The 71,249-nt window shown below is 51.3% G+C and overlaps 1 protein-coding gene and 1 long non-coding RNA gene across 3 annotated transcripts in view; both read right to left on the bottom strand.

The window, feature by feature from the left end:
- Window positions 1-18,806: 18,806 nt before the first annotated feature.
- LOC129503620 (uncharacterized) lies at window positions 18,807-43,271 on the bottom strand. 2 transcript variants are annotated; one of them, XR_008663221.1, is made up of 5 exons: window positions 43,137-43,271; window positions 41,313-41,539; window positions 39,697-39,815; window positions 35,342-35,528; window positions 18,807-19,183 (listed from the first exon to the last, which is right to left on the bottom strand). It is a non-coding gene; the product is annotated as an uncharacterized LOC129503620 (long non-coding RNA). The 2 variants fall into 2 exon arrangements; XR_008663220.1 differs by lacking the exon at window positions 18,807-19,183 and adding an exon at window positions 31,512-31,781.
- Window positions 43,272-69,988: 26,717 nt separating this feature from the next.
- Window positions 69,989-71,249, bottom strand: part of INHBB (inhibin subunit beta B) — a 5,784-nt gene continuing 4,523 nt past the window's right edge. Inside the window, exon 2 of the mRNA XM_055316541.1 lies at window positions 69,989-71,249. This exon is cut by the window's right edge and continues 1,503 nt beyond it. The gene's annotated coding sequence lies outside the window, so the exon portion shown is untranslated.

Genomic DNA, 71,249 nt, shown 5'->3' with positions numbered 1-71,249 from the left:
GCATCTGCCTTCAGCTCATGATCCCGGGGTCCTGGGATCAAGTCCCACATCGGGCTGCCCGCAGGGAGCCTGCTTGTCCCTCTGCCTGTGTCTCTGCCTCTCTCTCTGTGTCTCTCATGAATAGATAAAATCTTTAAAAAAAAAAAAAAGGAAAAAGGAAAGAACGAGAAAAAAGAGGAAGGCAGGATGAAAACAGACGCGGGCCTGGAGAGGAGTTCCTGCGGGTAGTAATCCCGAGGTGACGGAGGTTGCGGGCAGGCGTCCTGGGTGCGGTGGCATCCGGAGGTCGGCACCTACTGCTGCTGCTTTAATCCGAGCCCAGGGCGCCCGAGAGGCCTGGCCGGCGGCCTGCGCTGGCCGGTGCAGCGCGGAGCCCTCCAAGCCCCTGCCGGGAGGAAGGGGCCTGGGGCAGCCAAGTGCCCGCGAGGAGACCAGCCGAGCTGCGAGTGCCCACGCTGGCCCGGGGCGGCCCCCACCCCCATGGGCCCTTAGAAAGCCCGGCAAAGAGCATCTGAGCAAGGCCGGGAGGTCCCCACTTCAAAGCCCCACGCTAATGCCTCCCGACAAGCGTGGCCGAGCCTCAGGGTGTTCTCTTGCCGCTGACAGCGTCTGTTCCCAGGCAAAGCCAAGGGGAGCGAGGCGGTGTGAGGCCAGGGGCACACTGCGACCGAGCAATGGCCTGGTGGGGGGAAATGTGATTTCACCCCCAGGCCCACAGCCAAGCATTCATGCCCATCCAGGGTTGGGGCCGCTTTGGGCTGGCCAGTCACGGGGTGTCTCCCCCAAACACCCTCTCCCCCTCCACTTCCCACCACGGTGGCTCTTGGGTCCCAGCCCCAACCCCACCCCTAGGCCCATGCACTAGGTCTTGAGTCACTTCTCTCCCAGATGGAGAGGGCAGGGGGATGGATGCGAGGAGGGCGGGTTTGGAGGCGGACAAAGGCCTGCTCTGTCACTTTCTCCAACGTTGGTGATATTAGGCAAGTTATTTAATCCCTGGTCCTCAGCCTTCGTCTTCTGTAGCAGGGTGATCGTGTCCTCATAGCAGGGTGTTTGTGAGCTTCATAAATAATGCAAGACCATGGCCTTGCATGCAGCAGGATGTCTCGTCTCTCGCAGCCCAACGCCCCCCGCCCCCCACCAAAGCTGAGCAATTAAAACAGCCGCCATTCCCTGTGCCATGATTTGGCAGGGTTTGAGAAGAAGGTCTCCTCCACGCAGCATCAACGGAGGCTCATTCAGCTGCTTCAGCTGGCCTGTGGCTGAGCTGGAAAGTTCTGAATGGCCTCACCCCCATGAAGGGCAGTCCATGCTGACTGCCAGCTGGGAACTCAGCTGGGATCATCCACCTGGGGGCATCTGCTCTCCTACAAGTGGGATGCCCCCCATGGCTCCTGGGTTCCAAGGAAGAATGTTCCAAGATGCAAAAGAAGACATTGCAGATCTCATAAGGACCGGACTGGGGCTGGGCTTGGAAGGTCAGTATCACTTCCAGTACATTCTGTTGGTCAAAAGTTAGCTCATATCCAAGGGGAGGGGAAACAGACCCAATATTTCCACCTCAGAGAGTAACACGACTCTAAATAACATCTTTATTCTTATTCCTGCCTTCTCTTGGCCAGGCTCCATGGGGTGGCTATGATCAACACCCATTGGTACCCCCAGTCATTCAACAACTAATATTTGTTGGGTACTCAGTATGTGCCAGGAATACAATCAGCCAGAGGAAAGTGATAGTTACTGTTGCACAGGAGATTAGACCCTTCCAAAGGAGACGGAGCTTTGAAGCCATCAGTTACAGTAAAGGGTGAAGCAATGTGTTTAGGTTTCAGCGCATAGGGATGAGGTGCCACAGACAGGACACCTAACAGGAGGTGAGGGAGTTGGCCAGGCACAGAGGGGCAAGATGCTGCTTGCTACACATTTTGTCATTGGTTAGATGTAGTAGAGCCACAGCTGCCACTGAAAGAGAACTGGTTATCCACACAGATCCCAAGAGACGGGGGTGCCCAGGTCACAAGGGGTCCCATGAGGAAGCACTGAAGCTGGTCAGGAGGCAGAGGGTACAGAGGAAAATGTGGGCCAGGGCCTTTATTGTGATTTCCCCAGAAAGGTGAGGCAGCTGTGGGCAGGCTTAGTATTAGCTGCCCCGCATCATGTCAGTGGGCTCTGGGGGCACAGAGGCTGCCCCTGGTTGCCTGGTACCTGGCCCTGGGGGATCAGAGCAGGAAGGATATGGCCCAGAGTGGAGCATGAGAGCCCATGGAGGAATAGCTGGAGTGTGGGCTCTGGATTGGTTGGCTTGTATTTGAAAAGGTTACTTGCAGGTGTCTTTTCTTTTTTCTCTTTTTGCTTTAATAATTTTATTTATTTATTTATTTATTTATTTATTTATTTATTTGAGAGAAAGAGAGAAAGAGAAGAGGAGCAGAGGGAAAGGGCCAAAGTATACTCTGTGTGGAGTACGAGCCCAATGCAGGGCTTGATCTCATGACTCTGAGATCGTGACCTGAGCTAAAATCAAGAGTTGGACATCAACCACTGAGCTTCCCAGGTGCCCCACCAGTGAGCTTCCTACCAGGAATTAGAGGGACAGTCCCTCCAGGGTCAGCCATGCTCCAGATGTTAAAGCAACAGAACACCAAAAATAAAAGACACCATTAATGCAGGGGCTCCTGGACCAGGAGATGGCACCAAAATAGGACCCATGTGGTCAAGGGAGGCTGGAGATGCCTGCATAACCTGGTGAAGGTCCTGGAAGGTTAGGGCAAAAGGTGCCAACTAAAGGGATTTAGGCAGGTGACTCAATCCAATTTGACTTTACAAAGCCCACTGTGGCCAAGGGGAAGAGAGAGGGGAGAGCAGAGTGCTAGGCTGAGAGAAGTAGCCGCAGTCCTCAAGAGACATGTGTGAGATGGAGGCGGGAGGGTGAGGATGGGAGACGTGGCCAGAGGGCTTGCTAGTGCCCAGGAGCACCATCACCAGCATTAGGGAGAGCCTAGGGGAGGTGCCAAGGATGATGGGAGGTTCCTGGACTGAAAGTGAGGATGGATATGTCCTCCCTCACCTAGATGAACAACACAGTCAATGAACAGTGCTGTGAGCAGGGACAGAAGGTATGAGCAGTGGGGCCTCGAAATGGACAGGTCCTGTTGGCATGGGGTGTGTCTGCCTGAAGTCCAGAAGAGAGGTTTGGGCTGAGATACTAAATGGTTGCTGTCAGCAGAGTCAGGCCAGGTTACACCTCAGTAACAAACAATCTGCAAATCTAGGAAACGTGAAAAAACAAAGATTTCTTCTTCACTTTCCAGCCATGGTCCATGGAAGGTTAGACAGGATCCTAGATGGGCATCTCAGAACGACCCTGATTTCTTCCTTCAAAAAATAGTGTCCCAAAGGCTAAGGAGTCAAGCCTAGGCTCCCCCATCCCTAGCCCATGTCCCCCCTCCAAGGCCCCCTCCAAGGTAAAACTGGTACAAGTACCACTGGGGCCAGTTCCCTAAAACTGACTGACCCAAGTCAAATGGAATTGGTTGGAAGGCTGTGGGCTCCATAGGATGGGAAGCCCATTGTCCAGCAGATCAGACTGCAGCCTCCTTGGATGTCCAAGAGCAAGGTCAGCCAACAGACAGTCGGAGAATTCTGGAGTTGGAGAATTCTTACCATTCCAGGACTTTCTCCTTACACTGACCAAAATGTACATTCCAAGAGGGAGTGTCTAGTTGGCCACCATAGCCATGTGCCCACACTGAGATGGTGTCCACTGATGGAGGGTAGGTATTTCCTGAAGGAATTTGGGGTGTTGCGATTAGAATACGGAAACTGATAAACCTCAGCGCAACAAATGTCTGCTACTAGTCTTCACGAGATCAAGATTGGGGTTTTGTTTGTTTGGTTTTACTTTTTTAAAAGGATTTTATTTACTTATTTGTCAGAGAGAGAGAGAGAGAGAGCACAAGCAGGGAGAGTGGCAGAAAGAGAGAAAAGCCAGCTTTCCACTGAGCAGGGAGCCCAATGCGGGGCTCGATCCCAGGACCCTGGGATCATGGCCTGAGCTGAAGGCAGATGCTCAACTGACTGAGCTATCCAAGCACTTCTGCTTTTACTTCTTTTATTAAGATAACAAAAATACATCAAGTGCACATTTGCATTTTCTTCATATGAATGCCTTCATGGCGCTAGCACCCAGATCAAGAAGTAGATAGCCAGCTCTTCCCATATTCCAGGTTGTCTGTTCTTAAACACGACGTAGATAAAATCAGACAGTGTGTCCATGTACCTGGCTGCCGTGGTTCATCATGATGGCTGTGAGGGGCATTCACGTTGTTACACAGAATGAGAACTTCGTTCTTTGTTCTTTTTTGCTGCTTTGTAGTATTTCATTGTGTGACTATACCACTATTTATTTACTTGATGTTCTAATGATGGATATTTGGGGATATTGGCACGTGTATTTTTTTCAGATCGAACCAGACCATGTGAGAAGGCCAACGGACTTGCACACTGAGTCTAATCTGAAGAGCCTGGTAGTTCAGTTGTTGCCATGAAGTTCTCGATGACGTCATGCTCATCTTCTGGCCGGGAGCCACCACAGCCCCTAGCACAGCATCTCATGTGCGGGCGCTAGCATGAGGCAAATCCCATCTCAACCTGACTCCTGGCCCAGTGCTCCCTGCACCCCACCCTGATGGCTGTCCCCTTGGAGAGCTCTGCTCTCTTGGCCACCCAGTGGATACATTAGGGTCTTGTATGGGCAGGAGGATGAAGTTCATCCCATGGAGGCAAGTACTGTCTTGCAAGTACAGGAATGACTGGCTCCAGAAGTCTGTGTAGACTAGATGGAATTGAATTGAGTTTATATAGGAATGCCACTCCAGGCTGGAGGGCCATGAGAGGGACATGACTTGCAAGCTCCCAGGGGCCTGCATCTGCCTGGGCCTCAGGCCAGGTTCTGGCCTGGCAAGGACAAGGACGGACTCTGTACCTGTTTTTGCAACAGTGATCAGAAGACTGTGTCTTGGTCCTCTCGGGCCAGGCCCTTGCAACCTGGCCTATCAGAGGGCTGAGAGCGAGGAGGGAAAGCAGGGGAACAGCCTCTCCAGACCTGCTCCTGTTGGCTTCCCAGCCTGGGTGGCCACCCTTGCCACCATGGTGAGAACCACAGCGGTCTTGTTCTCCCAGGAGAACCCAGAGTCAAACACTCTCCCCATGCCACCTCATCGGGCCCCAGTTGAAACTGTTGCAGATCTCCATCAGCTCCTGGGACTTCAACAGGGGTCAGGAGGGTATGCAGACTGAGCTCAGAGGGAGAGCTGAGACAGTTGTCAGGGAGAGGGTAAGGGACCCAGAGGCAAGAAACCCAACTCTGAGCAGCCCTCTGAACCAGTGACAAACTGAGGGCTGTTGGAGTTGGAGGGAAGGTGTTGAGATTTGGGACCTAGTAGAATCCCACCTTTGCCCCCTACCTGCTCTGGTGCCTGTGGCAAGTCACTTCACCTCTCTGAATCTCAGTTTTCTAATTGGGAAATGGGAGTAACCCCAACCTTAAAACGCTGTAAGGAAGATTAAATCAGAGAAGGTCTGCGAAAAACCTAGCGTAGGAAAGGGGCTGGCAATCCCTCTCCTGTCCTTCTTACCTTTGGATCTCTGCCCACTGGAAGGGATTGAATGAAGCTGGGTAAAGGGGACCCAGGAACCCAAGAGCAGCCTCAGGTTGATCAACAACTGAGGCTGGTGGGCAGGGTTCTGGGAATTTGCTGGTTCTAGGAATTTGTCCTCCTCTCTTCGGGTCCTTCTTAAAAATCTGGCCTCTGGGATTAGCTTGGAGCATTGCTCTTTAAGAAAAGCCTCAGGCCTGGGGTTCCTGGGTGTCTCAGTTGGGTAAGCATCTGACTTTGGCTCAGGTCATGATCCCGGTTCCTGGGAACAAGTCCCACGTCAGGCTCCCTGCTCAGCGGGGAGCCTGCTTCTCCCTCTGCCTCTGCCCCTCCCCCCACTCTTGCTCTCTCTTTTTCTCTCAAATGAATAAATAAACTCGAAAGAAAGAAAGAAAGAAAGAAAGAAAGAAAGAAGAAAGAAAGAAAGAAGAAAGAAAGAAAGAGAAAGAAAGAAAGAAAAGCCCCAATCCCCAGACCAAAAGCTAGAGCTAGAAGGGTATAAAAAGAACAAAGAAGAAAATCAAGTTCTTTTCCGTGAACTAGGGCAGTAACTATAAATAAATGAATGAGTAAACAGTGTGAATGGAGAAACTGAATAAAAGAGCGAATGGAAGAACAAAGGAATAAGCTAACACATAAAACACTGTGTGCGTGCTGAGTGCTCCAACAAGGGCGTGTCTCACTTAAGCCTCTAAAAAGGTCCTATGAAGTAGGTAGTACTGTCATTCCCATTGTACAATTGAGGAAAACAAGGCACAGAGAGGTGAGGTGACCTGCATGAGAGCAGCCGAACTGTAAATGCTAGGTCTGGGATCCAACCCCAGCCTGCTGGCTCCTAAAGCTTGGACCTCGTTGCCCGTTGATGAGTGCAAAGTGAATAGCTGGTTGGGCAGATGAGTGGATGAGTGGATGGATGATGGCTGGTGGGATGATGGCTGGATGGATGGAGGGATGAGTGGGTGGGTGCATGGATGCATGAATGCATGCATGCAGAATGAAGAAAAAAATAAATGGGTAACCCAGTGAGCTTGGATGACTGCAAATGATGGGCTGATGCCTAAAGCTAATCACTGATTTGTTCCCAGCATCAGCCCAAAGGGCTGGAGCCAGGAGTTAGGATGATGTTAATCAGTGCCTGGAAATCAGGTCTCAGCCGCACCCCTACTTTTCAGGGCTCCCTGCTGTTGCTGAAATCCCACAAATCCTAGTTCATTCCTTCAGGATAAGCATTGACCTCAGCCAACCTACTTTTAAACTTTAAATCCCATGGGAGAGGCCTTTCTGCAATCTGGGCACCCTGTGGTCTGAGCAGTGCTCGGAAGGGGATGCTGAGGGCAGCCCCTGAGCTGGGAGGATGTGGGAATGTCCCTTGCCAGGCTCCAGGGAATGTTGCCCTCTCTAGGCCAGCCACACCACTCCCTCATAAGCAGCAGAGTCCCCACACTCCTGGTGGGGCCAGTCTTGCAGCAAGCAAACTGGATAGCAACTCTCCCTCTACTCTCAGATTTTCCGCTGGCAGAAGACAAGATGTCACACTGTTATCACAGCAGGGGTCACATGGAAGCTTATCCATGATGGGGAGTTTCTGAGGGGGGCACTTGATGGGATGAGCACTGGGTGTTATGCTATACGTTGGCAAATTGAACTCCAATAAAAAGAAATTTTTTAAAAATGCCTTTCCACCCTGCCTCCTGGGAAAACCCTGAACAGGGTTTCTGGCTCTTTCCGAAGAACACCTCCACACCCTGGAGCTCAGTTCCCCCATTTTTCAAATAGGGAGCATTACCTGCACCATCTACCTCTCAGGAGTAATTAGTACTTGTTTTAAAGTGGGAGAGGGGGAGCCCAATGAAATTGTGCCTACGCTGGTCATTGCTCTAATCTTTCTACAAATAAAATGAGTTTTAATTTTTCCTAAAACCCTAGAAAGTATGCCATATTATCCTTCCACCATTTTATAGGTGAGACAGCTAAGGAACAAAATGTCAAGACCATCAAGCCCAGGTGGTCTGGCTACCATTGGTGTTTGTAATGCCTTGCTAGACCAGTCCCACCCTGAGGACAAGTCAACACCAAACTTGTCCTTGCCTGGCCCCTATCCTCCTCATCTTTAGCCTCCTGCACTCCTGGGCTGACCATGGGGAGGACAGGCTTTCTTTATAGCGACAGCCCACCCAACCCTCCTCAAGTCCTTCCCCTGGGCCAGCTGAGCCCCCTTCATCCTCACTTTTCTCCCCTTGCCCTTCCTGCCCAGCACCAGAGTCTGCATCTCTCTGACACTGGCAATTCCATCAACTCCTGGCAAATCCCTCTGTTTCCAGCCCCCTACATTCCTGCCCAGTTACGGCTACCCCGTCCCTCACTCTGACTCCCACCCTCAGAGGGGAGGTCAGCATGCTCCCATCATCTTCTGCTGCTACCATCTTCTCTTAGAGATGACAGGGGCTTTGCACTGCTTTTAGGAAAGAGAGACTCCATGTGAGGCCAAGCACCCAAGAAAAAGGGACAGGGTTGAGGATCCTATAGGTGCACAAAAGTGTATCTGTTGGAAACTATGTGCTCCTAGCATGGCCAGAGATGCCCAGAGCTGCCCCCACCATGGGAAGCTGTGAAAAAATGACTGTACACCAGCCCTAAAAACTCCAAGGAAGATGACTCCTCAAAATCAGAAGAAATGCCAAGCCTCAGTTAATCACAGCAGAGTTCAGTGACAAATGGACTGCTTGTAATTAGGAGTTTTTATTTCTGTAATTCTTGCTTCAAATCGTGTTCCTTTTTTGTTTTATGTGTTTTAGGGTGTTTAGGTAATAAATTATGCTATTATTTTAATACTGCATTGTAAAAACGTTTAATTGTTTTAATACTATGTTTTGTGAACATTGTTAAAAGTTTGATATTTCTTTTTTTTAAGATTTTATTTATTTATTCATGAGACACACACACACACACACACACAGAAGCAGAGACACAGGCAGAGGGAGAAGCAGGCTCCATGCAGGGAGCCTAACACGGGACTCAATCCCAGGTCTCCAGGATCAGACCCTGGGCTGAAGGTGGCGCTAAACCACTGAGCCACCGGGGCTGCCCAAAAGTTTGGTATTTCTGTTGATGACACTCCGGGCCATAACCCCTGGGCAAATTTAAGAACCAGTTTTCCTGGGTGCAGGCACAGTGCTGAGAAGGAAACCCCAGTTCTAAAAATCTAGCCCTGTAAATACAGACTTACATGGAGCTGCAGGGAATAAAGAGAAGCTAAAATAGGTACCAGTGGGTCTGGGTGTCCAGAAAAGAAGAGAGGAAGAAAGAAGGGTAGGGAGGAGAGGAACTCTCTGGAAACATGCTGTGAGAAGTAATAGAATTGCATGGGCGGCTTAGCAGAGAGGCATTCCAAGTGGAGATGAAGTAGGAGTGAAGATGTGGAGGTCAGACCAGGGTCAGGGGAAGAACAGTCAGAATTGGGCCAGTCTGGAGAAATCAAGCACATGAAGGTTTAATATCAGGTGATATTGGATTAACTAAGGAAACAGGAAAGCATTTGTTAAGACACCAAAAGCACAAGCCACAAAGGAAAAGAATGATAAATTTCATAACATCAAAATCAAAGATATTTTAAAAGTGAGCAGATAAGCCACAAACTAAGAGAAGATATTTATAATGTATATATCTGACAAAGGATTGGTAGCTAAGTAATATATATAATAAACTCTTATAAATAAATTGGGAGAAGATGGACAACCCAATAGGAAAATGTGCAAGAGGTATGAACAGGCAATTTGGAGAAAAGAAAACCTAAGCAGCCAATAAACATGCGAGAAGATATTCAATTTCATTACTAGTCGTGATATATTATGATTAAGATCAAATAAATTAAAGCCATAGTAAATCACTGTTTCTCAAAAAATAAAAAAGGGAAAAATCTGACGATAGTAGGTGTTGGTGAGGATATAGAGAGCCAGAAACCCTTACACCTTGCCTGTACTTCCACTTAGGAGAGGAATTTGCAATACCTGGTACAAAGATGCCTGTGCCTTACAATGCAGCCACTGTGCTCCTGAGTAGGCAAGTGAGGTGGTTTTTAAGAATGCAAGTTACTTGATATTCCTCTTATCCAGAGGTGGGCTCTATGTTCCTTATCCTGAAATCTGGATGGGTATATGACTGCTTCAGTCAATGAGTTCAGTGGAAGTGATGTTAGGTAATGTAAAAAGCTTCATGGCTTCTGCCTTGCTTGCTGGGATGCTTACCTCTGGATCTCTGAGCCACCATATAAGTGCCCCAAGACCAAACGTAAGTGCTCTAGTCAACGGTCCCACTGAGCTTAGTCTTCCAGCCAAACCTCCAGACCAACTCAGAGTAACTCCATTGAGTGACCCCACTGAGTGACCACAGTCAATGCTCCGTGAAGCAAAAGCAGCTCCCACCTGAGCCCTGCCACAAATTCCTGACATACAGCCTTGGGAGATATAAAATGGTGGTTATTTTAAGCCACTCAGTTTGGGGACAGTTTGTTATGCAGCCACAGATAACTGGAAACACATCCAACAGAAATGCATGCATGTGTGCACCAAAAGATATGCACAAGAATGTTTATCGTATCACTGCTTGCAAAAAACAAACAATTGGAAACAATCTAAATCTTCATCAAAAGTAGATTTTGAAAATCATGATATATTCATACAACGGAATACATTTCAGCAGTGAGAAGGAATGAATTGAAGCTACGTGTATCAACATGGACCATCTCAAAACAATATTGAGCATAAAAGCAAGTTGCAGAAGGATATGTACAGCTTGGTAGCATTTATATAAAGTTTCAAATTATGCAAAAACGGTACAATATCTCATTTATGGATACTTACCTATGTAGCAAAAACATAACCACATGCAAGGGAATGAACAACAACAAATTTGTTATGGTAGAAATGGAGTGGGAAGGGGTCCATAGCGAGCTTCAATGTTCCCAGTTGTTTTATTTCTTTAAAGAAAATCTGGAATAAATATAAAAATATGCTCTGCTCTGACAAAGCTGAGAATGGGTCCTGTAGGGGGATATTTCAAATATGTAACAAATCCTAAGATAGTGGCACTCAGGTGTGCCACCCATGGGCTGAGCCAGGCATTAACCCTTTAATTACCAGGTGGCAGAGAGGTCTAGGAGGTCCTCATTTTGGAAGGCATGGAAATCCAAGGGCTCAGGACAGCAGCTAGGTACCAGCCTGTATGAATGTAGCTTAGTATTGTAACAACCTGGACATCCCAGCTGAATACAAGCTTGGGATTCATGAGCATTAATTACATTAATTAATTATATTATTCACAACTTTTCTGCCTGTTTGAAATGCTTCACACTTTTTAAAAGGGGTGTAGGCAGGAAGGGTCTGACCATCACAGGCAGAGCCGCCTGGCTGTGGTGGAACAGGGCATATGGCAGGAAGTAGCCTTCACTCTTCCTACTCAGATCTGCCCCGTCCCTTAGAGCCAGCACTCCTGCACAATTCTGATTCATTCCTCAAACACCAAGCCCCCCCTGAGCGCTGGACCCTGGGGACACAGGAATGAATGGAAGAATGTTTCTGCTTTCAATTTCTTACAATGCAGCCAGGGGACAACTGGGTGCCAGCCACCGGAGGAGGAGTCCCAGATCAGGGAAAGGGGGTAGCTGGGCAAAGAGTGACAAAAGAAACTGTAGGGGTGAATCAGGCAAAGAGGGGGAAAAGATGAGCATGGTGATAGGATGTAGAACACAGAGGGTTAATGGACTCCTGCCTTCTTAAAGATGATCAGCTGGCAAGACAGGGCAAGACAGGGCCACCAGTGAACTAGCCTGCCAACAATGGGATCGGTGGTAGGGGTGAGCCTTGGAGCAGGGCATCCATTCAATTCCACCTGCACCTGGGAGCCTGGGAAGACCTAGCTATCTCCAAGGGGCCTGATCAGAGCTATAGGCCCTGCCTTGAGGTAAGTGGGATGGTCAACTCAGGCAGGGCACTGCTGGCATGAAGGACAATAAGGTACCCATTGCCTGCTTGAGCCTTACCCAGCTGGGCCCCCACTCAGAGGCCACCAAATGGCCATCATATCATAGCGTAGATGTCAGAAGGGCCTTTGGGGTCACCCAAAATATCTTTTTTTGGCCCTGCTGTAAAGCCCATAACACTGCAATAGGGAGGCATAGGTGGGAGTACAGACCTCTCCATTCTGGCCAGCCTCAGTTCAGGAGGCCTGGGTCCATCTGAGGGTATCCAAGTCCTGTCTAGGATTTGGAAGGTGTCCAGGAAAGCAGGAAGGGAAGCAATGAGGGTTGCATCTACTCACTCTTGGCCCACCATCTTGGATTTGAGACTGGATGAATTTCACAGTTCTGCCCCAATCAATTTTTAGTGCCTGCTCCCCACCACACACACACACACACACACACACACACACACACACACACCTCCTTGCCTCCCACAAAGCCCTGGCCAGTCATGCTCCACTTAGCAGCCACATTGAACTGTCTTCTTATAACACTTTATTTTATAGCATTTTTGTACCTCAGGTGCAGAGACCCAAGTTAATCATAATCATCAGTAAAGCACACGCAGACTTTTTCTTGCTTTGTTTTGTGTATTTTACTTTCCCTTTTATCCCATCTCCCTCCCATTCCTATCTTGTACCCCACAGGTCCCGACCCAATATACTTGATCTACAGCCTTGACATACCTGAAGGATAAAATGTATAGTGAAATTTTATGTCTCTTTATGTGTTGTCAATAAACATTTAATACAGCGGTTCTCAAAGTATGGTTCAGGGACCCACAAGGTTAAAACTATTATCATAATACTAGGGGGGCAGCCCCGGTGGTGCAGCGGTTTAGCGCCGCCTGCAGCCCAGGGTGGGATCCTGGAGACCCGGGATCGAGTCCCATGTCAGGCTCCTTGCATGGAGCCTGCTTCCCCCTCTGCCTGTGTCTCTGCCTCTCTCTCTCTCTCTCTGTATGTCTCTCATGAATGAATAAATAAAATCTTAAAAAAAATAATACTAGGGTATTATTTGCCTATTTCGTCCCATTCTCTCATGAATGTATGGTGGAATTTTCTAGAATCTACATGATGTATTATATCACAACAGGATGAATCCATAAGCAGATATAAGAATTCAGCTGTTTTTTTTTATAAAGCCAGATATATGAGATTTATGAAATGTTAAAACAATGCCACTTCTCCCTATATTTTTATTTTGGAAAATGAAACTTTTTAATAAAATATGTTAACATGTAATGGATTTGTCTTTTTAAATAAATTCATAAATGGTTTAAAATTTTCAGTTTCTGATTATGATAAATACAGAGCTATAACCCACATAAATAAAATTTCCTTGGGATCTTCAATAATTTTTAAGTATTTGGTTCTGAGACCAAAGTGTGAGGAATGCTGGTATAATGTGATCAAGCTCCTCTTTCCATGATTTTGCACTTGGCATGCAACCTGAGACTCCTCCCTGGGCTATGTCATTCATCACTCCTAAGGGTGCTTCTGCTTCCTTGGTGGCCCACTGCATTCATGGATCCACTGCCTTGGAATGCACAGCCAGGCTGCCAGTGACTTCTAGCTGCCATAGGCAATTTCACTGTGAATATCCTCATTCATGCCCCCATTTGAAGAATTTTGCTGGGACATAAACCCAGGAATGGGATCTCTGAGCCAAAGAGCATATGCATATTTAATTCTAATAAATACTTTTTTCCAGACTGGCTATACCTGTTCAGACTCCTACACTCAGCATCCACAGCGTCCTCAGCTCCCCACACACCTGCCAACACCTGGAATCCATCATCCACCCTTCTCATTTGCCATTCTGATGGATACAAATGGTAACTTCTGGTTTTCATGTGTATTTCACTAGTTATTGGTGAGTTGGGGCATCTCTTCACATGTTTCACTCATTTGGGATTCCTTTACTGAGCATTGCCCTTTCGTATCCATCACCCATTTTTGTATTGGGTTTCCAATTTTTATCTATTGATTTGGAGTTCTTTGAATAATCTTAATTAGTGCTGCTCAAAGAGGGGACCAGCTGCCTGTCTAAGAAATGTTTATTAAATCAAAGTACCTTGCTCCTTTCATCAAGAAATACTGGCTATTAAAAGCAAAAATCTCAGCTAAACCAAATAGTGTATTTAGTGACCATAGTTGATTGACATTTCTTTGCAAACCAGACCTTTCACATAGTCCATCTCTAGATAGAATTCTTTGTTGATTTTCCTAATCTGTCACTTATTTTTTTAATGTCCTTTACTAAATAGAAATCTTAAATATTTATATTATTGTCTTTTTTTGCCTTACAGTTTCTGTTTTTTTAGATCTTGTTTTAGGAGTCTTTGCCATTTGAACACAAGCTGGATATGAGATAATAATACTGAACTGGGGGATTTTCATCATTTTTGTGTAGGTATAAAAATGTAAAAAAATAAAATGGTCTTTTCCCATGCCGGGTCACACACACAAAAATTCTCTATACCTTCTACTATTAACCTTATGCATTAATCATTCTCATTTAGAGCTTCAATTTATCTGAGTCTACCTTCCTATATGATTTAGTGTATGAATATGATTTTATCTTTTTCCATATAGGCAGTTGTCCTAGTATGATCTACCAAAATCTGTTCTTTCCTATTGTCCTGTGTGCTATCTTGAACAATCTATCTTGTCCCTGTATATTCATGGGACTATTTCTGTGCCCCTTCTTCTGGTCTATTATCTTGTGTGTGTCTGTTCCTGCTCCAGCAGGACTCCATCTTATTACTACGACTCCATCTTACTACTAAGATGTATTAGTATTCTAGTTATACTAATACTAGTATAGTATAACTAGTATAACTAATACTAGTTATACTATTCTTATTGTCTGGTTGAACAAATACCCCATTATACGAATTAGGATTATTAGTTTGGCTGTTTTAACAGATATCATAAATCAAGAGCTTTAGCAAAATGAAAGCTAATTCTCTTTTGTAGAAATTTCTGAGATGGTAGGCAGTTCCTACTCACATGGTCACCCAAATTTCCAGGTTCCATCAACTCTGTTGTTCCTCTATTCCCTTGCATGATACTCATCCACTGGGAGAAGGTGGCTCACTGTTCTAGCAGGCAAAGAGAAGAGAGAGATGTCCTTTAAAAGACATGGCCCCAAAGTTGCCCACCTGTCTATTCACATTTCATTGACCTAAACTTGGTTACAAGCCACAGCTCGCTGCAAAGGATTTTGGGAGATATGGCAGCTAACCAGGCATCCATTTGTTTGGGCTAAAACTGGGGAGTTCTATACAAAGAAAAAAAGTGTAGAAAGAATAAGGAGGGACAAGAACAAGTGTCTGCCACACATTCAATTTTGCTATTCCTTTTTCAAAATTGATTTACTATTCATGGACCTTCATTTTTTCCATGTAAGCTCTAGAATGAATTTCTTGACTTCTCTGAGAGATCTAGCCAAATTTTTTATTAAGCTTGCTTTTCAATTTACAGATTACTGTGGAGGTTGTTAACATCCTTACTATGTTGACTCATCTCATTTATGGATATAGAATATCTCTTTATCTTCTCAAATCTTTTAAAATTTCCTTCAGGAGACAGCCTGTTCTCTCCAAGAGAGCTTTGTTTGCTTTCTGTTAGATTAATTCCTAGATAGTTCATAGGTCCTATGATGTTGTGAATAGTATCTCCGTTTTGATTATATGTTCTGGCCAGTATTGCAGTTACAGAGCAGGGAGTGGCAAGCTATGGCCTGTAGCTCAAATCCAGCCCCTGGCCTGTTTTCATATGACCCGTGGAGCTAACACTTGTTTTCATGTTTTTAAAGGGTTGTTAAGAAAAGAAAGGAAGGGGGGAAAATGTAGGATAGGAACCATCTGTGGCCTGCAAAGCCGAAAATCATTACTATTTAGCCCTTTATAGATAGTTGGCCAGCCCCTGGTATAAAGGAATGCTGTTGATATTTTTAAGTCAGTGTTTCATCTTGCCATGGCACGAGTTTGCTTACCATTTCTCATTATTTTTCTGTTGATTTACTTGGTCGTCCATGCAGCTAATAGGATTTCCATAAATAACAGTCTTTTCTCTTCTTTTTCAATTCTTACACTTCATATACATTTTCCTTGCCTTCCAGCTTTAGCCAATCCCTGTAATACTATTTTTAGACAAAAATTTAAAAAAAAAAGCCAGTAGTGACAGTTTAAGTATAGTTGTCTTGTTCTAAATCTTAGAATGGGGCACCTGCCTGTCTAGGTCAGAAGAGCATATGACACTTGATCTTGAGGTCATGAGTTCGAGCCCCACGTTGGGTGTAGAGATTACTTAAAAAATAAATTCATTAATTAAAAAATAAATCTTAATGAAAATGAACCTAAAGTTTCTCCATTAATTATTTTTTATAGTAGGTTTTTGGTATATAAACTTCAGCAAGGAAATTCCCTTCTATTCTTGGTTTTCTTGGAAGCTTTTAATCCAAAATAGTTGCTAGAATTTCTTAAGCGCTACTGAAATAATTGTATGATTTTGTCCTTTTACTCATTAATGGGAAAAATTGCATGACAGCTGTTCTGAGGTTAAGCTATCCTTAGACTCCTAGAACAAACCTCATGTCCACTATGCTTGTGAGTTAAATAAGTCTATAATTTCCTGTTCTGTCCCTATCATATTTCAGAATCTAGATTATACTAACCAGCCTTACTAAATTAATTGGCATCGCTCCTTCTTTGTCTAATTCTGGAACAAATTTTGTAAGAGAGCAAGTTTAAAACAACTCACCTATGAGACTATCTGGACCTAGACATTTGGAAAAAGAACTGTACTATCATCTCAATTTTTTAAATAACTATTGACCTATTCAAGTTTTTTATTTCTTCTCGAGTCTGTTCATCATTTTATGTTTTCCAGGACTTGGTTCATTTTGCTTAGCTGTATCAGTTTATTATTATGTGGTTATTCTTACTATTATCATATTCTCAGAATACCATTCCTTTGTAGTTATTTTCATTATACATTCTATTTGCATATTTATTCTATTTTGTAATCAGTCATATTGATTTATTCGAAGAAGCAACTTTTGGAATTTGGCACTCTTTTTTAAACTATATTTTCTCAAATTCCTTATTTATTATTTACACCTTCTTTCTTCTGTTTGCTTTATTGCTCTTTTCCAACTTCTTGAGCTGAATCTTTAGCATGTTTGTTTCATTTATTCTTGTTTTCTGATAAATAATCTAAAGCTGTATATTTTCCTGTGAGTCTTTTTTTTTAAGTTGTGTCTCAAAATTTGGCCATATAGAATTTTTATGGTCATTCAAGTCTAGGTATTATATAACTCCCCCTGGTGATTTCCTCTTTAATCCGGGTGTAATTTACTAGGATGTTATATAGTTTCCAGACATTCAGAATGTTTGCAGTTATCCTTCAGTCCCTGATTTATGACTTTATTGCGTGGTTATCAGAGAACATAGTTTTATGAAGTTGGTTCTTTTAAGCCCACATTGAGGCTTCCTTTGAGGCCCAGCACAGGGACAATTTTTGTAAATGCTTCATTCATGCTTCGATAACGTTTGCATTCTCTGTTTGTGCAAACTTTTATCTGCCTATGTAAATTTCAGTTTGTTAATTGCATCTATCAATTTTTTTACATCATTTTTGGTCAGCTTGGTCAATCAGTCTCTGAGACGTATTAAAACTGACAACTAGAACCACCAGTTTACCAAAATAATCTTTCTAACACACACAAAAGAAACTTCATTACTCCCATTGTTTTCAAAAAAAGAGAGAGAGAGAGAGAGAAACAAACTCGGCTGGGCTTGGGCTAATACCTCTCTTACCCAGGCCTGGCTCACCTTCTCCATCGGTTCATCACTTCTCATCAACAGCCTCCCACCCCCAACACTCATGCTGCGCTCCCACCACAGTGGACTCCTTGCTGTGCACAGACATGAGGGACGCTCTTCCTCTCACGCCCTGTGTCTGTGCATTGTGACTCTTCCCCCTGGAATCTTTTCCTGAGGCTTATCTAGCTCCTCATAAATATCCACTTGCCCTTCAAGATTCAGCTCAGGTTTTTCCAACCACATCCACGACTGTGGCCCCACAGACACCTGGACCCCAGCCAGGCTTTGCCACCTCCAGCTCCCCTAAGGTGCCATGCCCTCTTCCACCTCTGAGGCTCTTCCCCGGGCTGCTTCTCCTCCCCAGATGCTCCTGTCTGCCACATCTTCACAACCTCAGCCTGGCCTCCCTTTTTTTTTTTTTCCTCCCTTTCTCTTAAAAACTAGTCCCCCCGCTATTGTGCATGCCTCCTTCAGATACATCTTGCATACATCTTGCAAACATTTATTGGGTGTCCCTCCCTCTCCACGCATCCCCCATCCTCCTACCTCCCTACCTCTTCGGGCTATGCTTGTGCTTGACACTGAGTAAAGCGATGAATGAGACTCCAGGGCCTTCCCTGGAGGGACTCATATTCTGGAATCTAAAGTGGCAAACTCAAATGCAAACAGGGTCCAAGTAGGTGCTATAAACCTGTCAGCAGCCAGATGGGTATTGTGAGACTCTGTCCTATGCAAGGGCACAGCTGTACCTCAGCCATCACCATGGGTAGTGCTTGAAAATGTGGGTCCCGCGTTACCCCATTGCCCAACTTTTCAAGAAAAGCCATAAACTTTAAAATGTTGCTAACGGGGCACCTGCGTGACCCAGTCAGTTAAGTGTCCGACTCATTTTTTTTTAAGATTTTATTTTTTTATTCATGACAGACACAGAGAGAGAGGCAGAAACATAGGCAGGGGGAGAAGCAGGCTCCATGTTGGGAGCCTGATGTGGGACTCGATCCCAGGACCCCGGGATCATGACCTGAGCCAAAGGCAGACACTCAACCACTAAGCCACCCGGGTGTCCCAAGTGTCTGACTCTTGATTTCAGCTCGGGTCATGATCTCAGTGTGGTGAGATCGAGCTCCATATCAGGCTCTGTACTCAATAATCACTCTGCTAGAGGATTTTCTCCTCCCTCTGCTCTCCCCACCCCACACTTGGTCTCTCTTTCTCTCTCTCTCTCTCTCTCAAATAAATAAATACATCATAAATAAATAAATATTTTTTAATTTTTTATTTATTTATGATAGTCACAGAGAGAGAGAGAGAGAGAGAGGCAGGGACACAGGCAGAAGGAGAAGCAGGCTCCATGCACCGGGAGCCCGATGTGGGACTCGATCCCGGGTCTCCAGGATCGCGCCCTAGGCCAAAGGCAAGCGCCAAACCGCTGCACCACCCAGGGATCCCCATCATAAATAAATAAATAAATAAAACATTGGTAACTAATTCAAATGTTTCTGAAATGGTGCTAAGCAAATGGAGTGAGCCTGTGGGCTCCTGCTGCCCAGGCTTCAGTCTCTGTTCTGGAAGCATGTGAAGAAGGTGTCAAATCCAGCCAGAAGGGAGATTCCCTGGGGAGAGGCCACTGGAGCGGGTGCCGGATGATGAGCAAGAGGGAACAACAGCACAGAGGAGCTAGGGAGAATGTTCCAGGAAGAGGGATGAGAGATCAAATAGTAATCTCGGTGGTTCTGATCAGCACTCCACCCCTCCAACCCAGGAGTAGGGAAGGCCTGGCAAGCCTCCCTGGGAACCCGCGCCTCCACCTCAGGTTGCACAAAAAGGACAGCCCACTCGCAGGGCCCCTCTCCGCCTCCACCCCAAGCCTGGCCCCCTGCACAGGACTGATGAATGTGGGGGAGGGACCAGGACCTCTCTTGCCACACCTGGACTGGCACCAGGGGAAGCCGGATTCAGGTAGCCAAGGCAAAGACCAGTGTGAGGCCCACTTGGTGGAGATAGAGCCCTGGCTTTGGAGGTGGTGATGAGTGGGGCAGGCCTGCAGCTCCTAGGCCTCCCCTCTGCAGACCTGCTGGAGGGCAGCCTCCTCTCTCACTGTGAGCCCAGCCAGGACGGCCCCAAGACAGGTGGACGGGAGGTTCAAAGCCAGACGTGCCCTCTGCAGCACACTCCCTTGGCTGGCCCAGCTCCAGCGGGTGTGTACCCCACTGGGTTGTTTTGTCTTTTCTGTTTAATAGAGCTTTCTGTTTTCTGAGGGGGTGGGGAATTATCGGAAGGCTTTGTGCAAGAACAGACAGAAGAGGGGCTCCCAGGTTGGCCTGGCTCAGTGCCGCAGAGCCGAGAGCAGGTATGAATGGGCTCCCTGTGCCAGGTCTGAGCCTGGCATCGGGGCCCCACCGGACCAGCATGCCACGCCCTGCTCCCCCCGGGGCCAGTCTGTGAGCTGCACACATCCACGGGGCACTCCTGGGTAGCAGAGGCTGCCCTGGTGTCTAAGGAAGCAGCTGCCAGGGACTGGGAGCAGCAGGTACCCCCTGAACATCTGCCCTGAAGTATGCTGAGTGCGGGGCTCTAGGGGCTTCAGAAAAGAATACAGAGCAGGGATGGCAGGGAGGCTATATCCTGAGAGGTAAGGGAGTGACAGGGAGAAGAGCATCCCGGGCAGGGGCCATAGCTTGGCAAAGGCACAAAGGTATGGGCATCCTGTGGTATTAGCAAGTGCCAACTAGCTCTCTGATGGGGCTGTATGTAGTTCAAGGGAATGGGTGCAGAGGGACTTGGGGACCTTGGGGAATGCCACAGAGCCTGAACTTCATCCTGCAGACAGTGGGGACCACCGGTGGCCTCTGGCCTTAGAAAAGCCACCTGGGCAACAGAGGTAGGGGGCCAGGCCAACCTGGGAGCAGGCCAGACACTGTGAATGATGCAACAGGTGGAATGTGCCAGAGAGAGAGCCAGCAGGACTTGGTGGTGAACAGGTGCCGGTGGTCAGGGTCTGCTGAGCCGCCAGCCCCACTGCTTAGGGCATCTGATGGCCACCAAGAGGCCTCTCTCCCCAGAGGCAGACCCTGATACCAGAGAAAGGCTGGTTGATCAGAAGGTTTCACCACAGAAGCTCTCCGTCCACTGACCTTTGTGGGGTCACCCTCTCTGAAGGCTGGAAGGGACACCTGGCCTTGGTCAGAGCCCCAGGGATTCTGTTCCTGGGACTCTGGAGCCATGTGTCCTCCTTTGGAGCCTCCTCAGGACCCTCTGCTATGGCCACAGGGGCCGAGGGATCCAGGTGAAGTCCAGGACACACTCTGCAGGGCGCCTTTGGAAATGAATCCCTGCCCGCAGCAGCAAGGCCAGGGGAGGGGTGGGCCTGGCAGTCTAGACAAGCTGACAGTGAAACCCAGCTCTCACTCAGAGACAGTGCCACCCTGGCCAGGTGTCTCACCTTCTCTGTTTCTTCAGGCCGGTCACTGTGCTAATTGACCTCAGGCTTAATTTCATCCAATCCTCATGAACCTCTGAGGCGGGTACTTTCCCTTGGCCTCATCTAATAGATGTGGAGACTAAAGCTCCAGGAGGAATTAGGCTCCTGTCCCTTAGAAGTTATAATTGCCCAAATCTGCTCGCACCAGAGGCCAAGCTGCTCTGTGTCCGTGGGTCTACTCACCCTGACCCTGTGTGCTCCTCAGGCCTGGCGAGGGAAGGAGCCCGCCCCTGGGAGACCCTTGCCTCCCACATCAGCTCCCAACCCTAGCATCCTGTGTCCTGGGAAGTTGTCAATCAGATGGAATGGCCCTGTGTCAAGTTAGTTTTCCTACCTTATTTGTTCTTTCTGCCTCAAAGCAGAAGACACCCCCTCCCCAATTCCTCAAGTTCCAGAAATTTTCAAATAAACCTCCTGCAAAAAACCATGGCATCTGTACCACGTGACCTTGGGCAGGTCACGCAGTCTCTATAAGTGGGGGACTGAGAGAGGCAGGTGCAGTGGGAAAGCTTCCCCAGCAGGAAAGTTGCCCCTCCCCTGGGGGTCAGCTGTTATAGCTGGTCCCATGGGTGGAGGCACGCAGGCAGGTACTCACACTCCCAACGGCACACACTTGGAGGCACACATGCTTGTGCTCCAAGTCATAGAGCCCCTGGGGGAGTTTGGACATAGTTGAGGGACCTGCTTCCCCCAGCCTGGCACTTCCTCCCAGAAGCAGCATGTGCTGGGTTCAGGGGCCTGGACAAGGCCTCTGGAGGAAGGGGAAGCAGGAAGATGTCCTTTCTACACATCCCCTTCTTTCCTTTTTTTTTTTTTAATGTTAGCTATTTATTTTATTTTATGTTTACATATTTTTTAAATTGGAGTTCAATTTGCCAACATATAGCATAACACCCAGTGCTCATCCCATCAAGTGCCCCCCTCAGTGCCCATCACCCAGTCACCCCTAAGCCTCCAGCACCTGACGCCACCTTGAGTCAACACATCAGCCAACCAGGCTCAGTTCCTAAAGCCTCCAGCAAAATGCAAGTTTTCCTCCTCGGGGAGGTGGGTTTCAGGGCTAGGCCTGCTCCCCACCTCCCCCGCAGCCACAACGCACAGCACCTATCACTGCAGCATCACTGGAGGGAGACACATCCCCTCAATACACCCAGGTCGCTTCTCAACCCTGTGCCCCTGCCAGTAATGCCCTTCCTGGGGCCCCAGCCCTCCCAACACCCTCATCAGCACACTCTCATGGGCACACACGGTCACATGCATGCACATTTACACCCCAGGACACACATCCACACTCACACATCCATTCACACACAGCCCGGCACATTTCGGTTCACACGTTCTGGCCCAACGTGGGGCTGGAGCCTGTTAGAGAACGCCAACTCCACCAGGAGAAAGTTATTCCCTTTAAAATCAATTCTTTCTCAACAGCTGCTACTTATGTCAAGAGGTTCGGAGCTAGCAAGCTTGAACATCTTTCAGACATTTCATTAATCTCTCTTTTCAACAGAAAGGGGAGGCCTCAAGCTCAGAATCATCCCACAGGGACAGCTGGGTGCTCAGTGGTTGAGCATCTGCCTTCGGCTCAGGGTGTGATCCTGGGGTTCTGGGATCGAGTCCTGCATCAGGCTCCCCTGAGGGGGGGGCTTGCTTCTCCCTCTGCCCATGTCTCTGCCTCTCTATGTATCTCTCATGAATAAAACAAAATCTTAAAAAAATAAATAGAACCATCCCACAGACAGCCACCTCTAGCTAGAAATTGTCATTTTTGCTTGTGTTCCCTCCTATAAATGGCAGATGATAAGGTTTTCTGGGTGTGGTAGTGGTCTGGTTTCCTTTCAAAGTGAAGGGTTTGTTGGTTTTGGTGTTGGTTTTTAAGTGAATTAATCTAAAGAAAAAGTCTTATGTAAGTAATGGTGTACGAAGTTCCAGAGAACAGCACGGGTGATAAGATTTGACTCAAGCCTCATCTCCAACAAAGCCCTCTCTGACCGCCCCCCTCGGAGGTGCCCAGAGTCTCTGGGTGCCTGTATTGTTATGGAAACTATGTGTTTTTATGTCTCCCGCCCCTGCAGACCCTGAGCACCCTGAGCCTGTATCCCCTGAATCCATCCCGGGCCTGGGGCTGTGCTTGGCACTGCATTTTGTGGAGTGAAGGCCTTAGCACCCACATCCTGGGCTTTGCCCGCTCCGGCCACCCAGTTCATGCTCTTGCACATTCCCGGCATCTTTGGAACTGGCCCCGTCAGAAGGGTCGGCCAGGGGTCCAGGGCACGATGATGCCCAAACCTAACCTTATCTCTTCCTGAGAAGCCCTGACCTCTCTCCCGAGGCCCAACTTAACTTTCTCCACTGCCCGCCAGACCTCCACTGGGATGTCCCCCAACCCCACTCCTCTAAACCGGCCACCAGCCTCCCCTCCTCCGCAGAGCACACTAGCACCACCGCTCCAGCCCTGCCTCAGTGCCCCAGATGGAAAGCTGTAGTGGTGGTGTTGTCTTTCTGTTCCTCCCTTAGGATCCTCTCCCAGTCAGGATCATGAGGCCTGTGGTCAGCACCTCCCTCCTGCTGCGACCCCCTTGTATCAGACTTTGCTCACTGCCTCCCTGAACCAGCCCCCCAGCCCTTGAGCACCTCTCCCTGCACGGTTCAGACGATGCTCCCCCCTCTTCAGCCCACCATGGCTCCCTATCACTCACAGAGAGATGTTGAGAGAAGACTGGAGTAAATGGAGCCCCTTCCGCGAGCTGTAAACCGTGTAGGTGTTCCACACACAGCGCCTCATGCCATCTTCATAATACCCCACCATCTCCATTTTACAGATGGGGAAACTGAGACTGAGAAGTGACATCAGGTCCAGAAGGACAGAAGCACAAGAAAGACAGTCCATGCGGAGGGAGTCGTGTACAAAATGGCATAGGGGGACGAGGGTGTTTTGTGAGTTGGGGAAAGGTCAGATGTGACTGGAACGAAGGGTCCATGTCCGCAAGGAGGAGGCCAGCAGGGAGGCCCGGGGAGCCGGCCTCGGACCTCCAGGGGAACAACAGGCTGCCCGGACTTCATACTGAGACTGGGGAGAGCAGAAGGCATCTTAGGAAGGAAGACACGTTGGAGCTGGATGATGAGGGTCAGACCCAGGTAGCAGGGAGTTGGGAGGAACGGGGACCCACTTCCCTGCCAGGGTTAGCCAGCTGGGTGTTTCAAGGCCCGTGGAGGCGGTCAGAGGGTCTCCAAGGCCTCTGTCGGGGGCACGGGGGCCTGGCACTCTTGCTTTTCTCTTCTTAGCCCTCGTGCCACCTGACATTGTGCATGGATTGATCTGGCTTTCATCTCTCCCACCCCCACCCCCACCCCCACACCAAAATGTGAATTCCAGGGAGGCAGGGACTGTATCTTGTCCCCTGCTGAATCCCCAGGGTCTGGCCCCCAGCGGCATTCAACAAAAACATGAGGAATGAATGCGTGATTAAATGAATTTGCCGGGGGGGGGCTCCTGGGCAGCCTGGTGGGTTAAGCATCTGACTCTTGATCTCTCAGCTCAGGTCTTGATCTCAGGGCCATGAGTTGGAGCCCCACACTGGGCATGGAGCCTACTTAAAAAAATAAGTACATAAAAAATTTAAAAAGTAAATGAATTTCCTGGCTTTGTATTTGGAAAGACAGAAAAAGAAATCTCTTTGTGGAGAAAGACAACCAGCTCCCCTCCTTCCCGCTGCTCCTACCTCCACACTCAGCAGGTGATCAGTGCTGAGCTGGAGGGTATTTGTTAGCAAATCAGTTTGACTTTCTCTTCTCTCCTCTGTGTCTCCTTGTTCTCCAGCTAGACCTGGGAGGGCAGGTGTGCAGCACACACATCTTTGCTGGAGAGACAGCAGGGATGGTGGGCAAGACGGCAAGAAGCTCAGGAGTTACCCTACCTGACCTAAATGCCCCCCCAATACATACACACACTGCTGACCCCTGGCTAAATTTCCCCCCAGAACTACGGTTGCCAAGTCAGCCTGGGGGATGGGGAGATGACACCTCTTTACTTCCCACTAGATGGATCAGGGAATGTGGACACCTCTGTCCTCTGGTTGTCCTATTTTTTTCTGGGAGGCGAGCCTTTTAAAGGGCCCCCAGAGACCCAGAGACCTACCCACCTACCTCTGGACACTGTCTGACCTGTGTAGCGAGCCCAGAGAAGGAGGGTTATCCCTAGCCTTGGGGCTGTGGTCTCTGGAACCCAGCCCAGTACCCAACACATGGTAGGTGGTCAACAAATTCTTTTGAGTGAATGAATGAATGAATGAATGAATGTCACTCTGACTGACTTGTTTTTCCTGCCATATAGAGAAGCTTGGGAAAAAGCTTTGACTGCCAGGTAATAACGAGGGCCTTCGTACTAACCATGATCAAAGTGACCCAAAAAAATGATAAACCATGAGAAGCTCATCATGCCTTAGTGTCATGCCTTCCTGTGAGTCTCCCTGAGCTGACAGCAATTCTTGTAGTTAGAACAGAAACCACATGCCCTTCTTACAAGCGGGGACAGCTCTGAGGGTCACTGTCGGCCCAGGAAGGGAAGCAGGACATCCTGAGGCCTCATTCTGCTCTGTGGTGCCTGGAGAAAACTCTGATCCAGGGTGTGTCTCTGATGACGGGCTGTGGGGAGATGTGACCTCCTGGGGCGGGGCGGGGAGGGGGGCAGTGTCTGTGAAAGCTGCTCTGTTGGGACAGAAAAGCTGAGCATGAAAGCCAAGAGCTCCTGGCATTCCCCTGGCGGCAGGGAGGGAGCACTCACTAAGGCATCTCATTGTTTCCTCTCTAAAAACAGCAGGCTGAACAGCGCTTCCCAGATCCTTGTTCCTGGGCACGTTGACCAGATGCCCTGGGGAGCAGGGACTCCATGCAGTCTGGGGCCCCTCACTGGCCTGGCCTCCCAGTCACAGAGTGCAGCCCTGCCCAGACCTTCTGGCTTCTTCGTGTCCAGGCTGTCATCCTTCAGGGAACCCTTGGCCTCTCCTGGGAGACTCCAAGCTCCCTAGGACAAGGTCAGTGTCCTGTCCATGGGTTCCCGTGTCTCCGTGTGCCCACACAGACCCACCCTAGCTGAGAGAGGGAGACACTTAACAGTCTCCTGCTCTTGGGGGAAGAATGCGGTGAGCGCTGAACTTAGACCTTGGGCCCTGTCCTGGGTTTGCCTCCTAACCACCCTGGGAGCTAGGCTGGTGGGGTTCAGCTTGCCTGCCAATGGGTTTAATGAGGTCAAAGGCAAATGGCTCCCAGATGCAGGATCTAGAACCTGTGGAAGAAAGGCTGGACCAATCTGAATTGAGGCTTGGGCTGGTTGCTCTGGGACCGAAGGTAGCAAACGCTGCACGTGCCACTGGAGCTCCTGTACGCAGAGGGAAAGGATAACGGCCATGAAGAGAAAGGGAAGTAGAGACAGTAGAGAAAGGGAAGTAGAGACTCCCTCCTTGGCCCAGGAGGGAGTGGAGGTGAGCACAACACCCTCAGCAGCCTCGATTCTGGAAGCTTCCAGTCCAGGCTGCACATCTGCATGATTACACCCTTTCTTTTCCAGCAAATGGTTGCATCTCTATCCTCAAAACCAGAATGGCCCCGCCAGCATGCACCCACCCCATTCCCTGCCCATATTGGTTGACTCTGCATTCAGGGGACTGCTGGCCCCAACAGACGGGGCTCCTGCCTCCTGCTTCCCACATGGAACCTGTTGCTCAGCCAGCTGCTAGGAGGCATTTGAGGAGCAGGATGCCCACGTCCCATCCAGGCCCCAGGTTTTGTGATATTCATCATTAGCACACAGCAATTTAAAAATCAGCTTTATGCCTAGAACTCACATCACCGTCAGAGCGGCTATTGCCATAGGTACCTTGTGCTAAAGTCTTTAAGCCCCAAGGGACTGAGGACCTTGTTTTGAGCTATATCTCAGAGCCAACCACAGTGTCTGTGCCTGATTAATACTTGTGGGAATGAATGAATGAATGAGTGAATGAGTGATAGAAATGCTAATATTCACTTGCGATACACTGAACGCCATTTGGGCTGCCTTTCTGTACCACCTCAGCCAGCTAAGAGGTAGGCACTGCTACAGGACCCATTTTATAGATGGGAAACCAAGGCTCAGAGAGAGTTAATGGTTTGTCCAAGATCCTTTGGGCTTTAGGGAGCAGAGTTAGGCCTTGAGCTTACGTCGGGAGCTCTTCCACTCTGACCTGCTCTTCCTGTTGAAAAGGCTCCAGGTGAGGCTTCCTGGTGCCTTGAGGGGCTCTGGGGATGTCCCACCATCCTAGATGTTTTATAACCAGCACTCGGGATGTCTGCCGCTCCCCATCCCGGGCTCCTCTTGTCCAGTGAAGTTTTGCTCTGTGTGCTCCAGTCCCATTGGACCAAAGGCAATTGTAAGTCCCCCACACCTGAGCTTGAATCAGTCATGAGCAGCTCTCAAGCTCGGCTGCCAGCTTCGCAGAGGCTGGTGGGGTCCCCCTGCAGCCCCATGCCTGCCCTCATGTCTGCCATCCATTTAACATGACATCCCCACCCCTTGGCAAGCTCCAGCCTAAATCAGGCTCTGAGCCGGCCACTGGGGCTGAGGCAAGGATGAACCACAGACCACTCTGCAGGGGTGCTCTGCCTGGGGGCTGCAGCCACAGTGAGCCACTGGGCTGGGGGTTGGGGGGGACAGGCTCCGGAGAGTATGACCACCTGGCCTGGCAGCGATCAGAGCCACCTTTGTGGTATAAATGAACTGTGGATGATGACTCAGCTGCCAAACAGGTTCGTAAATATTGTGTCCCTCACAAGCTGGAAACCATGGAGAGAGCGCTCAGTGGGACATATTGAATTGCCTAGCATTTGGTGAGTCTGCGCTCAGATAACCTTCCTGAGATCCTTCTGTGGGCCAAGGCAAGTATAAAGATTAAATCCATGCAAGTGCTGCCCAGGCTTTGTGCTTGCAAGTGATGCCCCCAGGGTTGGCAGGGCTCAGAGCACACGTCACCCCCCTTCACCACCTCCTCAAGGCCATGGGAGCCTCCTAACTGCTCCGAGACTCAGATGCCCCTCTTGACATGGGGGCTGCTGACTTTGGCCCACCCCTCACGTCCCCTGTTCTTGAGCGAACAGCTCCTGAGCACTGGGACAGCTTCCAACCTGGGGTCTGCCCAGCAAAGGGTCTGTGTGGCTGGGGCCTTCACCAGCAGCTGCATATCCAGCACCCTGCCAGCCTCAGGACCAGGAGAGAAGTTCCTTCCCCCCACCTCCCTACGTCACATCTGGCTCAGCCAGGGCAGGGGAAGGTAGCAGAGAATTTCTTCCATCTCCATATCCCAAGAAGCATCCTTTACAGGTAATTCCTTGCCCAGGACCCATTTCCAACAGCAGCCCTGTAAGGTCAGCAGCCCTGTAAGGTCAACATCCCCACTTGATGGTTGGGGAAACTGAGGCTCAGGTCATTACAAGGCCAGTGGCAGGGCTGAGGCCAGGGCAGCCCTCCTAGATCCAGGTCCCCTGTGGCAACCATCCCCCATCCATCACTGACTCTCTGAGAGCAGAAACATGGCAGGTGGACAGGATGATCCATTGCCTCACTGGACAGCAAGCCCCTGTTCTGCTTGGTGCCCCCATGGTGGGTAAAGCCTCTCAGAGAATGCTAGAAGAAAGCCCAGGAAAGGGGCATGCTGCCCTGCCTCCAACGAGATGCTTATCTGCTTTGAGGGTTGGCATGGGCGCCAACCAGCAGAATGAACTTATGCAAGTCACCTAACAGTTTAGCCCATACTCTTGAACACACATGTGCATATATCTGAGTGTGCACGCACAACCCTGGCCTCTACCAGCACTCCCCAAGTGCCCCGCGAGTGTGAGTGAGAGAGTGGGTGGGTGCCTGAGTCTCTGGAGCTCGCTCAGAGCCCCCCGCGTTTGGCTCAGTGTCAGCTGCAGCCTTATGCACAGGCAGCTGCCTCTGGAGAATGATTTGAAGGCTCCCAGAAGCAGCCTACCCCTCAGAAACATCCTTCCCCTCCCCCAGCCTATAGGGGGGCCTTCCCAAGCCCCTGCTGAGATCCAGGGTGAAGGGGACCCCAGCTGCAGCCCCAGGATGGGTCAGGTGCTATGCTAAGTGATTTGCACACACCCTTTCCCTGTATCCCCACAGTGACCCCACAAGATAGTCATTATTTCATAGTTCACTGCCCTTTTGGTAGAGACGAAAAAACCCGGACTCAGGAAGGCAGATGGAGTGGTTCTAGGTCCAAATGGGAAGTCAGCAGAGCCAGCATTGAAACCCACATGTCCCAGGTCTTCCCCAACAGACTGAGAAGCCATAGGACCAGGTCTTCTGGGGACGCTGGCCAGACTCAGAAGAGAGGAGTCTCCAGTGGAAAGACAGAGGAACGCCAAGATGGGACAGTGGGGGGCACCCTGAAGGAAGTTTCTAGATGTACAATTCAGCCACAGCAGTCCTGCAGCTCTTAAAAGCAATAAGACCTAGAGGTGGCCATAGCTGTGCTGTCACCAGATGCGTGCAGACGCAGACACACACACACACACACGTGCATAAGCAAATACACATCCACACGTGTGTCTATGAAAAGAAGGAAATATCTACAGCTTGGGGGTAAGGAGAGGGTTCCCTAACCTGGAAGGTGCCTGTGGACAGAGACTGATACCTAAGAATGCCCCCTACACCCCACTCCTCAACCTCCCCAGACAGCTGCTGTCTGTCCAGCAAACCCCCAGCCCCCCTCATCCCTGCGCCGGACCCCGTACTGGCACACAATTAATGTCAGCTCACCGTCCTGACTACCTTTCATTTCACTCACTTCACACCTGGTTAAGCAGCATCTCAGGATGACACGAAGCCAGAGTCTGAACCTGGGTCTAGTTGACACTACAACTCTGGGTGCTTTGGGTCTGGGGAGCTTCAGGGAACAGAAGGAAGAAATAAGACGCTCTGGAGAGCAACGTTCTTGGCAAGAGGGAAGTAGCAAGGATAGATAGAGGCCACTGACTGCCAGGGACCGCTCTGGAGAAAGAATTTTCTAACCAAGGCAGGACTCAGAGAAGTGCAAGGCCCACCAGGGGCCTCCTAGAGGGGCTGGTGTCTGTTCAGCCCAGAACCTGTCATCCGGGGAGGGCTGATGCCAGGACCACTGAGCAACTAGCGCTGGGACACCTATATTGGGGGTGGGGGTGGGCATGATGCCAGATCAGAGGTCACACACTGGGGGCCTAACAGCTGAATTTGACCCTCATGTATGTTGTCTTTGGCCAACACAATGACATTATATAAAAATCAGTTGCCCACATTTAAAAATCAGGAGGTTGTTCAAAATCTAACAATCCTACCAGGCACCGATCTGTTGCAGGTGAGTAGCAGCTGTGCACCATAGAGAGGCCCGTACAGTTTGCCGCAGTCCTCGCCACTCTCTATCGCCTAGCCCTGGCTCCCGTGCTCATCCTACTAATCCCAGTGGCTCTTTGATTCTGCCAGACTTTGGATGGTGTGCCTTCCAGCACTTAGGTGCTGGGTTCTTGGGCAAGTAGATCGACTTCCAACACCTCCTTAGTGTGTCTGGACCTGTAGTAAGCCGCTACATGTCAGTGACATGCCAAGTGGCACACTCATGTGTGCAAGTAACTCCTAGGGGCCAACAGAAAATCAAACTAAATGAGACGCCCCATCCGGACACTAAGAATCTGGGATTCTATGAATAGGTGGAAGGCAGAAAAGAAGGAAAGTAGAGGTGGAGGGAAGATGTAACTGGAAGCTTGGTGGTGAGACCAGGTGGCGAATACAGCTGCCTTTTAATATCTCACAATCTCCGTGATGGTTCTGTTTGTAGATATGAGTGCACCATTTAGCTAAACCATTCCAAAATGTACAGGCTTAAAACAACCACCACTCACGGGTACCTGGGTGGCTCAGTTGGTTAAGCCAGGTCATGATCCCGGAGTCCTGGGATTGAGCCCCACACGGGGCTCCCTGCTCAGCTGGGAGCCTGCTTCTCCCTCTCCCTCTGCTCCTCCCAATGTTGCTCACTCATGCTCTCTCTCTTTCTCTTTCTCTCTCTCTCTCAAATAAATAAATAATCTTTAAAAAAACACAATAGCCACTTATTTAGCTCAACATTAAGCAGGTCAGTAATTTAGGTTGCGCTTAGCTGGAAAGTTCTTCTGGTCTCAGCAGGCTGGAGGCTGATTTTGGCTGGGTTGTTCACAAATCAGAGAGACAGGTCAGTGGGGGGCTGGCTGGACTAGGATGGCACATCTCACATGTCTGAGGTTGGCTGGTGGTCGGCTAGGACAATGGTGGGGACCAAGCCATGTGTCTCTCATTGTCCAGCAGACCTGCTGGGCAGGGTTTCAAGGAAGTGAACAGAAGCATGCAATACTTCTTGAGACCAAGGCCTAGAATTTTTCTACTGTCAATTCTATATGTGCTGTTGGCCAGAGCAAGTCATGAGGCAAGCTCAGATTCAAGTGGAGAGGAAACCATCTCCATCTCTGGTAGGAGAGCTACAAGGTCACCTTGTGAAGACTGTCAGTATAGGAAGACATGTATGATACAGCTATTTTCATCATTGATCTACCACAAATAGAAAACATATAAGTAGCCTAAATAAGATACACTTTTATTTTTCTCTCATATAGAGAAGTCCAGAAACAATAGGGCAGCTTCTTAAAGTCCTCAGTGGTTCAGCTTTCGTCTTTCTGCTCTGCCAATTCCATGCAGCTTTTACCCTCTAGGTTGCCTGTGTTCCAAAATGGCCATTGGCGCTTCAGCCATCAAGTCTTCATTCCAGACAGGAAGCAGAAAGAATTAGGGTTAAAAAAAAGAAAGAAAGAAAGAATTGGGGTAGAAAGGAGAGATGATGCACTAAAGAGCGTACTTTCCCACCCAACAACTTTCATCCACATCTCCTTGGTCAACACTAGCTATAAAGGGGGGGAAGACAAGTGGTTTGTGAGTTGGAAACTTTGCCACCTGGGTAAAATCAGTTTTCTTGGGATCCCTGGGTGGCGCAGCGGTTTGGCGCCTGCCTTTGGCCCCGGGCGCGATCCTGGAGACCCGGGATCGAATCCCACATCAGGCTCCCAGTGCATGGAGCCTGCTTCTCCCTCTGCCTGTGTCTCTGCCTCTCTCTCTCTCTCTGTGACTATCATAAATAAATAAAAATTTAAAAAAAAAATCAGTTTTCTTTTAGAAAAAAAGATATGGAGAATAAATACTAGGAAGGAAGTTAGCAGCATCTGCCAAAGAGAAGAGAGGGGAAGACATGCTAAAAGGAGCTAGAGCCACAAACTTCCCCTCCTCAGCATTTTACCTAACTCTCTAGAGGGCAATAAAGAACTTTTTTTCAATTATTTTATTTGTGAAATTGTATTTCCCATATCAAAGTGTGGATTAAATATATATGTGCATTTGTTAAAGAGCATAAACATCCACGTACCCAACAGGTAGGAAAGAATGATCTGTCACTACCCCATCAATAGAGCCCACAGACCCAGGACTATCCTCAGATCATCCCTCTGGAAGGGAGGATACCCCAACATAGCAAGTCTCCCCCAGCACCTCCCGTACCCCCAGCTGAGAAGCCCAGGAAGGGCCCCAGGCCCAAGCAGGGTCTGACTCATATCCAGGTGGTGCCTGCAGGGAAAACCTGGTGGCACTGCCATGCTCTGGGCAGGAGGCGACTCCTCTCCACCACTGGCCTCCCAGACGTGCCAGGTTCAACTGCATCCCCATCTCTCACAACAAGACTTGCTGACTCCAGATGAGCCCTCCCAGGGCCCTAAAGAGGACCATAAATGTCAGGAAACGCTGCCCTCAGAAGGAGGTGATGGAACATAAAATGCAGACAGGGCCGCTCAGGTCCCGTCACCATGACTTCCAGGCTGGGAGCGATTTCCTCCGACCTCTTCATCGTCATGACACCTCAGACAAGGGGCTGGACCCAGATCAGGGGACAGAAGGGCCTGGGAGCCGCAGCCTCAGTGTCAGCATCTGGGCAAGCAGACCAGAGTCAGAGCCAAGCTGCAGCTCCCTGGAGGGTGTTCTTCCCCCAGCCCAAGGAAGAGCAAAGCCCGTTCCATTTTTCATCCAACAGGGATTGAGCGGACACCCACTGGAGCCCACTTCCTCTGCCAAACTCATGTGGCCACCTCCGGGCACAGTGCTCTTAGCTGCCATCAGGCAGAAGGGATCTGAGCCAGCAAGGGCCACCAAGAATTCTATGGCGTAGGGGCACCTGGGTGGCTCAGCAGTTGAGCGTCTGCCTTTGGCTCAGGTCGTGATCCTGGGGTCCTGGGATCGAGTCCCGCATCGGGCTTCCCGCCAGGATCCTGCTTCTCCCTCTGCCTATGTCTCTGCCTCTGTGTGTGTGTGTGTGTGTGTGTGTGTGTGTGTGTGTGTTCCTCATGCATGAATAAATAAATAAAATCTTTAAAAAAAAAAAAGAATTCTATGGCATAGCCTAGCCCACGTGGAAGGAATACTCTGTGTCAGGATCCCCACACATACCTAGAGATGTAAGGGTGTGCTGTGCGGGGGCTTCAAAGCTGTTTCATCAAGTGTGTCCCTCATATTTGGCTCCTGCCAAGTATTTCATTTGAAGAAAGGGCTCCCAGTTATGAAGGAATGAATGAGTGGGTGAGCGCACGGTTGACAGCCAGATGCCAGAAGAGCGCTGTTGATCACTCCGCAAACACTAACTAGGTGGTGCCTGCGTGAGCAGGTTCGTGGGCAGGGGCAGGGGTTCAGAGGGGGAGAGACCAGCCGTGCCCACCATCCCTGGGTAAGGCAGTTCAACGAGCCAGAGAACAAGTCCATTAGAGATTAGAAAGTAATATAACGGACCCTGCCCCCGTCATCTCCCGTCTACCGAGCCAGGTTGTCCCATCCTCCCTGGTCTCATGCTCGCACCCTATCACCCCACGAGCTGCCCTGAATTCCTTCCCCAGAGGTGGGCCTGACTGCCACTCAGTAGCAATGACACCCATTCCTTGCTGGTGATCGGGCCAGATGTGGGCCACCAAAGCCAGAATAGATGTTCCTGGGGGCTTCTGGACCATGGTTCCTTTTCCTTCCAGAGGATAATAATCAGCTTTACACTCTGAGGAGACTGAGGCACAGAGAGGGTAAGCAACATACCCAAGGTGACACAGTTATTAGAGTTGGGACATCCAGGCAAGCCCCTGGCCCCAGTGTCCAGAATCTCAAATATTCTGCTCTAAATCCCGACCATCAGGGAACCTGGGTGGCTCAGTGATTGAGCATCTGCCTTGGACTCAGGTCACGATCCCAGGGTCCTGGGATCGAGTCCCATATTGGGCTCCTCACAGGGAGCCTGCTTCTCCCTGTGCCTATGTCTCTGCCTCTCTCTCTGTGTCTCTCATGAATAAATAAATAAAATCTGAAAAATAAAATAAATCCTGACTGTCATGTCACCTGGGGGCAAATTATTTAACTCACCCAGCCTCTGTCTTCTCAACTGCAAAATGGAGCTATGAAGCCCTACAGACAGAGCAGAGACCTGAGCAACAGGATTGTGAATCTTCTGTGCGTGTTCAATGGGGTTCCCTAGTCTTTCTCCCTGAAGGAGGCAGTCTCAGGAAATGGGTGGGTTCTCTGGGGTCCACAGGCCTGAGTCTACATCCCTGTTTGACCACTTCCTTCCTAAACGGCTTTGGGCGAGTATTTGAATTCACAGAACCTCAGTTTACTCAGCTGCAAAATGTGGAGCAAATGGAATCCACCTCACAGGGTAACTGAGCAGGTGTCTCACTCCTTGAGCACACATGGTTGGCTGCAGGGTGGGGCAGGCTGGGCATCTAGGAACCCAGAATCTCTCCCAGGGGCTTTCAGGGGCAGAGGAAGCTATGGGAGCACGCACCCCAGGAGAGCATGCAGCGAGAGCCCTGGGAACTCCACAAGGGGCAGAGGGGATGGCCCCTGCCAGGAGCAGCCAAGGAAGCGGGCGGGTGGGCGGGCGGGCAGGGCCAGCCTCCTCAAATGCCACAGAGAAGGCGACTGAGATAAGAACCCCCAAGTGCCCGCCAGATCTGGCAATTAGGAGGTCATCAGTGACCTTGGCAGTGGCTGTGGGGGCAGCGGGAGGACAGGAGGCAGGCGTGGAGGGAGTGGAAGCTGGCAAGGCAGGAAAAGCCCTCCCACGAGAGAAGATAACGAGTAACACCAAACAGCCTCGATAAGGCAGCGGACTGCGTGGGCCACCAAGTTCTCAGGCTCACGGGCTCAGAGGCGGTGGCCAAACCCCACCCTGACCACAAGGAGGACATCCCAAACCCTGCAAAGGTAGGAACAGAGACTTCCAAGGACACACAGGTCTCACCTCTCAAGTCACCAGGGAATCACTTGGAAGCATGATCTTCCGGAGACCTGGGGCACGTCTTGCTCTAACTGTGATGGTGCAAGTTACTGCAGACACTTGGGAAGACAGATGCGGCCGTACGTCCCCGATGGATGCAGGCGCGGATGGATGGATGGATGGATGGATGGATGGATGGATGGATGGAGTCCTAAGGATGGATGAACATTGTACTATTTCAAAACCTAAACCTAGCTAAATCTAGGGCTGCCCCCACCCCCACCAATTTAATTTTACTCACTTCCAGGTCCCTGACTTGAACTAACAAAATAAAGTTGCCCCATGTGCCAAGTGTCGACACACTGCTGGGCTGATTTAGAATGAGTGGAGTGTAAAGACATTACTTTTGGGTCTGTGAATCAGGAATGACGAAGCCACCCCCGTACCCCCCGCCCAGCGCAGTGGTCCTGGTAGACCCTCATGGAGCACCGGGGACAGGGCCCAGCAATACGGTAGGTGCTCAGTTAACGCGGGTTCTTATGTTTCTTTTTAGTCAAAATCATTACCCATTTCAGGGAGTCCTAACCAAGAGGTTTTCCTAGAGCTCATATCTTGACAGGCATTCTGGGAGAAACATTGACCAACCATGACAGCATCGGCCTCTCCCAAGGACCCCAGCAAGCCCCCAGATTCTTGCCATTCAAGAAAAAAGGGGTCACTCCAGATCTGACCTGCTGCTGGCCAGGAGAGCTGCCTCCTCCTTCCCCAGGCCCATGGCACGGCATCCCTGCAGCCTGAAGGACTGGATCCAGCGCTGGCTCTCCTCTTACCCAGCTGTGTGACCTTAGACCAATGACTTAACCTCTCAGAACCCCATTCCTCTCACCTGTGAAATGGGAGCAATCATGGGACACAGGCGCAAGGATGGCTGTGAGGATCACATGAAAAATCAGTGCAAAGCATTTAGCTCTGCACCCATACGGTGAGAATTTAATAAATGGTAAGGCAGTGATAATCATCTTTGTTTTCTAAAATAATAACAATTCTCCCTGGGTAGATGACTCAAAATTATACAGATGAAGTGGCCCTCGCGGTCATGGTGAGACAGGGCAGAGGTTCTCATTCAGGTGACGTCCATAAGGAAATGCACTGATCAGAAAGGGTAAGAGACTGGCCTGAGGTCACACAGCAAGAGGCTGACACCAGGAAGATGGCTCCAGCTGCTGCCCAGGCACCTTCCCAGGGCCCCTCCTGAAACCTAGCAAGACATCCTTTCTGATTGCCCTGGGCCAGGCCCTGCTCATCTTTGTCCTATCTTCCCCTCCCCCTTCTCCCGGCTAACATGATTTCATTCAGCCCCAAACGTGTGAGAAGCTTGGGCTGATGCATAATTCATGACGCCAATTTGCATTCTCTCCACCAGGCCTTCAGCCTCCTCCCCCACCGCCCCCAGCCCAGCCCAGCCGCTCCTCCCAGATCTAGCATCTGCGTTCCCAATGACATTTTTCTAGCAGCAGTGGTCTGTAAGCCCCATCCTAGAGCTGGAAATGCTTCGTGAATCACAAGGCAGCTCCTTCTCCCGTGGACCTTGTCAAAGCAATTCTGGGGGCCTGTCCTTGGAGATCACAGGTCAGGCCTCCTTCTGGACCCCCTGTCGGGCAGGTGGGGCAGTAGGGAAGTATGAACACAGCATTTCCAAGTAAGCCCCTGGTGGTGGGCGGGGGTGGAGGGCTTCTTCTCATCTTCCCCCTGCAGCAGGCACACACATTTCATTTTGGCCCATTCTCCAGGGTGTTCAAGTCAGGTTCACTGAACCCCAGCCATTGTCAGAGCTTGTCCTCAGATGAGAAGATGAGTCCGGTTGAGTTCAAACTCCACACTCCCTCTGTGGCCAGGACTTAGGGCCCCCAGGCTTCTGCAGAAGACCGGCGGAGGCCTGGGGAGGATGAGGCCTTGACTGTGGTCAGGATGGGGGTGGAGGAGAAGGATATAGTCGGGGGTGGGTGACAGACACCCCAGAACTGCCTGATGGGAGCCACAGAAAGGTCCAGTGTAGAGACCTGTGAGGCTAGACTCCCCGCAGGGCCTAGGCCCAAGGCCCTCCTAGGTGGGGCCCCCAGAATCAGGCATCAGGCCATGGTGGCACCCTCTAGGATATTAGGGAGGCCTGGAAAGGCCCACATGGCCTTGGCCACTTTAAGAGTACCCTAATGTGGCAGGTGCTGGGGAAGGCCAGACTGCCCAGTGCAGGAAGAGCTTCTGGGGATGAGGGCCTTGTCAGCCCAATGTCTCTACTGCTGTGGTGGTACACAGTAGGTGCTCAGCCCCCAAAATGCTTCAGTGACCATGGTCTACTCCAAACCAGGGTTATCCCGTGGAGCAGCAGTCCTCGATGGCTCACTCTACTTTGCACGTGGGAAAAACCGGTTCCAGGAGGTGATGTGATCCATCCAAAGTCACACAACTGGGGAAGGGCAGTGTGGCCCTCTGCCCCACCCAGGGCATCAGGGAAAGGAGGAAGGGTTGGCTTCACTGGTCCTAGCAGAGGAGAGCCCCTCCCACCAGCCCTGTGCCAAGGCCAGGCTCCGTCTGTCCAGACCCGGCTGCCAGGGAGCACGGGAGGGGAGAGATGGTTCACTCCACCTCATCAGGCCTTATCAGCTGGTAGACGTGATGAGGTCAGCGTGTGGCTCCTCGCCCTTCACCTCAGCCCTGCCCTCCTGCACCCCTCTGTTGTGTCTCCCAGGGGTGAGTAGACTCAACTGGCTATCTTGCCATCTTTAGGCCCAGGCTGGGGAGTCCCGGATGAACTCATTTTTGGGCTCCTCCAGCCTTGGGGAGCCACAAGAAGTGAGGGGCCTTGAGGCTTGCCTCCAGAGGCCCCGGGAGCCCAGTGCCCTTTCTAGACATGGCTCTTCAGAGTGCTTGTTTCACCCAACTTGACCCTGGTCCAGAGGACTTCCTTCCCTTGGCACTAATGGGTAAAATGAGGCACAGATTGATGATGTCTCTTTGCAAGCTCCAGGAAAAAGGGGAGCCCCCAGGGCACATAGTGTGTTTCCTGATTACCTGCTGTTCTTTTCATTACCTCATGGAATCCTCACAATGATCCCCTGCACTGGGTGCTCTTGTCCCATTTCTACAGATGGAAAAGCTGAGCTGGAAAAGTGAAGTTGTTTGCCCTTCGTCGAAACGCTGGATGCATGAATGGTAGAGCTGGATATCCAGGCCTGGCTAGCTCAGCAGTGTGACTTTGATCCTGTCACAGCCTGCGGCGCCTCAGGGTGGCCTGGCAGTTCATGCTGTGAGCCCGGAGCCCAGTGCAAACCCTTGGCTGTGTGACGGGGCCACATTCCAGTTTGCCCATCTGTGACCTGGGGTCGTGACCACAACTGCCTCACAGGCTGCCAGGGGATCATGCCTGTAAGATGCTCAGGGTGGGACAGCACACCCAGAGGTGCTCAGTACACGTCCGCTCCAGCTGTCTGTCACGTTACTATTACTGAGAAGAGGGAATGACCAGAGTTTGGAACATCTAAAACCTTATAGCCCAGTGGTTCTGAAACTTCGGAGCGTCAGCATCTCCTAGAGGGCTGTGCTGCCCCCAGTCCCTGATTCAGGGGGTCTGGGGCAGGGCCGAAGGATCTGCATTTGTAAAAATTCCAGGTGAGGTTGAAGCTGCTGGTCTGAGGTCCACACTCTGAGGACACAGCGTTGAGCCTGACATTTTAAAAATTCACAAGACCCATTGATGGGCGGGAAAATCTCGCTGCCGGGCTCAGGGGGACAGCTTTGGGTAGATCCCTAGAGGCCCAGAAGCAGGAGAGCACAATTAAGTCCATAATTGTGCTGTAATTGTTGAGCATTTACTAGCCTTATCTCTCTGAACTGTAATCGTCCCCTGTCCCCAGATGTCAGCTAGAGTAATGCCAGGTGGCTCTTGTGGGTGGTGTTTGCTCTTGGGCCAGAGCCTTGGGTGGCAGGTCACAGCCAATTCTCTGCCCTCTCCCCTCCCCCCGCACAGCCAGGCGCACAGGTAGCCAACCGAATGTAGCTGTTTCTCGAATGAAGTGCTGACTCTGGCAGCCGCTTCCCCTAGTACCCACGGAAGCCCTCCATCAGCTGGGAAGAGGTATGGACCATCTCCACGGTACAGAGGAAGCACCAAGGCTCAGAGAGGCCAATCAGTTTGCCCAAGGCCACACAGCCAAAAAGGGACCAGCCTGGTCACAACCCCATAGCGCTTTTCCAGCTACTCCCTGGTCATCCTTGGGACATCAGCTCACATTTCTCAGGGCCCTCCCAGACCAGGTCTGAGGCCCCCCTGCATGAGCTCCCTTTCTCCATCATGACACTGACCACCTCTGCAATTAACTCACTCTGCTTCTGGGGTGCCTGGGTGGCTCAGTCGGTTAAGCAGGTGGCTCTTGATCTCAGTTCAGGTCTTAGGGTCAAGTCTTGAGCTGAAGGTTGTGAGTTCAAGCCTCATGTTGGGCTCCTACTTAAAAAACAAAACAACAAACGAAACAAAACACTCCGCTTCTGTTTGAGAGTTTTAGCCTCTCTCCTGCTAGAGGGCCAGCTCCATGAAGGCAGGAGCTGTGTCTCTTATTCCTTACCAAGCTCAGCTTGACATATTGCCTGGCACAAACTGAGCTCTCCCTAAGCATTTATTTCATGAATAATTGCTGAACCAGGCAATGTGACAGAGCTGCCCGGAACAGCTGGCTCAAGTAGCAGGCCCTCTAGAAGTGGGGATTCTGAGTTCTTGCTTCCCCCTTGTGTACCTTTTCAGGTAGGCCCCAGGAGCCCAGGGGAGCTGTCTCTCATTCTCCAGGACTTCCTGCTCCGGCCAGCCCCAAAGCACTCTGGCACGTCCCTAGAGCCCATAGCCCACTCTGAGCTAACTCTCATTGCTGGGTCCCTGCGTCCACCTCAGTTTGCCCCAGGGGATGGAAACACCCGAGTGGGACCTGCCCCCGGCCTCTGGCATGGACCTTGGTGCTTTTCAAAGCACTTATCATACAACAGTGATGGCAGGATGCCTCCCCATCTAAGATTGAGGTTCAGCCAACCTTGCTTTCCACACCCGTGACATGGGATGATGACCCATGACTCAGTCTGCCTTATGGCAGTCTTGAGGCCTCGAGAAATTATGTACCTGGGCTTGTAGGATGACCAGTTGTCCTGCTTTGCATAGGCCTGAGGTATTTGCTGGAGCAGTCCCAGGCAAGGAGGAACAGTTGGCCATGAGAAGTTTGATGAGCACTAGACACGTGTGTTTTAGCTCTCAGGTTGAGGGGATTGGCCCCTAAGATGGCCCAGTAAGTCAAGGCTGAAAGTGACAAAGCCACCAATCGTCACCCCTGTCTCTTGGGCCTGTTCACCTGCCAGACGCTTCTGACACCTACTCTCCATGGCTCTGGCAGAGGGTCTGTACACGGCTGGGGAGTGGGGAGCTCACCAGGTAGAAAGAACTCCACAAAGGGAGGTTCAGCAAACCGAGGGGCTGGGTGGGCTGCCCCTCCGCCTGGCTCCCTGTCTCACCTGCCCTTCCCCTTACAGCATTTTCCTCCAACCCAACATAATCAAGTTCAAAATCAATATTACTGCTAAACCCAGTTGCCCGCCATGGTGCAACCACTGTGCAGCAGGTTAGTAGAAGGAATGGCTCCCTCTGCTTGGTGGGCTTGGGGAAGGCACCAGGCACCCCTCCAGAAGGGACCAACACCAAGTTTAGGATCAGTGCACTCTGGGAACCCTGAAGGGTCTTCAGGTGAGTCAACCCCTGGATACTGCAAGGCACGGCTCTCCAAAAGCCAAGCCAGCCAGTTCGGCCAAACAGGCCAGGGGACCAGAAGAAGAGGCGGCTGAGAGGGCTCAGGTTTCCTGGGACTCCGGCATTCCTCAGGCCTGGATTCAAACCCAGGCTCAGCCACCTACTGATCAGTGTCCCTGGGCAAGTAGCTTCACCTCTCTGAACCCGCTTTCTCACCTGCTCATCTTTCGAGAATAGCCTTCCACATGCCTGGCACCAGGCTGGACATAGATAGGATGTGAAGTACATCACTTGATCCTCATTGCGACCATGCAAGGATGCTACGGAGAGGTAAAATAGCAAACAGGGTGGAGGTCACAGGCTGAGAAGTCAGAGCTAAGGCACAGAGGACAATAGCTGGCACACGGCGCTTTTGCACCAACCGGTAAAAGCATGTGCTTCACCTATGACACAAAGCAGGAAAATCAATGAACACAGGTTTCTTTCCTTTCAACTTTTTATTTCTGAAACCCCAGTGCCAGGTAAGCGTCAGCATATAGGAAGTGCTCAGTAAAGGTTTCTGGAATGAATGAATGCACTGTTCCCTCCCGTGAGTGCCCACAGCAGACACGAACACACCATGAAACAAGCCCCTTCCCAAGGACAACTTATTGGGGTCTGGTTCTGTGGGCACCAAAGTCTGAGTACCCGTGTGCATCCCCAACAGCACTCAGAGACTTCTGGCACAAGATTGGACATATCACCTACTGGAAGGTAGGTGAATCCACGATGGGTTGATGGCATTAGGGACTTTAGGGTGGCTGCCCCAACTGGCTCCTTGCTCTAGTCCCATGGACCCATACTCCCCACCCTCCCTGCTCACCCAGGACACTGGCCTTTGCTCTGAATTGCTGGCTTTCCACCTGGCTACACGACACTCCAGCCCACCCCTGCTTTTGCTGCCTGCTTACTTTTCTGGATTAGCATTGGTCAGGATTAGGCAGGGCAGCCACCAGCCCAGCCTCTCATCTCTACAAACCAGCCCCTGGGTGGAGTTCCAAGGGCAGAAGCCACCCCTAGGGTAGGCTCAGTGGGTCCTAGGGTTGGTGGGAAACTTCAGTCTTCCCAAAGAATGCACACCTTCTGGAACATCTTGAAGTGGATCTGCCTGCAGTAGGAGCCACAGCCATGCTGCCAGCCGGGCTTGTATGTGTGTTCACCAACCAGACTGAAAAACAAGAGGCTCAGTGGCCAGTGCAGAGCCCCGGGCCAAGCTCGTTCTCTGGGTCTGGACCAGAAGGCAGTCTTGGGCCCGAGGGCTGGTCCAGCCCCAAGGCGCTCTGTGGGGGACAGTCGAGGACTGGGAGCTGGAAGTGCCAGAAGTTAAGAGGTCTTAGTCATCTGCCTCCTTGGGGGTGCAGAGGCCAGTCGTCTCCCAGACTGACACCCCCTTCCACCATCTCTTCCTTCTAGCCCACATAGGCTCTGCAAACCCCCTGCTTTCTGCAGCCCACCTACTCCTTACCTCTCTCCACCTCAGGCTGCTTTCTCCATGCCCTGTGCCAGCCTGAAAACCCACCCACATGGCTTTCTGTTGCTTTCCAGATTAAATCTAGAGGCTACGACTGAGGGTAGCTGTGTGACCTTGGGCAAGTCACTTAACCTCTCTGAGCCTTGTTTTTCTCAAATGTCAGTGGTAGTAAGTACACATGAGAGCACATGTGTTTCCTGGGCCAATATTCTTTCCTGCCCCCTCTTTCTCTTTGGCTGGATATTGGAGGTCAACATTAACCCCCTAGCTCCACCTCTAACTTCTTCCCAATGTGGAGCCTTGGATCATGCTAGGCCAATTTCCTGACTCTTCCCTACTAATACCAAACAACACCCACCCCTCCTTCTGGAGCCCATCTCCTGTCTCTCTGGTTACATACCCTGCCATCCGTCACGCCAGGCCCCAAGGCTAGTCCCAGCTTGACCCCAGGAGCCACCCCCACCACCCCAAATCCTGGTCATCCATCCTCCCTGGCCCCCACTGCCAGGACAGTCACAGCCCAGTCTCACCATTCCTCAAAGCAGCGCACAGGAGTCTGTGATGTTTTCTCTGGGACTCTTCTTGGACTGCCAGCTGCTGGAAGGCAGGGAAGGCAGGGAAGCATTTTCTGCTTCTCCCATAGAAGCCCTGGGCTGTACACTCAGCAGGCACATTGCTGTCCTGACATACCTCATCCCCAACCACCACCCACGTCAAGGTGCCCTCCCAGACCCAGGGCCCCATAATCGTAAGGAAAATGATCATTTGTTGCCAGCCCACCATGAGTCAGGCATTTTACAAACACTGACTTGCTTAATCCTCACTGCTCTGCATGTAAGTACTTATTAGCCCATTTTACAGACATGCAAACTAAGGCTCAGGGAGCTGGGGTAAGAAGTGAGAGTCCTCAGCAAAGTACAGCATGGTTGCATGCAAGCTCAGGTCTGTCTGGTTCTGCTATCTCCACTGCACAGCTGGTAATGCACAGAACAGTGCCCTGCAGCGCACCCTGGCAGGATAGCCCTTGGGTGCCCAGACAGCGGTTCCCCAAGGGAGACAAAGAAATGGGCTCTTGGCTGGACTGAGGCTCTTCTGGTCTTAGGGCTCTTGCCATGAAGTTTCGTTGCTCTGCCTGTAAGCAGGGTGAGGCCAGACCTGCTAAGCCCTGGGAGAGTACAAGTAAGGTGAGGCCCAGAGGAAAGCCTGGGCTGGAGGCAATCCCACCAGAGATGAAGTGGGAGAGACACAGAGGTTGCCTGGATGACACCTGGAAAGAGCAAAGGGAACCACCAGTACAGACGTGCTAAGGCTAGAGGCCACCAGCCTGGGAAGTGTGGGGGTTGAAAGGGAGTGTGTGCATGTGGAGACAGGGTCGGAGGGCGGGGGGGGATGCCCGAATGTGGAGCAGGGGGCAGAGGCCAGCCTGATGGTGGCGGCCTGGCTGGGAGCCCTGGAGGCTGTGCACTAGACTTCACTCTCATTTTACAAGTTCCCTTCAATCACAGGGAGGAGGCTGGTGCAGAGGACCAGGGAACAAGGGAGCCCTGCCAGGAGGTGTGGGGGGTGGTGACGGTGGCCTGTAGTGAGGCACTGGCCTGGGGACAAGGAGAAGCAGACAAGATGATTCCAGAACTGGAATTAATGGTCCTGGTTGGTGGACTGGGTGTGGGGCAGGTGGCAAAGGGAGTCAGGGTGAGGCCCAGATTCCTAGCACAAGTGATGGAGGGATGGAGGCAATGATACTTATTGAGAAGACTGGGGACAGAGGACAATTGAGAAATCTGGTTGACCCTGTTGAGTTTGGGGTTCCTAGAAGACACCTGAGTGGTGATGTCAGGGTGGCAACTCGGGAGAGGCTGGGATGCACCACACTGGGCCTGGAGGGCTCACTTTGGGTGTCCCTACAGCAAGGACAGGGCTGAGGACCATGCCCCACCAGAGGGTGGAAGGGTGAGGAATGAGCTGCAAAGGACTGTGATGAAGCAAAATGGAGACAAAGAAGCAGCCACCAGGCCTGGCAGCCTTGCCATAGGGTGTCTGCCTTGAGCAGATTGAGAGGGATAGAGCACAGAAGTCAGGCTGGAGAGGACACAAGCCCATTTGGAGCAGCTCGGTCTGGACAGGACATGGCAGAGGGTGTGTGGTTAGACGTCGCTAGATCCTGTCCCGGGATGGTAGGCCAGGAGAGGGGCCAGATAGCACAAAGTCCTCAAGAAGTCAGGAGGGCCGGGGCCTGGGGCTCAACAGGAAGCGTCAGCCTGGAAGAGCACGGCCTCTTCCCCCCTTGCAGCAGAACGTGGAAGATGCAAGTGTATTAGTTGGGGTTTGAGAAGAGAAAAGTGGGGGTACCCCTGTGCAGTGGCTCCTATTTTCTCAGGGTGAGGTATGGTGAGGGCATCACATGGGGTGAGGAGCACTGGAGGCAGAGGGGATGTGAGGAGCAGCCTCCGCACGGTGCCAAGGCCCAGGAGGGGCTCCCAGGACGTGGGCGTCCCCCTGCCCACCATGCAGCCTCAGGAGCAGCTGGAACAGACCAGCTTCTGGGATCCTGCAAGGTGACAGGGGCTGGGCAGGGGTATGGCCGCACAGAGCAGGAGAGAGGAGTGTCTGCAGGACAGCATCCCCACTCCCCGTCCTAGGGGCCCACCGCTGGGGGTGCGGGTGGGACTAGAGCTGCACCCAAGGAGACCTGTCCTCCCCCTCACACCCCTGTTCCAAGCAGAAGCAGGGCCAGATATCATGGGGTCACGCCCTGGTGACACTGGGGAACGCAACCCCAGAGTGAAGAGAACAGGAAGGGAAAGAAACACACACGCCAGGTACTACACCAGGTAGGGCACAAACAAATCCCCTTTGGAGGGACATGCTAGGCCTCCATTTCACAGACAAGAGGACGGAGGCTCAGGGAGGCTGCATCAGCGTTGTGGTTCAAAACTTGGGCTCTGGTGGCAGTGGACTTGGGTTTAAACTCTGGCCCTAACCGGCTGGGTTTGGGACAAGTGACTTTACCAGCTGTGCCTCAGTTTCCTTACCTGGGAAGTAAAAGTACCAACCCCTCCCTGCTCTGTTTGCCACGCAGATCACAGAAAACTCTCCAAGCACAGTGCTACTCTGAGTGGGTGCCAGGCAGGGAGGACGCAGTGAGCATCAAAATGCCAGAGGCAGCGCCACACCTAGGTGAGCCCAGCCTGAAGGCCGCGTGCTGTCCTCCTGGGCTGCAAGGTGCAGCCTCCTGTAGGATGAGTCTTTCCAAGATGCCATCTCTTTGTGTTGGTTTATTTTTAAGCCAGCGAAGCGGGCATGGGGGAGAAAGGCAGAGGCCATGGAGGAGACAAGGGAAAGGGAGGGAGCCCCCAGCTGCGTGATAGAGCAGAGGGATTGGGGCGGCCACAGGGCAGAGGGGAGATTAGAGCCCGGGGCAGGAAGGAATGCCAAGGTCACTGGGATCAGGCAGCTGGAGCCACCGAGACCGCCAGAGACCCAGATCACCACCTGGCCTTCTCGGCTGAGTCACTCCTAAGTGCTATGACTGGGAGGAGGTGCCCCAGAAACCCCCTCGCCCCTCACCCCTCAGGAAAGCCGCTTCGGGGGTCCTAACCAGCTGTTCCCAGTGCTTCACTGCACATAAGCCTGTTAGCGATAGAGCCTGGCCCCAAACTCACGTCTGGCCCCAAAGTCCAGGGTGTAACCACAGCTCTGGCACCCACACCAGCCAGAGCCCTCCTACCCTACACGTGCATCCTTAAGAAGATGCCCCAGGCCTGAGAGATTCTGGTCTCCCAGCCCCAGTGGGAGACTACAGCTCACACCTCCCTCCCCTGCCAAGGTGGAGTGCGGCGTAGGGTGTCGAGGGAGCTGTGGCTGGCTGGGGCATGGGCCAGTGGGAGGAGGGTCGCTGCAAGGGCTCAGGGGCTCCAGAAAAGGCTCTGAGACCCACTCAGTCCCAACGACTGATGTCTCAGATATTGCAAACTGAAGTTGACCAAGGTGGGGCCGGGCAGGAGGCAGGGGGTCCACTCGAGACACCACCCAGTAGCAGCTAGACAGAGAGGGAAGTGGGCTCTCTGGTCGCCTGGTCTGTTGGCCATGCCGAGCTGTTCCAGCCCTTCCATGTGAGCTGCAGGAAGGCTCTGGACACACTGTGCCCTGGTGGGCAGGGGTGAGAACCAGCACCGAGGCTGCCCAAAGCCACACAGCAATGAGGGAGGTAGCAGGGCTTTGGGGTCCCTGGGCAGAGGGCCAGGGCCGCTGCTTCTCATTCCATACCACCATTCCATTCAACCCAGGCACTGCCAGGAAGAGCTCAGGGGCCCCCCTTTTTAAAGATTTTATTTATTTATTCATGAGAGACACACAAAGAGAGGCAGAGACATAGGCAGGCTCCCGGTGAGAAGCCCAATGCGGGACTCGATCCCAGGACCCCAGGATCATGACCTGAGCCAAAGGCAGGTGCTCAACCACTGAGCCCCCCAGGTGCCCCGGGGCCTGCATTTTGAATGAGAAGCATGCACTTAGGGGACACCCAGTGTCTCAGCCCAGAAGGAAGCAATGAAGTCGATCGGGGGCACGGGTCCACGGCGGGTCAGTCAGGCTCTTTGGCAGAGCCCAGGGCTCAACCTATTCAGACAGACTCGTGAGCTGGCCCTCCAGCCCCTGGGGGTCTGGCAGGATGGCAAGAGGGCAGTGGAGCTGCTGCCAAGACCTGGGGCGAAGGAGAGCTCCAGCCTGCCCTGGCCAGCCCCCAGCAGCTTTGGAGAGCAAGAAGCCCCCAGCCAGCAAGACACAACAGCGATAAAGGGCTATCTGGGGTGGTGGGTGGGGCACGGGAGGGCGGCCAGCGCGCTGCCTCCGCAAGCTCCGGGCAGCCCCGTCTCACCAGCTCCCCAAGACGCCGGAGAGTTGGGGGGGCCTCTCTCTGGGGAGGCTGAGTCAGGGAGGAAGCAATCTAGGGCCTTCCCCTTTAGAAGTGGACACCCCCAAAATTGTGGTGGGGACACCATTATCCCAGATAAGCACTCCAAATTCTGGGCCCACCACCCAAGCTCCTTGACAGCAGGGGGGCATATGTCCTAGGTAGAGGAAGAGCTCCCCAGCCAAGAAGAAAGATGCTGCCTGATGTACGAGGCCATTAGCCCAAGTCCATCATCAGCCTCAGAATGTCTGGGGGAGGGTGGGGGCAGGGGTGGTACCATAGATAGCCTTCAAGCTGCCTCATCCCTCACAGACCCCCCTCCCCAGGGGCCTCCCAGCCCCTGAGGGGCCAAGCTCCATTCTGCCAAGCCCAACGACCATCAGCAAGTCACTTTGACCTTCTGTGCCTTGGACAAGAATGTGCCCTCTACAGGGTCTCTGTGGGGGTTCAATGGGACTACAGGATGCGTCAAGGGCTGCCTGCTTTTTTACCTCCGTGGCAGTTCTCTGTCCCCCACTGTCAGGCCTCCCCCCCCTCCCCCGCAGACTGATTTCTGACCACCTGCCCTACTGGCTGTTCTCTGCTAGGGACAAGTGGGTGCTGAGGCCCTGCGATCTTAGTGGACCCCAAGATAAGGTACAACTTCAGAAACCACACAGGCTCCACAGAGATGGGTCAGCTCCCTTCCAGGCCTCTGGGTGGGTGGGTGGGGTTTACACACAGGGGCTTTCTTCTACTCCAGTCCCATCTGGCTCTTGTCACCATGCTAACTGTACCCCCCCCCCATTTCATTTCCCACAGGTCCTGCCACCTACCAGAAGTGTGGTGGTTAGGGCTCAGATGTCAGCCTGCTGTGTGAGCCCTGGCGACTTGCTTTATCTCTTTGTGCTTCAGTTGGCTCATCTGTAAATTGGGGCAATAGAGGACCTGCCACATTATATTGCCATGAGTTCATTTAAAGGGCTCAGAGCAGAGGGGTGCCTGGGTGACTCAGTGGTTGAATGTCTGCCTTTGGCTCATGTCATGATCCCAGGGTCCTGGGATCAAGTCCCACATGGGATTCCTGCAGGAAGCCTGCTTCTCCCTTTGCCTATGTCTCTGCCTCTCTCTGTGTGTCTCTCATGAATAAATAAATAAAATCTAAACAAATAAAAAATAAAGGGCTCAGAGCAGACTGGCACTTGATGAACCATACAAGTACTAACTATTTTATTATTATTATTATTATTATTATTATTATTATTATTATTATCATCTCCTTTGAGCCTTTACCTCTGCTGTTCTCTCTAGAATGCCCTTCCTTCACCTAGATAACACTGGGCCACTTGCAAGACCTGGCCTAAGCATTGCTCCCTCCAGAAATCCATGTCTTACTAAGTGTCTGTCCATCAATCCCAACCCTATGCAGCTCCCTTTGGCCATCCCCTCCCCCACCCTCTGGGCAGCCAGAGGTTTTTCCACACACCTAAAAGGAAAAGTCTCTGTTTTCTATATAGATGTTCCCCACTCCATGCTGCCCCAGGAGCAGCCAGGCCAGGAGTTCATTTCATTCTGGGGCCCTCCCTAGCACAGGCTTAGCAGGGGCTGGGTCCCAGGAAATGTTCTTATGCTCTGAGCCTAAATGTGAGAGTTGATGTTTCATTGTAGCAGCTCTCCCTGCCAGACCCTGGATATCTTCCCTTTTTCTTAAAAAAAAAAAAAAAAAAAAAAGTTATTTTGTGCATTGTAATTAATTTTGTTGCAAGTAAATTCAGTAAAACCTTATTCTTGTAAAACAACAACAAAACCAAAGACCTAGATATGATGAAAATCCCTTTAGAAATCAAGCCCATCCCAGGAGCCTCTGCTCTCCTTCCTCAGATGCAACCATAGGCAAGAAAGATGAAGCCATCCTGCTGCCTTTTATTCTTTTGTATACATGAATCTGTGTCCATAAGAAACAAACAGAACTCTGTGTGTATGCTGCACACTCACACAAATGGCACCATTCCACCTCTTGTTTTTTTCCCCCCAAGAATCTGACTTTGTCTTCTCCCTGTATTGACTCCTGGTTAGAAATCTTTTTGACTCCTTGCTCTTCCCCCAACCACTGGCTCTTCTGGCAGCACTCCTGATCTCTGCACTCTGGTGGCTTCTCTCAGCCATGAGCTGAGCCCAGGGAGCTGCCATGAGGCTAACATCTCCCAAGGCGAGGTACAGGAATCATTGGGCTAGGGAGATGCCACAATGAGAACACAGTCTCCTGGTCAAATTGGGTAGGGAAAATGTAGTATGTTAGCCCTCTCTTGGAAACTCCCAGGAAGGGGCATCTGGATGACTCAGCTGGTTGAATGGCTGCCTTCAGCTCAGGTCATGACCCTGGAGTCCTGGGATAGAGCCCCAAGTCTGGCTCCCTGCTCAGCGGGGAGTCTGCTTCTCCCTCTGTCCCTTCTCCCACTTATACTCCTGCACTTGCACTCGTGCACTCTTCCTCTCTCAAATAAATACAATCTTAAAAAAAAAAAAAAACACCTCCCAGGGAACATAACTACAGAGGTCCTGAGAAGAACCTTATTGACTTTCCTTAACCCAGGATGACCCAAGCTTGGGAGACCATGGAAACCTTCAGAGTATTTAAATCACACCAGGTGATATGTTGAGGGCCCCAGAGAATTTCTTCCAGGTTGACAGAGAGGTGGCACATTCTGATTTTTTTTAAAAAAGGAGCCACCATATTTAAATCGACTTCCCCGGAAAGCCTAGTTGGCTCAGCGGTTGAGTCTGCCTTTGGCTCAGGGCGTGATCCTGGGGTGCGAGATCGAGTCCCACATCGGGATCCTTGCAGGGAGCCTACTTCTCCCTCTGCCTGTGTCTCTACCTCGCTCTCTGTGTCTCAAATAAATAAATAAATAAATAAATAAATAATAAATAAATGTCTTTAAATAGATATATATAAATTCATACATATATATGTATATATATATATATATATATATATATATATATATATATATAAAATTTCCCTACGCTTCCCATTTCTCCAAGTTCATGGGGGTGCCTTGAGAGAATTTATCCTGCACCCTGCTGAAAGCTCCTTGCAACATCCGCAACATAGCAGGCTGCCAAGCTAACTCAGCAAATGAGAGGCAGGTCACCCAGATGGCGAGGGGCAACTGCTTGCTGTCTCCTCTTGGTCGCTGTACCTCTCCTGATTTGTCTCAAATCATTGGCCTAACCTGAGTCCTGGAATTTAGCAGAGCCTGCCATGATGTTCATCCCCATGGAGTTTCTGGGATTATTTCCCTCTTTCCAAACTGGAATTTTGGCCTGTCTCCACTCACCTAGAAACGTGCCTGCTCTCAAGAAGTCTTCAGAGGTTCTCAGAAGTGGTTCTGCAGCCTCCTCAGCCAGGCTCGCCCACCCTGGGAAGAGACAATTTGATGGTCCGGGGCCTGACACCTGCCGTGCATCAAGAATAGGTTGCCATCAGGATTGGCCAACACCAGTCTCACTCTTGCCCTCCTGGTCTCAGGAATTTCTTCCTGCTCCCCATACAGGGACCCCTTGAAGATAAGCCCTGGTGACCCCCAGATCCACAGGGAGCCTGCCCTCTTGCTATACTTCACGGTGTCCTTGACCTTGCAGGCTCTACTTGAACTGCCTCCTTGCCTGGTTTCAGGACTCTGCTTGCTCCAGCTATGACCACATGTCCTCATGACCAGTAGCCATGCCCAGGGACACCAGGGGAAGTGAGAGGAAGCAACTTCCCTCAAGGGCATGGCTGGAGTCAAAAATTGAACCAAGCGGGGCTCTCTGGAGTTTGAGAAGAAACAGAATCTGGAGACAAAGGACAGCACAGGAGTCAAAGGAGTTGGGAAGGCATCTGTACAAGTCAGCAGTGAAAGGCAAGGAGATGGGATGAGATGGAGTGTGGGGTCAGGTAGACACCTTTTCTGTGTGAAAGCAAATGCACTGAAGGTTCTAGCCAGGACACTTAAGTAAAAAAGTGAAACAAAAGGCATCCAGATTGGAAAGAAGAAGTAAAACTACCTTTATTGGTAGATGATGTGATCTTGTATATAGAATATCTTAAAGGATCCATTGTAAAACTATTATAACTAATAAATCTTTTCAGCATAGTTGCCAGATACAAGATTAATAAACAAAAATCAATTCTATTTCTATACACTTGCAAGGAACAATCCAAAAATGGAATTAAGAAAAACAATACCATTTATAGTAGTATTAAAAAATAAAATTCTTGTGAATACATTTAACAAAAGAAGTACAAAAATTATATTCTGAAACCTACACAAAAAGGTTGAAAGAAATAAAAGAAGACCTAAACAAATAGAAAAACTTTCCATGTTCATGGACCACAGGACTTAATATTGTTAAGATGGCAACACTCCCCAGACTGATCTATAGATTTGACACAATCCTCATCAAAATTCCAGAGGGCTTCTTTGCAGAAATTACAGGCTGATCCTAAAATTTATAAGGATATTCAAGAGAGTCAGAATGACCAAAACGAAGTTAGAGACATCACATTTCCTAACTTCAAAACTTACCACAAAGCTGCAATAAATATGACAGCTTGTTACTGGCATAGCAGTAGACATATACAACAATGGAACAGAGTTGACAGCCCAAAAATAAATCCTCACATTTCTAGTCAACTGAGTTTCAAGAAGGGTGCTAAGATAGCTAAATGGAAAAATAGTCTTTTAACAAGTGGAACTGGGACAACTGGCTATCTACATGCAAAAGAATGAAATTGGACCCTTACCTCACACTAAAGAGAAAAATTAACCCAAAGACCTAAATGGAAGAGCTAAAACTATAAAACTCTTGTAAGAAAAACAGGTTAAAGTCTTTATGACCTTGCATTAGCCAATGGATTCTTAGATAGAACACCAAAAGTGTTCTAGAGAAAACAGAGATACTCTGGACATTATCAATATTTAAAACTTTCATGCTTTAAAAAAAAAAAACACCACCAATAAAGTGAGGGAAATACACAGAACAGGAGAAAATATTTACAAATCACATGTCTTATAAGGAATCCGTATCCCCAATACATAAAGAACACTTACACTTTGATAATAAAAAACAAATTATCCAACTTAAAAATGGGCAACAAATCTGAATAGATATTTCTCCAAAGAAGATATGTAAAGAGATGAAAAGATGCTGGTCTTCACTAGCCATCAAAGCTACGGCGAGACACCCCTTCATACCCATCAAGATAACTGTAATCAATTGCAAGTATTGGCAAGGATGTGGAGACACCCCCTGACACACTGCTGGTCAGAGTGTAAAGTGGTGCAGCCACTTTGGAAGACAGCATGGTTCCTCACAAGGTTGAACATAGGGCTACAGCCAATGCCCCAGCAATCCCATGCCCCAATATATACTCAGGAGAACTAAAAACATGTGTCCACATAGACACATAGGCACAGATGTTCACAGCAGCCTTCTTCACAATAGCCAAAAAATGGAAACAGCCCAAATGTCTATCCACTGATGAATGGATAAACAGAACGTGGTATATCCATGCAATGAAATGTTATTCAGCCATAAAAAGGGCTGAAGTGCTGATGCATGCCATGACACGGATGGATCTGGAAATCATGCTGAGTGAAAGAAGCCACACACAAAAGGCTTCTTCTGTACTGTATGATTTCATTTATGTGAACTGTCCATAATAGGTAAACCTATGAGAAGAGAGGAGGTGAGTGATTGCCTAGGGCTGGGGGTGGGGGTAGAGGAAAAGGGAATGACTGCTAATGGCTGTGGGGTGGGGTTTTGGAGGTTACGAGAATGTTCTAAAATTGGTCGTGCTGACGATTGCACAACTCTGTGACTATACTGAAAACCATTGAATTGTATACTTTAAATAGGTAAATTGTATGAGATGTGAATTCTATCCAATAATACTCTTATAATTAAAAAAATAATAAATGGCCAGTCCAGCTATGGACTCATAGAGGCCTGGCACTGGGGTTGGGGTTAATGGGCACGAACCCTCCTCAGTTGTGCACTCTTCTTTCTGGTTCCTTCCAATCTCTGTGATCCTTACATGAGAATTCCCTCCTTCCTGGGCCTTCCCCACACCTTCTTCTTCTCCTCATTAGGTCACCCCAGATAACCTCACCTTCTCCTTGCTCCCTCTCTCATCGGGGTGCCCTCTCTGGGAGGATGCCATCCCCTCTGCAAGAGCTGTCATTTGAGCTGCTGGGAGCTGGACCCGTGTTCTCTCCTGATTATAATGACAGTGACAATTATGATGGTGATGATAATAGCTATAACACTTATTGGGCTGTTATTATGTGCCACACACTGTATCTGTGTTGAAGCCCTGACTCCCACCCCCTCCCGCCCCCACCCACGAGGCTGGCCCATTCAGGCCCTCCATGTTTCCTGGGCTCATGGACCAGGCTCCCAATGGCAGAATGACTCAGGCCCACCCACTGATGCCCAGCTCTGTTCCAGGAAGAGCATTTTAAATGAAGTGACTCAGGGCTCAGATGAGTAAGGCAGAGACATGCAGCCCAACAGACAGACAGACAGATAGAACATTGCAGTTGGGGTGCATGGCCTGCAGGCCGGGGCCTCTGTAGGACCTGTCTGAGCTCACAAGGCTCAGGAATTAGGGGAGTTAGGTTCGGAGGATAAGCCTGGCTCCTGCCCTTGGGGACCCAGAAATGCCCCGAGGGCTGGCCTCCAATCCCTCCAGTGCAGAGGAGCCCCCAGCCTACCTGCCTGCTCACAGGATCACTTATTTTCTGTGCCAAGCAGAGCCCTTCCCCAGGGCTCTGTGATCTAGTTTTTTCTTTTCCTACCTTAGAAATAGCTCATCGCAAGTTTACCCACAAGCCCTTCTGAGGGCAGAGGGCCTCCCACCTCCTGGAGGAGAGGCTCACAGATGAGGAATTTCTGAGGCACAGCCAGCCTTGTAGTGATATTCAAATCATTTTTTTCTTGAGTGACAAGGAAGGAAGAGGAGGGAAGGGAAAGATGGGAGGGTGGGAGGAGAGATTCTAGGAGCCCCTGGTTCATTGAGAGTCCTTGAAAGCCCTCCTGGCTTTGCTCTTGCAGGTCTTCCAGTCACTGTGTGACCTTGGGGAAGTCACGGGGTGTCTCTGGGCCTCCTTCCACCAGCAGTCAGTGAGGAGGTAATAAGATTAGGCCACTGCCTACCTGCTGAGACAGCTGTCATGTGATTCCAGTCACAGGGCCTTTGCCAGGCCTCCTCAGGGCTTGGGGCTGGCTTGGGTGGATCTCATCTCCACCAGCTCATCTCCTTTCCCCACCCATCAGCACCTATGCGGGTCCTTGCTGTACCACTGGGCTGCTCCAACATGCAATGCAAAGTTCATGCAGCAGGTCAGCAGTGCTGGGTGGAGACAGAATTCAGCCCCTCTGGGAGAAGAGCTTGGAAAGCACACATCCCCTCATGGCACAGGGACATTCTGGGAAATGTGGCTAGAACTGCCCGTTTCCTAACCAGTTACATCCAGACAACCCATCCTGGCCCCACACCCCCATCCCCAGCTGAGCCACACACAGAGTTTGTACATATTCTCAACAGCTCCCCATCACTGCCTTGACCACAGGCGGGCACGGGAAATTTACTGATCATCATTCTGTGAGTCTGGAAACTGTCCTGATGCCTGTGGGGGCCTCATCTGGAAAGGATCTCAAAAGCTCAACCCAACCTTCCACCTGCTTACTGCTCCCCCTTCAAACACTCTGGGCATCCGGCTGCAGCAGCAGCCCATGCAGCAGCCCCCAAAAGCCAACGTCCACATGTGTGTGTGCACACACAGAGACACACACACACACGCCAACCTTGCCTCTCAGCCCCACAGCTGCCCTGGAGTTCTGGCCAAGAGAAGGTTCTATCCTCCTTCATAAGAAATGAGGCCATGGACACCCAAAATGGAAATGCAGCTCGTGAGTGTGCTCGGTGACCTGAGGGAACCGTAGGCCATCTCCCAGACCCCAGGACAGGAGGCCCACAGCCACAAAGATAAAACACCGCAGCTTATTCTGCAGCATGGCTGCAGGGCGGCCCAGCAGAGGGAGAAGTCAGACCGTGAGGGCACATCCTACGCGGCAACCTGAAGGGCAGCGACCACAGCCTCCTACACTTGCCCTCCAGTGGGGACCTCCTCCTGGCTTCTCCACACCAACACCCTGCATTTCATGGTCCTAGCCCTTCCCTGCTCACCACCCAGCGCTGCCTGGCCTGCCTTCAGAGTCCCCCCTGAGCGCAGCCTTTCCTGGGTACCTTCTCACCACTACATGGTCGCAGCAACATGAACTCTGAGTGCAAGAGCCTCCTGGCTGGGCTCCCTTCACCTCCTCGTCCTGCGAAGGTCCATTCTCCACACAGCCACTGGGAGGGTCTTTGGAAACGTAAGGCAGGTGACCCTCTGCCCTTGCCAGAGACCCCCAGGTGCTCCATCACACACACACCCCAGCATGACCAGGCCCTGGCCCCTGACACAGCTCTTCCATGATTAGCTCCTTCCTCAGCACTCAGCTGACCTGTCCACTCTGAAGTAGGCCTACCTGCCTATAGCTTGCGAGGGCATTTGTCATTATTTACGTGCATTGGTTCCTATTTATGTGCTCAAATCTATCGCCCTCACTGGACAATGGGGTCTGAGAGGACAGGGACCACATCCACTATGGCCCTGGCCCCTGCCACAGCCTCAGCACTCAGACACTGGTGAGAAGCTGTGAAATGAATAGAGGGATCCAGAGATGAGCCCGAGAACACTGGACAGATAAGGCCACAGCATAGGGAAAGTCAGGCAAAGACTGTTCCACCTGCACCCTGATCCTGGTCACCCAACTGCCCACAACACTAAAAGCTATCAAGGCCCACTACCTCCTGAGCACCCCCCCCCCATGTTGTGGACTCTCTTAGTCAATTCCTGTGAAATCAGACCTATCACTAGTGTCCTCCACTAAGGGGGAAAGGAGGCACCTCTGTGGGCCCAAAGGGCTGGAGAGGAATGACCCAAGCCAACAAATGCTGGCATTATCACAGACCACAGAACCAGAGGGAGGCTGGCCACATGAGAGTTTTGGGGATCCCCAAGGGTAGCTGAGAACCACAGACATCCAGGCAGCTCTGGGAGTGCAGGGGTGCAGGGTGGAGACCATGACTGCAAACCTGCCTGGGACCCTCAGGACACACACCCTCTCCCAAAGGGCCTGTGCTTCCCAAAGTGCCCAGGACAGAGAAGTCCTGACTAGTTAAAGACCCTCCCCAGAGTCCATCCCCGGCTGGTAGTAGCCTCCTGGGAAAACCTCAAAAAGACCTGACTGCTCAAAGTGCCGGCTCCCACCAAGGAGCATCACAGAAATGTAAAATCTCTGGCCCTGCCCCAGACCCACTAACCAGAGCCTGCTGCCACAGACCCCAAGGGCCCTGGAGGTCCACCCCTAGAGTTTCAGGAACTCTGCTCCCAGGCACTCCCAGGGCTTGCTTGCCCAGGTGGGTCGCTCACCATCACAGAACCGTTCTTGGCAGCCCATAAGCACATCCATCGACAACACAGTGCTACAAGATGTTCCCCATAGTGTTATTTACAAAGGAGAAAATTTGGAAACAACCTAAGTATCAAACAATGGGAAAAAAATTCTAAATTAAGAGAAAGCCATCCAAATGCTTCTGCCAGAATGCCTGATCCCCTGGAAGAAAAGCTTTTACTCTCACATGGGTGGGAAAAGCCAGCTTTTCCCTGCAGACAGGCATACACAGCACAGTCCCACACATTAACAGTGGGCACGCTCTGGTTGCTGAGATTAAGGCACTTTTTAATTAACATTTAATAACGTTTTTTATGTTTCCTTTTACTTTGATATGTTTTCCTAATTCTCTCAGCAAATATGCCTTACAATAATGATAATGAAACTACCAGTACATGATACTCCTTTAAAAAACAAAAAAAAAGAAAATGTGAGTCTTCCTCTTGCATCAATTTACTCTGCCAAAGGACTTGATGAATCAGGTTTTGGGACATCGCCTGGGAAGAGGCCCCAAGGAGGGACCATGGGAGGAGAGGAGGTCCCGAAGGCAGCAGGAAAGGCAGGGGGTCGTGGGCACCTCCCTGGGGCAGGTTGGCCTTCTGGAGACCTGGCTAGGGGTGAAGAAGCCAGGGGAGTGGAGAGCACTAAAGGCCAAAGCCACCCACTGCAGGCCTCTGCTCCTCCTACATCTGCTTTCTAACACAACTTGCCCTCTACCCTCTTCCCTAGCCAGCAAGACCTGGTTCCCTGACCACCTCCTCCAGGAAGACTTCCCTGACAACCCCACTCCAAGGCCTCTGGGCGTGGTTAGATGCCTTCCTGTGGGCTCCTACAGGAGCCTCTTGGGTCCCAGACAGAAGGTTTGACAGAGGATATTTCATGCATGCATTTAGCACCGTGGCTAGCACTCAGAAAGCCACTGTGCAGAGCCCAGTTCCCCTTCTTATGCCTGGCTCACCCGGCTGCCCTTGCATGGGCCTCCACGGGTCTTCTACAGCTACCTGCTCTGGCCTAGGCACTGCCCACCCCTTTGGGCTCTGCCCACCAGTGGCTAAGCACCCATATGTAAGGCCCAAGGCAGGGCAGTTTTCATGAAAGCATTTATAGATGGATGCCAAGCATTTCTGGCAAGTCCTGGTGCCGGTCCAACCCCTCCCCAGCCCCTTGGTCTCAGAGCCCCACTGGGCAGGGGTCCAGGCTCCAAGCCATTCCAGATCCCCTCAAGCCCCTTGGTCTGGGGCCTCAAGGCAACTGCAGGATAGGCAGGAACTCACAGTGCCCACGGTTCGTTGAGTAATTGGAGAATAAAACGAGATTGGAAAATCCCTATTCAGTGCCTGGCAAAGAGAAGCTGCTCAGATCCTGCAGATTCGCATCCCCCTTCAGGTCTGCAAGGAGAAGGTGGTGGCTCTTCTAGATGGGCCCCCGGTGACTATGAGTCTTGCAGACTCTCCCCAACCAGTTGGCCCGGGCCAGGCTATTCTTTGAGGTGGCTCAGCCTTACGCAGACCTGGCACCAGCAGTGGGAACACTGATCTTCTCTAGGGAGGATCCTTAGGCAACGTACTCCCTTAGGGGCCATGCTTGGCACCATTTCCAGGGTTTTGGGGGCTCATTGTGACATCTGCTTCTGGATCCAGTTCCAGGTGAGGTCTGCCATCTGAAGGGGCAGGTCGCGTACACCCACTCACTCACAGAGAGAACTTCATAGGTGCAGCAGGCCAAGACAACATGCGCCTGTGAGCATCTGCCCCCTGGAGAGGGTGTGAGGTGGGTCGGTGAGCAAGAAGACGCGGATGTCTGCTGCCAAGGAAGCCATAAATGGGGCTGCCCACGGGGCTTTTGTGGGTGAGCTAGTGGGTTTTCTTTTTTTCATTAAAAAAATTTTTTTATCGTGGCAAAATATATGTAACATAAAATTTGCCACCTGGACCATTTTTAAACGTGCAATGCAGTGGCATTAAGTGCATTCATCTGTTGACAACCATCACCACCATGCAGCTCTAGACTGTTTTCATCCTCCCCAACTGAAACTCTACTCACTGAACAACAGCTCTCCAGGCCTCCTTCCTCAGCCCCTGGCAACCACCCTTCTACTTCTTTCTCTATGACTTTGACTATCAAGTTGACCGACCTCGGTACCTCATATAAATTGAATTACACAGTATTTGTCTTTCGGTGACTGGCTTATTTCATTTAGCATGATGTCCTCAAGGCTCACGTCTATTGTGGCACGTGAATGAACACCCTTACGTTTTAAGGTTGAATAATACTCCATTACATAGACACCACATTGTGTTTATCCACTCATCTGTCCATGGACACTTGGGTTACTTCCACCTTTGGGCTACTGTGAGTAATGCTGCTGTGCACATGGGTGTGTGAATACCTCCTTGAGCCCTGCTTTCCATACTTGTGGTTACCTACCCAGAAGCGAGATTGCTAGATCATATGGTAGGTCTATTTTGCCATCTGGTTCTCATAATTTCTCTAGCCCAACCCTGTGTTGGGCATTGGGGGTGGGGGTGATTCTAAGGAATCACAGAGTGCACCCTCAGCCCTCCGGGGCCCCTCATTCTAAATGTTTTGGAGGGCCTCACTTATTGTGAACTTTAATGCTCAGCGGACTGTGGCTGTCTTGGCCAGGGTCATGTGTCCTCCACTGCCCCCATCCACATGGGACAGTCCTGGAGGTGTGGTGGCCTCTCAGGAGGGGCTCCCAGAAGAAGGATGGAAGGGGAACACTGCAGTGGGCTCCTGGGACATCGGGACATCTGCCCAGGCAAAGAGGCATCTAGATCAGGGGTGGGCTAACTTTTCCTATGAAGGCTCGGGTTCAGTATTTAAGGCTCTGCAGGCTGTATGGGTCTCTGTCATAGCTAATATATAAAGAATGAGGTAGCTAGCTGTATGCCAATAAAACTTTATTTACAATCACTAAATTTGTATCTCATATAATGTTCATGTCATGCAAGTTTTCTTCTTTTGATATGTTTTCGACCATTTAAAAACATGAAAACCATTTGTAGCTTGTGGATTTGGCCTGCTGGGAGTAGTTTTACCAAACCCTGTTCTGGAATTGACATGGCATTGTGAGGGCACCGGACCCCAATCCCCTATCCATAGGGTGGGACATTCCAGGAGCTTTCTCAGGGGTCAGGTAGCCCTGGGCAACCTGGTTCCACAGTGGAGCTCAATAATGAGCTGTGTGGGCATTCTCTCTTAGGGTCCCTTAGCACAGCTTGCCAATCCATGCCTGGCTCTGTGTCCCCTGTGGATGGCAACGGGAATCCATGGGCATCTACTAAAGGAGAAGATTTACAACTAAAGACAGAGAATAAGAGGCCATGAACTTCTGGGGAAATGGTACTAGAATGCTTGCTTTATGATTTCCTAAAACAATCCCAGAACCCCATCTCAGCCTTGGCCTAGAAGGAGGGTCACGGTCACCTAGGTGGCCCTGACAAGACTAGCCTGGGATCTCCAAGCTCCGGCAGGAGGGGTGGGGGGAGAGGAGGTTTGACTCATTCCCCACAATGAGCCAACTTCACGAGGCCAGCAGGGTGCAGACTCCACAAGCCAGAGCCCAGTGTCCCCTGGGACCTGAGACTTCATTGTAGCCCTTAACTATCAGATGGTGTGACCCTGGGCAAGTCCCTTACACCGTCTGCACTTGGGTTTCTTCACCTGTTGAATAGAAATAATAATACTCCCTAGAGCTGTGGTGGATTAGTTGGGTGAAAATACGTCAAAAGTTTAGAAGAGTTCTTGGCACATTATGAGCACTCAGTCAGTGGCAGCTATTATTATTATTGTCTCATTTAATCCACACAATTAGCCTGGAAGGTAAACACTATTATTAGCTCCATTGTATAAGGGAACTGCGACACAGAGAGGTTAAGTAACTAGCCCTAGGGCACACAGCTAGGACAGGGTGGGGCTCAAGTATGGAAAGCCACACCACTGTCTACTTAGCTCTTAGCCACTGGCTTGTGTGGGTTTCCCCTCTTGGGAAACCACAGTTGTAGAGAGCCCCAGGCCCAGGGAGGGGCTGCAGGGAGGCGCCCTGGGGTGATGTGGCCAAGACTTGACTCTTCCAGAAAGCTTTTCTTTGCACTCCCATAGCCTCACCTCTTGCTTTAGGGAACGATATGCACACTCCTGTGTATCACATGCCAGTCAGGATCACATCTTGGAGGGTTCGACTCTGCTTAGAAGGGACCCCCGTAGCCCTGTGCACAGAGCAAGTACTGGGCAAGAGTCTGGGCTGCCCAGTGGAGCTCCATTAGTTATGGGGACTCAGGCAAGTCTGCAATCTCTGTGCCATGGTTATCCCTCTACAGAATGAGAGGTTGGATGGGCTTCTCAACAGTTCTATGATCTAACCAACCTCTGGTGCATCTGCTTTCCACAACAGGCTCCCACACCCCCACCTCCTAAAACACTGAATCCTGGGACCTGCCTTCCCATGACTCACTGAAGACAAAACAGAATGGGAACTCTTTTTTTAGCTTTTACTTTCATGGGGAGACCACCTAACCTCCCAACACCAAGGCAGCCAGCCTAGATATCTCTTTTCAAACCAAGCCAGCCATCTCTCCCTGCCCATTCCAAGATGGGTGATAGGGGAGAGCATATCCCAGCCAGGCACTCAGAAAAGTGAAACACTGTGTGAAAATTTCTGAACTTCCCATGGCTAAAGCCATGGCGTCCTCAGCCATCAGGGGACACAGAATAATCCCGTAAGAGGAGGTCAAGGGCATGCCCGGTGACTGCCTGGGAGCCGAAGTTCACATGAAGTTCATGTGAAGCTGGCTCAGGATGACCAGCCCCTCTGAATGCCATCCTGGAGCCCCGGGGCCTTGTCTCTGCCAAGGGAATGGCTATTGGCTGCGGCAGGGGCCTATGGGAGCTGCAGGTGACTGTTCTCAAGGAGAGAGAAGTGCTGGCTCTGGGGTACTGACACATAATAGGCACTTAAGAAATGAAGTGAGAACAAACAAGGAATAACTAGAGAAATGAATGAATGAATGAATGAATGAATGAACCATTTAGTCCAATCTAGTTTCAAACAAGAAAAATATAGGCTAGAGAGGGCAAAAAACTCACCTGAGATCAAATTGAGTGGCAGGGCCAGGATAAGGCAGCGACCAGCCGGGATTTACTGAGAGCACCTGCTACGTGCCAGGCCCAATCCCACGCTGGGGAGACAAGAGCACAAGCAAATGGGGCCCTTGCCCTGGTGAGGCTTACAGTCTGCCTCCCAAGTCCAGCTCCCTGACCCCTCGTCCAGGGCCCTTTCTCACATCGAAATAGCAAAGAGGACACACTGCCCTGGGGCCTTGCTCAGACCCCTTAGAGAAGACAGTGAACCCCACTGGGTGGTGGGCTGGTCCGACTTGGCACTGTGCACTTTCCACTCCTTCTCGGCACGGTCGGAGCATTAATTCTTAATGCTGAAATAACTGACACTCATTAATGTGCCAGTCTCCCATGGGGGAGCGGGGCCCACATTAACCAATTCATCTCTTGGTGATTGATTAATTAAAGTTGCACTTTTATAAGACACCCTCGGGTGGCGAACCATACTTTCCCAGGAGCAGAAGCCCAGGGCAGGGAGGGATGCCTTCTTTGGGGGTGCTACAAGCCCCTGGAGGGAACCAGGAAGCCAACAAGGACTCCAATAAAGTTATCGGAGCCTGGGCCCTTCGTTGCCACCCAGGCAGATGGGCATTGCATTTGCCCAGGGCAACAGCAGAAGCTCCTATGTGAGGTAGTGCTTCACCATGAAGCCTGAACACTCAGAGCAAATTACAGGCTTTTGAAATGCTATTGCATGAGTCACCTGTGGGGCACGGGTGCTCTTAAAAGGAAGAAAAATAACAAAGGCGTGGTCAGGACTGCCAATCCGGCCAGGAGCACTAGCTTTTGGTCTTAGCCAGCTGAGTCTCTCCCCGGGACCAGCTGGCCCCTTCAGCCTCAGTTGCTCCATCAGGGAAATGGGTGAGTGGGGTCAACCCTCTCCCCCCGAGCGTGATTACATTCCTTCATTTGGCAGTTGAGCACTAGTTCTGCCCCAGTCTCAGGACGGTGCCGTGGTGAACCCCTCTTCCCCTAGATTCCGGGCAGGTATGTCCATGACCATGCAGGTAAGATTGGAGGGAAGCTCCCTGAGCCTTGGGAGTCAGGGCTTCCCCTCCAGAGCCCCAAAGCGTGAAGCACAATGACCCGAGAAAAAAGGGGGAGAACAGGTGTTGGGGGCAGCAAAGGGCATTTGGAGGCACAGAGCTGAAGGTGGTGAGCCCTGAGCATGGAGGGCGAGGAGGGGCCTGTGGGCTCCAGGTGGGGAGGTGAGCCCAGGAGCCACCAGACTTCTTTCTGGGGCTGTGGGGCCCTGGAAGGATTTTATATAGGGGAGAAACCGGGTCCACCAAGTGTTGCTTAAATTATTACCCAGGGAAGGTGGGAGAATGCCCTGAGTATGTTTGGGGAAAAGACCTGTGATTCGCCCACCTGCAGTGTTGACCTGTGGCTGCCATCACCAAACAGGTGACGGGCACAGCCTTCAGCCTCTGGCAGGGCCAAGGAGGCCCCAGCCCCTCCCTGGTTCCCATACCAGCCATTCCCCAAAGGTACGACTTACACGTACAATGGGTCTGAGGTGTCACTCCCTCCCCTTCCAGGGATGTACCCACATGAAGGCCACTTGTGCTGTTAATGCTGAGAGGGTCACAGAAGTTGCGCTCGGTTAGGGAAGGAGGAGGCCCAGACGGAGCTGCAGAGTGTCCTCAGGGTGCACAGAACTGCAGAGTGTCCTCAGGGTGCGCAGAGCTGCAGGGTGTCCTCAGGGCCTGCCCCACAGCAGGAAAATTAAGAAGCAGTGTCAGAGCCCGTGTGGAGCACTTAGCTGCCCAGGATGCCCTGAGGCCCCAGGAGTGGGAGGTGGCCCAAAAGCCTCAGCTGCAGATGGGGTGAACAGCAGGGACTTTGCCTCTCTCCCAGGCTTCCTGTGAGAAGTGAGATGATGCCTCAAAGCCCCAACACAGGGCCAGACCACCCTGAGACTGTCCCCTGAGGCCTGGGGCTGTACTCCTACTGGGTCAATGACAGGGTTCGCAAGTGGCCTAAAAACCAGGGCTCTTGCACAAGGCTTGGAGCTCCCCAGAGGGTGAAGATGTCTGTCAGATTCACACACATGCACACGGAGGCCAACGAGAGTCTCCCCTTTCCACTGGTGGACCCCAGGGCCTTGTGCTCCACCCAAAGGCCCCACAGTAATGAGGAAGGGAAGTGAGTCAGGCAAACCCAGCCCTCCCATACCCCTCATTCTAGACCAGGGCTGGAATCGGCACCCAGGAATCCACCCCATGCTCCCCACCATCACCATCCCTGGGGCTGGGGAAGGAGACACACGGCTAAAAGGGGCTGGGCAGGGGAGGCCTGGGGAGCAGAAGTGGGCTGGAAGGCCTTGTGGAAAGAAGCAGGTAAGGAGGGAACAGAACAGGAGCCCACCTGGAGCAGGAGATAAGATGCTAGCAGGAATGTCTGGCTACAAAAAGCCCTGCGAGCTGACGTGGATTTGGAGGGTCCCTGTAATCGGGTGTGCTATTGGGTGTGCTAATGTCTCCTCTTGCAATCCTCTCTCTGCCTCTGTTTCTCCCCTGCTTCAATGAGGGGGGCTAGGAATCCACCCCTGAAATCCCATTTGCTAATGTGGCTCTTGTGCATTTTCTCCACACCTCTGCGGGTCTTTGCCCCCATCAGATTCTCTGGGGGTCCGCAAGTCTGCAGTGACCTCCAACAGGTCCCTGTGCCTGTTCACAGAGCGGCCATTCTCACCGGGACCTGCAGGTGGGCAGGCACAGGGTGGGGGTGGGGTGGGGGGAGGGCTGGGGGCTGCTGAGGGCTCCTGAAGGGTCTTTCCAGGGCACACTGCGCGGCAGCCCTGGGTCCCCTTGGCCCTACAGCAGCTCTCCCTTCTGCCTCCTCCACCCTCCCCCAGCTCCTGGGGCTCAGTGGCCCCGAGGTCCTCTTGAGAACACTAGAGAGAGAGGAGGCAGTGTCTGGAAGGCCACGGACGCCACTCCGCCCTTGGAATAGCTATGAGGCCTCCTGCAAGGCATTCTACTTCCTGAGCCTCACCTCCTCGTTGGTAAAATGGGTACACCTCACCTGCCAAACGGGGAGGTTGTAAAGATTAACCAGACCCGGTTGTGAAGCATTACAACCGATGGCTGTACGGTCTCAGTAAATGTTAGCTCATGTCCACAGTGTCACAAGCCCCTGTGAATATTCACTGAATGAATAACTAGGGATGAATGAAGTGTCCCAGAGAGGGCCTCTAGGAGGAAGGGCGGGGCTCTCGTGTGGGGCACCTGGCACCATTCCTGACTCAGGGAACCGCGCTGAGAACAGCACCAGCGAAACCACACCGGAGCCGGACACTGTTCTGAGCACCTCAACACTCATGACAAGCCCCTGAGCCTCTGGGCTGCAGGGTAGGCACTGCCATTGCCCCATTTTACAGATGACGACACTGAGAAGCTAGGTTGGGCTGCGATCACAAAACCAGGTGGGCAGACCCCAAACCCATGTTTCCAGTACCTGTGCTCATGGAACATTGTGCAGACTGCCTCCCCGGCCACCGCTGGATCCAGAGGCAAAGGCACCGGCTTCCTGCACCCCCACTCGGCTTTGCTCAATCCATATCTGTTTTCTAAGAATCGGACCCAGCAGCCGTCTCACCCACCTGGCCATGGAGGAGTAGGGATGGCGTATGGGTGGCAGTCCCCATAGACAGAACAGCTCAGTGCACGGATGCCACTGATGTGCTAGGCTGGAGTCTGGGTCAGGAGTTGTGGGAGGGAGGAGAGAAAACCCTGAGCCCCAGCCTCTCTTCTCTTCCAGGTAGGCCCCAGGACAGCTGGGTCTTCCCTTACCCCTCTCGCTGGACAGCCTAGTGGCTCTAAGTGACTTCGGAAAGAGCCCCTGGGGACAAATCCCAGCTCTGCTGCTTATGAGCTGTGCCACCTTCGGTGAATAGCTTTCTCGGCCTTAATCTTCTCATCTGCAAAATGAGGACAATATTACCTGCTCCCCCTCCAACCAGGATTGTTATGAGGACCAAACTGATGATTCCCCCAGCACAGAAGAACAGCACCCAGGAAAGAGTTTGTTGAGTGATTAAATGGCCAGAGGGTACCGTTCTACTTTTTTTTTTTTTTTTTAGATTTTTATTTATTTATTCATGAGAGACACAGAGAGAGAGAGGCAGAGACACAGGCAGAGGGAGAGGCAGGCTCCCTGTGGGGACCCCGATGTGGGACTCGATCCTGGGACCCCAGGATCACACCCTGAGCCGAAGGCAGACGCTCAACCACCGAGCCACCCAGGCATCCTGGTACTGTTCTACTTTTAAACTGCTGCTGCCTCAGAGCTGCGGGAACAGCATGGTGACACCTTCCCCCAACCCCCAGCATTGAGTGACCAGGGTAGGGCAGCAGGGTTCAGTGACACCACACTGAAGGCAACCACACAGGTCACAGAAATGGTGCCTGTGCCCCCTGACCCAACTGCAGAGGGGCTCGCCAGCCACAGGCCAAATTTACAAATATAACCACCCCGATCCCGAAGCATGTAACCGGCCAGGTGCATTACCTCATGATGAAGAACACCAAACGGGCAAGAAACACAACCAACCGTGCGAACACACCCCACCACCGCAGTCTCACAGCCCACACGGCCTCACACTCAACCACGTATGCACACTCCCCCACACAGCCTCGGAGGCAGCCACCCACACCCCCCCAGCTCACACACAGCCACACACATAGTCTCGCACCCCCCCCCCACACACACACAGCTTACATGCAGACGGTCACACCTGCAATAACACCACCTCACCCACAAATCCCCCTCCACTCCCACTAACAGCCCCCCAACCCCCGGCACCACCGAGCTCACCCCACAGCCCACAGGCCCCCAGAGCTTGCCACACCCCCCAACTCACCTACAGGTGGCACAGCTCATCTTGCAGGGCCCCTGGGTAGCTCATCACTTGTTCAAGGCATCCCACTGGAAGCTGAGTACGGGCCAGGGTTCCTCCTGGAGCCTCTGCCCATGGGAAAGGCACCTGCTCTCTGCTCCTTTGCCCACATGGGCATCCTTCCTTTGGCATAGCAGTCTCATGGCTTGGTGGCAGCCTACACCCACCCACCCCTCGTCCCTGCCCTGGAAGGAAGTCTAGGCAGCTGCAGGGATGCTCTGCCTGCTCCTTATGGGGTTCCCAGCAAGAATTCCCACAGGGCCTTGCAGAGGACGTGCTAGCTGCGTGCTGGGCAGGCTGGAATTTCAGGTGAGGCAGGGGCCCAGCCATGGAGCAAAAGCTGCCCGGGTCGCTGTCCCAGACCCTGCCTGGAGCCGTGGCAGGGACCCCAGCCTTTGCACCAGGTGGTGGTGGTGTCACCCCCAGTAGCAGGAGCATGCATGCAAGCTCTGGCACATAGTAGGCCCTCCTAAATGCTGCCTCTGCCCTGGGCTGTGGAGCAGTCCCTCTCCCCCCACCCCCCTGGTGTGCTCCACTTGAAGCCAAACTCTCAGAGGGCTGGGAGGGAAAACAGACACAGGACGCCCCTGGAGCCTCTGCATAACGGCCCCTCAGTCTGCCCATCCAGGAAATGGGGGTGAAGAGAGAGGTGGTAGGTATAGCGCTGTCTGCACAAGGGGCTCTCCAGGGCAGCCCAGGTGGCTCAGTGGTTTAGTGCTGCCTTCGGCCCAGGGTGTGATCCTGGAGACCAGGGATCGAGTCCCACGTCGGGCTCCCTGTGTGGAGCCTGCTTCTCCCTCTGCCTGTGTCTCTGCCAATCTGTGTGTGTGTGTGTGTGTGTGTCATGAATAAATAAAATCTTTAAAAAAAAAAAACAAAAAACAAGGGGCTCTCTGCACCGCAGCCGGCTTCCTATACCCCTACCTCAGGTTTGGCTCCACTGAGTCACTGAGGACGCAGGGTGTGTCTGAAGGTCAGCCAAGGGTGCATCTGACATGGTGGGATCTCATGAATTGCAGTGGGTGGATGATGGAGACATCTGAGGTGGATTTGGTAACAGCCTCTGGCCCTGGCTGGCCGGTTGGTCCTATGAGAGGCTAACAGCCTGGTGGCCCGAAGAAGGACAAGAACTTTCAGGCAGAGCAGGAGGGCTCTTCGGTCAGAGGCACGGGACCTGGAAGGCGGTGTGACAGGCCTGCTCTCCAGGGGCCCCCCTGGAGCTGGTCCACTGGGAAGATAAGGGCAGAGCATGGGAAAGAGCAATTGGCAGAAAAGGGCTGAGACCTACATGGGAAAGAAGGAACAGGGGAGCTTATGGCCTCAGAAGCACAGGAAGGAAGCATCACGTCCCTACTGAGCAAGAACACTAGGCCCCGGGATGGGGGGTGCATGCCTGGCCTCACTGCACCTGTCAGGAAAAGTTACTGCCAACTCCCATTGTCCCAGCAGGGCCAGAGCCCGCAGGGACACCTGCCAGCAAAGGGCAGCCGAGTACCACTCAGAGACAGTGTCTGCCAGCCTGCTGGCCTCATGACCCTCAGAGTCCCAGACCCTTCTCGGGGCTACTGTGGGGTCCATGCTGTGAAGCACAGCCCCAGAGGTGGGCCCCAGACATGCCCCACATCCAAACTGTAGAGGCATCCTGGAGGCTGCCCGCAAAAGTTCCTGGGCCGAGGGTGGGCAGGGGCTTAGACTGAGGACCGAGAGCAACCAGCATTAGTTGGATGGAGCCCACTGCAGAGAACCAGCTGGATCCTGACCTACACCCCAAATGCCCGGGCCAGGCTGGTCTTTATGAAATTTTCTTCTTTGCTGCTATTACCTTGTATCGTATCTGAAGACCTTGCAGATCAACAAACATACCCCTCAGGACAAGAGGCTGACAGGGCAGCAGCTCCTGCAGATAGGCAAAGACAGAGGCCAGATGCGGCCTCCTGCCACCAGTTGGCGGTGTGAATTGAGATATGTCCTTCCCGCTGCCCACAGCTCTCCATCACTTCCCCCATTGTCCCCTTAATGGGGTTGGATCAATCTGTAAGGTCCTGCCATACTCAAATATTTTTTTTTTCCCTGGGAAGACCACATGTGACCCAAAAACCAAGGAGCAACCCCATTGGCCCTGCAGGGCCTCAAATGAAGGCCCGGGCTTTAGGGCGGCAGTTCTCCCAGTGGAATGGGTTGGCCGGCCGCACCCGGGCTCAAGTGCTCCAGGCGCCTGTCCCAGCTGTGTGACCTGAGGCAAGCTCTGAACCTCTCTGAGCCTCAGATTCCAAATTCAGGAAAATGAACATGAAACCATTCCCCCCAACCCTCAGAAAGCATGATACAAAACAGCACTTCGTGGCTATCTCAAGTCCTACCCGCCATAGCAGCTGGACAGTTGTCACTGCTAAAGCCACCACCTACTACCACCAGCTAAAATCCCCACAAGCAAGGACAATTAGCACATTCTGGGCCCGGTTTCTGTTCACCCTTCTGCCCTAAAGTCCTACCCTCTTCTGGGTTACGGTCACCTGCATTAGCGCATGGGGTGGGCCTGCAGGTCAGGTGGGCTTCAGTCTTCCAGGTTCTACATTTCCTTCCAGGGATGGGGGCTTAAACCGGCACTTTCAAGTGGTAATAGATGTGGCTTTAGTAAAACATAATTAGTCTGGGGACCGGGAGGGTAAACAAATGTGTAATTCATGAATTTGCTAATTGTCCTTCATTTTGATCTTCTGCCATTTTTCCTAGAGTCTCTGACTGACATCCGTGCTCGTGGCAAGGACTCAGAGAGTGCCGGGAGCCAGCCGCGGAGGCGACGGGCATCAAAGCTGGACACCCGGCCGGCCACACCCTCCTCCCGCCACCGCCTCCAGCCCAGACCCCAGCGCCCCGCACAGCACACAAGGCAGGAAGCCCGTGGCACTCCATCTTTTATTTTCTTAAACTGTACACAGATGTAAAATACTTTAACAGCAAGTCTATGGGAAAATTGTTTGGTTTTAAATTATTATGAAACAGAACCTAAGGGGAGCTTTATTAAATAAACATAAAGGTGGGGATTTAAGGACGCACACCTGCAATCTACCATAGTCATTTTTTTCTGTACCTTCTGGGTGTGTAAAGATAGAAAAGACACATCAAACTGAATAAACAAAATCCATTTATACCCTGAAACGTTGGCAGGCCACTCAAGGGATTGTTCAGAACGTCTACCTCATATAAGATGGCCTCACCATCTAATAAAAATTAAAACTGATCTGTTGGCCTCTTTGGTTCCAAAATTATGTATAATACATTTAACTGTATTTTTTTTTTTTTGCTGCTATAAAAATAACTTCTTTTCTCAAATGGCAGTTTCTGACTAATCATGCAACTAAATCAGTGCAAACATTAAAAGCAATCATTCGCTTAAAAAAGAAGCAAAGGATTTCATTTCAAGTATAAAAAATATAAAAAGAGTCGTACGAGTCCAGTTTCGTCTAGTGTGGGTCAACCCTTTAAATTGCATAGTTCACGTGGCACTTGGACATCTGGGGGTGAGCGAGTTCAGTGCTCTGCCAAGGGCCACTTCTGGACACACGCAGATGGGCAAGTGCTATATCATGTGCGTTCAGGCAAGTCGGCAAGTGCTAGGAAGGGCAGGCGGGCAGGCGAGCAGGCGGGGGCCGCGTCCATAGCCGGCCCTGGTGGCCGGGACTCACGCAGGCAACTTCTGCAAAGCAGCCGGAAAGCCTTCCCCAGCTCTCCAAGACCGGCTAAACTGTTCCCCTCCCACAAACCCTGCTGGGGGTGGGGGGGCACCCCCCCCTTCCCCAACGCAAGCATTTCCAGAATGCCTCCACTCCACCATTTCCTCCTCTGGGCTCATTCCCTTGCCTAGGGCATCATTTCCACCCCTTCCCCAACCAGTCCTAGAGGAATATGCCCAGTGAAGGGCACAGATTGCAACTTTTTTTCCTCCCATGTAGAACAATTCAAATCTTAACTTAAAAGGTCATACCTGGTAGCAAAGTCCCTTTTCAATTATACAACTGGAATGAATGACCTGTCAGCTGCTAGTGATCAGTTAAAGCATCAAATTAAGACCCTTCTCTTCTCCCTCCCTCCCTACCCCAAAAACAAACACACATATAAGTCACACCAGGGACCCAAGCAACAGTCAAAGGGTCATTG

This window comes from Nyctereutes procyonoides, unplaced genomic scaffold (assembly GCF_905146905.1).
Source record: "Nyctereutes procyonoides isolate TBG_1078 unplaced genomic scaffold, NYPRO_anot_genome, whole genome shotgun sequence".
NCBI classification, from domain to species: domain Eukaryota; kingdom Metazoa; phylum Chordata; class Mammalia; order Carnivora; family Canidae; genus Nyctereutes; species Nyctereutes procyonoides.
The sequence above is the reverse complement of the archived record's forward strand: the minus strand, read 5'-3'. Positions and strand labels throughout refer to the sequence as shown.